Source organism: Zea mays, chromosome 3, assembly GCF_902167145.1.
Source record: "Zea mays cultivar B73 chromosome 3, Zm-B73-REFERENCE-NAM-5.0, whole genome shotgun sequence".
In the NCBI taxonomy this organism is placed as follows: domain Eukaryota; kingdom Viridiplantae; phylum Streptophyta; class Magnoliopsida; order Poales; family Poaceae; genus Zea; species Zea mays.
In genome coordinates, this window is record NC_050098.1 from 128,658,976 (window position 1) to 128,731,064 (window position 72,089).

The 72,089-nt window shown below is 47.7% G+C and overlaps 1 protein-coding gene across 1 annotated transcript; it reads left to right on the top strand.

Moving 5' to 3' along the window:
* Positions 1-26,818: 26,818 nt before the first annotated feature.
* On the top strand, positions 26,819-55,764 carry LOC103652174 (LRR receptor-like serine/threonine-protein kinase IOS1). The gene is made up of 12 exons (XM_008677813.3): positions 26,819-27,257; positions 51,420-51,610; positions 51,830-52,353; positions 52,696-52,834; positions 52,944-53,015; positions 53,469-53,540; positions 53,619-53,699; positions 53,908-54,071; positions 54,178-54,413; positions 54,491-54,617; positions 54,678-54,746; positions 54,937-55,764. The coding sequence occupies exons 1-12, from the start codon at positions 27,252-27,254 to the stop codon at positions 55,632-55,634; spliced, it is 2,379 nt and encodes a 792-aa protein (XP_008676035.2). The 5' UTR covers positions 26,819-27,251; the 3' UTR covers positions 55,635-55,764.
* Positions 55,765-72,089: the final 16,325 nt, after the last annotated feature.

Consider the following 72,089-nt stretch of genomic DNA (forward strand, 5'->3'; position numbering starts at 1 on the left):
TTGCAAACATGAGAATCAACCTTAGCTAACAAATTAGCATTTTCATTTCTAAGGTTGTCTATTGTTTCATGGCAAGTGCTTAGCTCACTAGATAATTTTTGACACTTTTCAATTTCTAGAGCATAAGCATTTTTAACCTTAACATGCTTCTTATTTTCTTTAATAAGGAAGTCCTCTTGGGTGTCCAAGAGATCATCCTTTTCATGGATGGCACTAATCAATTCATTAAGTTTTTCTTTTTGTTGCATGTTGAGGTTGGCAAAAAGGGTACGCAAATTGTCCTCCTCATCACTAGCATTATCATCACTAGAAGACTCATATTTAGTGGAGGAGTTGGATTTAACCTTCTTCCGTTTGCCGTCCTTTGCCATGAGGCACTTGTGGCCGACGTTGGGGAAGAGAAGTCCCTTGGTGACGGCGATGTTGGCGGCGTCCTCGTCGTCGGAGGAGTCGCTAGAGCTTTCGTTGGAATCCCACTCCCGACAAACATGGGCATCGCCGCCCTTCTTCTTGTAGTACCTCTTCTTCTCCTTTCTTCTCCCCTTCTTGTCGTCGCCTCGGTCACTGTCACTTGATATAGGACATTTAGCAATAAAATGACCGGGCTTACCACATTTGTAGCAAACCTTCTTGGAGCGGGACTTGTAGTCTTTCCCTCTCCTTTGCTTGAGGATTTGGCGGAAGCTCTTGATGACGAGCGCCATTTCCTCATTGTCAAGCTTGGAGGCGTCTATTGGTTGTCAACTTGGGGTAGACTCCTCCTTCTTTTCTTCCGTCGCCTTGAATGCGACGGGTTGAGCCTCGGATGTAGATGGATCATCAAGCTCGTTGATCTTCCTCGAGCCTTCGATCATGCACTCAAAACTTACAAAATGCCCGATTACTTCCTCGGGGGTCATTTTAGTATATCTAGGATTACCATGAATTAATTGTACTTGAGTAGGGTTAAGGAAAATAAGAGATCTTAGAATAACCTTAACCATTTCATGGTCATCCCACTTTACGCTCCCGAGGTTGCGCACTTGGTTCACCAAGGTCTTGAGCCGGTTGTACATGTGTTGTGGCTCCTCCCCTTTGCGAAGCCGGAACCGACCGAGCTCCCCCTCGATCGTTTCCCGCTTGGTGATCTTGGTGAGCTCGTCTCCCTCGTGCGCGGTTTTGAGCACATCCCAAACCTCCTTGGCACTCTTCAACCCTTGTACTTTGTTATACTCCTCTCTACTTAGTGAGGCGAGGAGTATTGTTGTTGCTTGAGAGTTGAAGTGCTCGATTTGGGCCACCTCATCCTCGTCATAGTCTTTATCCCCTACCGACGGTACCTGTGCACCAAACTCAACAACATCCCATATACTTTTGTGGAGTGAGGTTAGATGAAATCGCATTAAATCACTCCACCTAGCATAATCTTCACCATCAAAAGTTGGTGGTTTGCCTAATGGGACGGAAAGTAGAGGTGCATGTTTAGAAATGCGAGAATAGTGTAGGGGGATCTTACTAAACTTCTTACGCTCTTGGCGTTTAGAAGTTACGGAGGGCGCATCGGAGCCGGAGGTCGATGTTGATGAAGTGTCGGTCTCGTAGTAGACCACTTTCCTCATCCTCTTTTGCTTGTCCCCGCTCCGATGCGGCTTGTGGGAAGAAGATTTTTCCTTCTTCTCTTTGTGGTGAGAAGAAGATTTCTTCTCCTTCCCTTTGTTGGAGGAGCTCTTCTTCTTCTCCCTCCTCTTGGTGCGTGACTCTTCCGATGAAGTGCTCCCGTGGCTTGTAGTGGGCTTTTCGCCGGTCTCCATCTCCTTCTTGGCGTGATCTCCCGACATCACTTCGAGCGGTTAGGCTCTAATGAAGCACCGGGCTCTGATACCAATTGATAGTCGCCTAGAGGGGGGTGAATAGGGCGAAACTGAAATTTACAAATATAAACACAACTACAAGCCGGGTTAGTGTTAGTAATAAAGAAACGAGTCCGCGAGAGAGGGTGAAAAACAAATCCCAAGCGAATAAGCAAGTGAGACACAGAGAATTGTTTTCCCGAGGTTCGGTTCTCGCAAACCTACTCCCCGTTGAGGAGGCCACAAAGGCCGGGTCTCTTTCAACCCTTCCCTCTCTCAAACGATCCCACGGATCGAGTGAGCTTTCTCTTCTCAATCACTTGGAACACAAAGTTCCCACAAGGACCACCACAAGTTTGGTGTCTCTTGCCTCGATTACAAGTGAGTTTGATCGCAATGGAAGAATCAAGAGAGAAGAAAGCAATCCAAGCGCAAGAGCTCAAAAGAACACAAGCAAATCACTCTCTCTAGTCACTATGGCGTTGTGTGGAATTTGGAGAGGATTTGATCTCTTTGGTGTGTCTAGAATTGAATGCTAGAGCTCTTGTAGTAGTTGGGAAGTGGAAAACTTGGATGCAATGAATGGTGGGGTGGTTGGGGTATTTATAGCCCCAACCACCAAAAGTGGTCGTTGGGAGGCTGTCTGTTCGATGGCACACCGGACAGTCCGGTGCACACCGGACAGTCCGGTGCCCCCTGCCACGTCATCACTGCCGTTGGATTCTGACCGTTGGAGCTTCTGACTTGTGGGCCCGCCAGGGTGTCCGGTGCACACCGGACATGTACTGTTTCTTGTCCGGTGTGCCAGTATGGGCGCGCCTGACTTCTGCGCGCGCTGCGCGCGCATTTAATGCGCCGCAGGTAGCCGTTGGCGCCGACTAGCCGTTGCTCCGGAGTTGCACCGGACAGTCCGGTGCACACCGGACAGTCCGGTGCACACCGGACAGTCCGGTGAATTATAGCGGACTACCGTTGGCGTTTCCCGAAGCTGGTGAGTTCCTGAGCCCGCTCTTCCTTGGCGCACCGGACACTGTCCGGTGTACACCGGACAGTCCGGTGAATTATAGCGCGAGTGCCTCTGGAAATTCCCGAAGGTGGCGAGTTCGAGTTGGAGTCCTCTGGTGCACCGGACACTGTCCGGTGTACACCGGACAGTCCGGTGCTCCCAGATCAGAGGGCCTTCGGTTGCCACTTTGCTCCTTTGTTGAATCCAAAACTTGGTCTTTTTATTGGCTGAGTGTGAACCTTTTATACCTGTATAATCTATACACTTGGGCAAACTAGTTAGTCCAATTGTTTGTGTTGGGCAATTCAACCACCAAAATTAATTAGGGACTAGGTGTAAGCCTAATTCCCTTTCAGAGAGAAAAGATGTGGAAAATCTATGCGAAGCTCTTCCTCTCTCTCTCTCCCAAGTAGCTTCATCTTCTCCATGATAGCTCCATTGTACTTTCACATCTTTATCACCTTATTTCTTGTAACTCGAGTCAAAGTGTCAAGAATCTTGATGGGATACTCTGTGTAAGTCAAATCACCCTGAACACTGAGCTCTTCCTTTGGTAACTGTTCCTTAGGGACACAGAGACACTTCTTAAGTTGAGACACATAGAACACATTATGCACATCAGATAGATTAGCAGGTAGCTCGAGTTGGTATGCCATCTCCCCAACTCGCCTAAAGATCATGAATGGTCCAATAAAGCGAGGGGACAATTTGCCCATAACTTTGAATCTCCTCATTCCATGAAGTGGTGACACCTTGAGGTACACATAATCTCCTTCCTCAAATTCCAGTGGTCTCCTTCTATTATCAGCATAGCTCTTTTGCTTGGTTTGAGCTACCCTCAAATTCTCCCAAATTATATAGACTTGTTCTTCTGCCTCTTGAATAAGTTCAGGTCCAAAGAACTGTCTTCCTCTAGTCTGATCCAATATAGAGGAATCTTGCATTTCCTGTCATGCAGAGTCTCGAACGGTGACATCCTCAGACTGGCCTGGTAACTATTATTATATGAGAACTCAGCATAAGGTAGACACTTGTCCCAACACTACCATGCTGAAGGGCACAAGCACTCTACATGTCCTTCATTACTTGAGTAGTCCTTTCAGTCTGTCCATCAGCCTAAGGATGGTAGGTCGAACTAAAATTCAACTTCATATCCATATTCTCATGAAAACTTTTCCAAAATCTGGAGGTAGGCTGTGATCCTCTATCCGAAACGATCTTCTTCGGTACACCGTGTAGAGACATAATCCGAGCCATATATAACTCTACAAATTGAGATCCCTTATAAGTAGTCTTGACCAGAAGGAAATGAGCCACTTTGGTCAATCTATCCACAATCACCCATATAGCATCATATCCTTTCGGGGTGCGAGGCAATCCAGTGATGAAATACATACCAATCTCTTCCCACTTCCACTCAGGTATCTTCAGTGGGTGCAGTAGTGCAGCTGGCCTCTGGTGTTCAGCCTTAACTCTTTGACACACATCGCACATAGCCACATGTGCAGCCACATCTCTCTTCAATCCATACCACCAATATTTTTGCTTCAAATCCTGATACATCTTGGTACTACCAGGATGAATAGAATAATCTGAATCATGGGTTTCCTTTAGCATAGTCTCACAAAGGCTTTCAATCTCATGAACACATATCTGATCCTTGAACCATATGGTGCCTTGCTCATCCTCTGTGAATTCCAGACCTCGACCTTCAGTAATCAGATCCCTAATCTCTTGTATTTTAGCATCACCAATTTGTCCTTTGAGGATTTCTTGCTCCAAAATAAGTTCCACATCAATAGTAACTCCTTCAGTGTGAGCAACTATCCCCAGGTTAAGTCTCCTGAAATCCTCAACAATCTCATCGGGTAGCTAGGCAACAACAACTGAATGAACATGCTCCTTTCGACTCAAGGCAACTACAACCAAATTTGCCTTGCCCAGGTGATAGTGAATCTCCAAATCATAATCCTTAATAAGCTCCAACCAACAATGTTACCTCAGGTTGAGATCCTTCTAAGTGAATATATACTTCAAACTCTTATGGTCCGTGTACACTTGGCACTTGGTTCCCATGATATAATGTCTCCAAATCTTAAGCGCATGCACAACGGCTACCAGTTCTAAGTCATGTGTGGGGTAGTTCAATTCATGTTTCCGTAATTGACAAGACGTGTAGGCAATCACATGTCCTTCTTGCATAAGCACACATCCAAAGCCTTAACCACATGCATCACAATAAATGTCAAATCCCTTCTGTAGATCTGGCATAACCAACACTGGGGCGACATCAATCTCTTCTTTAATTGATCAAAGCTTTCTTGGCACTTCTCGTCCCACTTAAACTCTCTTTCCTTCTCTAGAAGTGAGGTGGTAGACTTAGCAATCTTAGAAAATCCTTCAATAAATCTCCGATAATATCCTGCAAGTCCCAAAAACTCCGAATCTGTGTAACTATAGTGGGTATGCTCCACACCACTATCTCCTTGACTTTAGCAGGATCCACTGATATCCCTCCATTAGAAATGATATGTCCAAGGAATGACACCTCGTCAATCCAGAACTCGCATTTACTGTTCTTGGCGTATAGTTGATTATCTCATAGCTTCTGTAGCACCAATCTCAGATGTTCCTCATGATCACTATCACTCTTGGAATAAATAAAAATATCGTCGATGAAAACTACGACGAATCTGTCCAGGTCACGAACACCTTATTCTTCCGATCCATAAAATACGTTGGTGCATTAGTTTGTCCAAATGACATAACAGTGAACTCATATAAACTATATCGGGTCGAGAAATCCGTCTTGGAATTATCCGATGGCCTAATCTTCATTTGATGGTAACCCGATCGGAGATCAATCTTCGAGAATACCCTAGCATCTCTCATCCGATCAAATAAATCCTCAATGCGGGGTAACAGGTACTTGTTCTTCACGATAACATCATTAAGGGACCTATAATCCACACACATCCGCTGTGATCCATCCTTCTTTTGTACAAATAGTACCGGTGCTCCCCAAGGTGAGGAACTCGGACGAATGTACCCAGCCTCTTGCAACTCCGTTAAGTGCTTCTTGAGTTCTTTTAACTCTTCTACAGACATCCTGTATGACCGTTTGGGAGTAGGAGTAGTCCCAGGTAAGAGATCAATGACAAACTCAACTTCCCTATCTCGTGGCATCCCTGGTAACTCCACTGGAAAGACATCCAGAAAATCCCTAACTGCACGGATGTTGCCACCCACAAACTTCTCATCTACTAAGAATGCTGCTAGCCTGGTGGCGGTAGTTACTGTAATTTCAACTTCGAATCTTTCTCCTTTGGAATTGTTGAGTTCTAAGGTTCCCTTAGCCCAGTGTATAAACTGTCTTTGCCTTTCTTAACCATGACATACCAAGGATCACGTCTATAGTGCTCTCTTCTAACACTATAGGGATAGCCCATCTGGGTTAGAAACACAGGGGACGAAAGAAAGGATTGTAGACAAGGCAGTGATTACGAAACATGTTACTTTGGGGGATTTATTAGCTAAGTGTGTCACCTACTAAAGCTAATTCATTACCTTATGGTGGTACATGCTAAGATGCCCATCTATACTATTTCAATCAATCAAAGAAGCAAATCAGGCATTGATCATCAGCACAATCAACCAACATTTTTAATAGAGAAAATAATTTTTAATTTTTTTTCTCAGGTCTTCTATCTCTTAAAAAGGTTATAAATGTAGGATTCCAAGGCGTGAATTCCATCTTGTCTCAGAGTAGAAAAGGTAAGAATGATCAGAGTAGAACAGCAAAAGGTGAGACACGGTCAAGATAAGGTAAGTATGGAATGAATCAGAGTAAGGTAAGTAGATAAGGGTTTTGTCCATTTCTATCTAGGTTTCGTCCTACAGTCAACATTTCCTCTGATACCACTTCTGTCACACCCGGCTTTAAAGGACAAAGTCGGGTGCATCTCATACATGCGCCAAAGAAGACAACATATATAATAACAGAGTGCATAGAGATAAATGTCACAATATAATCAGAGTATTTATTACATAGCGGAAGTCTTACAAAATAAAAGATATTTATAACAGGATCTAAAATCCATCCTTGGTGCTAGAAAGTCAACTAGGAGACGACGACCTAAACCTCTCACGAACACCGCGCAACATCCACCATGCGCCTCATCCAGTGGTACCTGATCTTGACCTGTGGGGGGTGTGAGACAGCAAGGGTGAGCTCACACATGATCATAGCTCAACAAGTTGTGGGGAACCAGTGGCATGAACTCACCAAAGGTGGGAGTTCATGTGATGTGTAAGGCTAATCAACAACAGGGGTTAAAGCTGAGCATTGCTTTTAAGTAGTTGGTCAAAATTTTATTAGCGGTTACTAAATATAAGTGAATACCAAACCTTAAATAAAGTAATAGAACAAAATTAATAAATAATCCCATGCAATGCAAATGACCAAATTGAGTTTAAGTTACATAAATTAATCATCGGAGAGTCCTGAGCTGCTCGTGACCGTGAGCTCGGCTAGTATACCAGTTTTACACTCTGCAGAGGTTGTACCCTGTACCCACAAGTCGTGTATCCCATGTCGCCAGGGTTAGCTAGACCCTTAGACACTACCGAGGTGAATGGCTAGTGATCCACTACGAGGCCTTTACAAAGTTCCACTAGCTTCCAAAAACCTGCTACAGTTTATGGGAAGAGCACTTGCAAGAATCCCCGTATGACCGCCATCGCAGCAAAATCAACTCGAGAACCTCCTTGCATGCAATCCCCTACTACCCTTGCCCCTTTCGGGTAAGCTAGTCTTCCACTAGCTTTCCTAGTTAGTTGGCCAAGGGCGTCCCATTAAACCCTTGTGGTGGCACGTGTTTCTCAAGTTAAGCTCCATGTTCCAATTAACATTAATGATCTTGACATGAACATAAATAGAATAACAAAATAACTGGAACATGGATATAACAAAATATTATCCCAAAACCATGTAAAGTAATAGCATAACTACCCATATGATTCAGAGGTAAACAAGGTAAAATGGATAAACAAACTAGGGTGACCTATTGGGTCCCATCAAAATTAAACTATGCATTGAATAGTGATAATAAAGAATATTATTGGGTAACAAAAGTGGATCAAGGGCACAATTTGCGTGGCACTTGAGAATCCAGGTACCAACTTACTTTTCAGATGACACATGTCCTCGCACTAGTCGTAGCAATACAAACAAACATGGTATAGATAAAATTAACATCACACCAAACATATAAAAAAACTGTATAATAATATTCTACACGCTGATACGAGATCCTGGGGTCGAAAACCGCTAAAATCGGAGTTAGGGTTATTAAGTTATGATTTTCTGAAGTTATTTAATGCCTAGAATAGAGTTATTCATGTGGATAATTTTAAACCAAGTTTCATGGTTAGACGAAGATACCAGGTGATAAACAATATTTAAAAAAAATAAATGCCACTGGAATGAATCAATTTGGAGTTATATATTTTAAGTTATGAATTTCTGAAGGTTTTATGTGTTTTGTACAAGATTAAATAGGATATAAATTTTATTGCAACATTCATGTCAAAACGGTGGTACTATGTGATAAAAAATAATATTATAGAATTATAGAAACTGGAATGAACTAATTTGGACATCATATGAATTTTATATGAATTAAACAAGTTGTAGAATTATTTTTATACTAGGTATTCATTTTCTATTTCATTTATTTATTTCCTTCAAGTCCTGTATAGCGCATAATTTGCAGGGAGTACAGGGTTAAAACGTAAAGATTCCACAGACTCAGGGTTATGCAGTGATGGACTGCGGGTTGATTAGTCGAAACAACAAGGGTTCTTATGCAAAACGGATGGCCGAAGGGGTATGGATAACTACTAGCCATTGGATCTGAGTTATGCGGTCGCGATTAGATCCTTCATTAAAGCGAACCGGTATGCTATAGGGTTCCATTGGATTGACCATCAACGGTCCAGATTTAAAGTGATCCCGATCCGTTCTTGTACGCACGATCCAAGATACACGGCCCAGATCTATTGCACGAAGAGTTACTCTCCTGCCTAATCACCACCGTTGATTAGAATCCAACAGCAGCACGCAGTCTTCCCCAATCCGGTGGTCACCCATGCGGCGCAGAGCGCACCGCGAAGGCATCACCGGCGCGTTCCCAATCCAGTGCACAGGTGCCATGAAACCCAAATCAAACCCGGCTTAACAAGGTGGTGGCTACGACGAACCTGCTGAAGGCGGTATTTCCAGCGATTGTAGAGCAGAAGTTGCTGGCCACGATATACGGCGGGCGCAAGGCGACGAGTTGGCTCTGGTGAGCGATTCCGGCCTCACCAGCAGACCACCGCGCAAGATTCCGCCGCGCCCAGGTTCCCGGCGGTCTACGACGCGTGGTTTTCCCGCTTCCGTGGGCAGCACAGGGTGGCCGATGAGGCTGTTCCACACAGTCGACTTGCCAGCATCGATATTGCCGAGCACGACGGCGTTGAGAATGATGGAGGGGCGGCGCGAGGCGGTCTCATCGGATGGGTCATCATCCGCAGGTAGCGAGGCGTCTAGCCGCATGGACTCAGAGAGCTAGACGAATTCATCAATTGCCCATGGCTGGCGACGACGACATGGCCACAAGGATCACGAGGTCGATCGGGGGAAGATCTCGGGATGGTGAGCTGGGGGATTAGGGAGGTAAGGGGAACGGTGGCTTATATACTCCAAGAACCAGAATCCGGTTGAGAGTTGCACAGCCGCAGCATCCCTGGTGGGTCAGTTCTTGACCATGCCCAGTTCGCGGGTCCGTTGCCTGAGATCTCGCGGAGGAAGACGCTGCGCCTCACGATTCGGTCCCGCTAGAGGAGGCTAGTGGGCTGGGGTTATTTGCTGCGCTGCACCAGGACTCCGCGCCACCGACACGGTGAAGTTCGCAGGCGATCCATCGAGCTCGAGCGGCGGTGTGGATGCAGCGGAAAGAAAACAGAGGGATGGATCTGTCAACTGGGACCCGCACGCAAGCAACTGATTCAACTCGCGCGGAGTGTTCGCTGTGTCTGTTCCCAGGGTCCCACCAGTCGGCTGCGCAGTGACGACGCGCGCTCACGGAGACCGACCGCCTGGCCCACCCATCAGCGAGTCAGTCAAATAAGCGCGGCGCGCAGGGGCGAAGGCTTGGGCCGCGCAGAAGGGAAAACAGGAGTGGGCCATATTTGGTTTATTTGGCCCAACTGCGCACAGTTCCGTTTTTCCTTTTATATTTTCATTCTCCTAATTTGTCTCCTTTTTATTTTGAATCCCAAGTTTGTATGTGATACCTTTTATGGGTTTCATCCTTGAGTCAGATGTACACATTCCAATCCCTTTATAGAAATAATATATTTTGTTATATATATATATATATATATTATACTCATTTTCACTCACCTAATATTTTTCTTCTTTTTTAAATCTTGAATTTCCCTTTAGATCTTAAATTCTACATTGAACTTTGATGTATTTATTTTCATATGATTTTTATAATGTCACGAAATGCACACAAAAGGAAATCTAAGCATGATGCATGATTTAGTAGCATATTTTTTATTAATTATTTGTTTTTAAATATGATGTTCACATGTGATGGTATGTAGCTTCAACACACACATACAAATAAAAGAAATATCTTTTCTCCTTTAGTAATCTTACAATTTGGGTATTACACTTGGGCGCGTTATTGGCGGGCTCCGGTCTGGCGTCGCCTCGGTGCAGGGCGCCGCTGTCCTGACGCCGCCGGTGTGGGTAGGGAGCGCCACGGGCGTCGATCTGCTCGTGTACTGTCACGATTAGATGCTAGGGTACCGGTTCGATGGGCTCAATCCGGTCCGTCCGTCTCCAATCGAGTGCATGGGACTCATAGAGGGCAACATAAAATCCGGTCCGCGGATCTTAAATCGTGCGGTCAGCATAGGATACTGGTTTATTTACACCTATGATCTAATCTGGGCGTTAGATCTCGGATCCAAAGGCCGAGAGCGTTGCGTACCCCTTCGTGGGTGCATGTTGTTAAAGAGCCCCGGGGAAAAATGGAAACCAACCCGCCGTCCACTCAGGTTATTCACTGAGTCTTAGAAAACTTTGGTTCAGGCCCCTACACTTTCTGAAATTTGACGCCCAGTCCAGAGAAGAATAAAAATAGAGAAATAAATATATAAATTGTTTTTAATGTAAAATAAATTCTCGAAACTTGGAAAATTCATATTTAATTCATTTTAATTCCAAATTGATCCATTCCAATTTCTATAATTTTATAATATTATTGTTTATCACCTAGAGTCTCTGTTTTGGCATGAAAACAGTAATAAAATTTATTTCGTAGTTAATCTTGTATCAAATACATAATACCTTTGAAAATTCATAACTTAAAATCCATAACTCCAAAATTAATGATTCCTGTTCCTAGAATCTTATTTTAATGTGTAGATTATTATTATGTATTTTTTTTACATGTTTGGTGTGATGTTACTTTTTCTATACTATGTATGTTTGTAATGATGTGACTAGACGAGCAAGCTATTGTGGATCCTGAGGTTCAGCAGATAGAAGTTGCTGAGTAGGAGCTCATTGAAGGCAAGTTGTGCCCTTGATCACTTCTTTTTACCCAGTCATGTTCTTATTAATCATAATGACGTGCATAGGTTAATTTTGATGGGATCCAATAGGTTTCCCTAGTTTTGGCTATCTTTATACCATGTTTTGCCACTGAATATTTTTGGGTAGTACTTGTTATTGCTTTATGTGGTTTTGGGTATGGAGATACATTATTCATGATTACACTTTTATTATCAGTTTATTCTTATAGTTCACGTTAAGATCATTATGTTAATGGGAACATGGAGCGACCACCCGGGAAAACAGTGCTACCACAAGGGTAGTATGGGATGCCCTTGTGTCACACCCGGTTTTGGAAGGCAAACCGAATGTGAACCATGTACGTGCCAGGATCAGAAACTCACGTACACAGCGATTACATAATTGGACATCATCACACAATGCTCAAAATAAATAGCGGAAAGGTACTTGATTACATCAAGATGTCCAAGATATCCACAGAGTCTATTACATAACCATTGTCTTTAACATAACTATTAAAGTGCAGAAATACGAAACGTAGAAGCTAAGCCTACACAGGCAGCTAACTAGGGGTTTGCCACTAAGAAAGAACTAGAACTCGTCGTAGTCCTGAAACTCCTCGAAGTCATCTATGTTGCCAGCATCACCTCCTGAGCATTGAGTACAGTGGGGACAACCTGGGGTGGGGTGGTTTGTAAAGCAAGGGTGAGTACACATCAACATACTCAGCAAATGTCCCGTTTGGCTAAAGTGGACTAGCTATATGTGGAATTGAGGTTAAGCAGTTGCTTTTAGTTGGTCAAGTATTTATTATTATTAGTAGAGCCAAGTTTTAGTAATAAACCCAGTTATTACCCAGAAGTACCTCCTCAAAAGAGGAAATACCAGAGATCAGATTTTATAACATCATTATTGACCATCATCATAAAAGTATCCAAAGTTCTTCTAATCAAAGAGGATCCCAAGGCTGCTCTTAACCGTGAGCTCGGCTGATATACCAGTTTCTAGCACTCTGCAGAGGTTGCGCACTTTACCCACAAGTCATGATCCCTTTATGCCATGGGTCGATCAAACCCTCAAACACTACCAAGGTGAGTCGGCAAGGTTTCACTACGTAGCCTTTACGAAGAATCCCCTGGTGCATAGCTGCTCGTTAGGTTTCGCCAGTCATACAAACGCAGTACACCTCCCCAAGGTAGGTGACTAACAAAACCAAATCAAATGAACCTCTGCACCCCAACCTTGGCAGAGCGAGCACTATGCCCCGACCCCCATTGACGGCCCTCCGGCAGAGCCAACTACATGCCCAGGTTCATCTAATTAATCAGCTAAGGGCATCCCATTCCACCCTCATGGTTGCACTGTTATCCCGGGTGGTCACTCCACGAACAGGTCCTTACGGAGAGGTACTCAGGAAAAAGGCCTGATCCCCTAGAGTATCACCAGATCATCAACATAATCAGGATAATAGTATCGTATCATAAATGTTCACATCATGTTCATTGATTAAAGTTGAGGCGATAGTAAAATGCTAACCATAAAGTAATGCGGGACAGTGAATCATAAAGTATGTAGGAAATAATAGGTCAGAGGACACTTGCCTTCACCAGGTTGTTGCTCAGGGAGGTCTCCAGCAACACACTTAGGAACCTCGGACTGCTCGTTGTCTAAATAAAGCGAGCATGCATTCAATACATTTGGAAAGTACAAATGAACAGCACACCAAACATGTACAAACATAGGAATACATCTCAAAAGGCACAATACTACATAAGGGATAATGGGTTCAAAGTATAACATAAACTATAACATAAACCAACTTCATTTGGAAATAGATTATTACTTCTCTAAGTGTTACTCACAAATACATAACATAGTTCAATTTATTTTCTTGTGACCTAAAAATTAGAACAAAGATGAATTCATGTAATACACATTATTAATCTTACAAGATTAAACATGCTTTAATCTCTAGGGTTTTTCCTTTTATTTTATTAAATAAACAAATCTAATCATCTACTAGTTCATAGTTAACCATAAAATTAGAAAAAGACAGAATGTAAATGGAACTAATTTATTTAAACAGAGAATAATTCTATGAACATTTTGCAATTTGAATAACTAAATTTGGAGTTCATATGTAAAAGATATGAAATAAACAAGTTTAGGAGTTGAAAATACAAAATTAAGCCCTATTCTGTAATTATTTAAAAGGATAGGGTCTGTTTGTAATAACTCAGGGACATGCGCATAAAGTCTAAGGACGGCGGGTTCTATTCGCAGAAAGTCGAGGGGGTCTTAAGCAAATCGACCACCGCGAAAGGGTATCCTGGCTTCTCGGCTATCCGATCGGGAACGGACGCCCGAGATTAGAAGCGACCGCGCAGGATCGGACGAGAGGGCTGACCGACGGGTCCCACGCGTCAGCGGCCCGGGTATTCCCGGTGCGAGATGCGAGTGCGGGCGCTCCATGGAGGGCGGGGCCCACGGGTCGGCGACTCGGACCAACAGGGGGGAAATGGCGGGAGCCTAACAAACGGGGCCGCGGGGAGGTCGGGCCCGCTAGTCAGCGGTGGAGGGCACGCGCAAGCGCGATATCACGGGCGCACGCTGACAGATGGGGCCCTCCAAGCAGTGACCAAGAGTGGGGAAAGAAAAGGGGAGGCTGACGGGTGGGTCCTCCTTGTCAGGACCATCGTCTACCTCGGTAATGCGCACGGCGCGAGCGCCATGGCCGGAACCGGCGACTCCGCGCGGGCGAACAGGGCACGGGGCGGCTGCGGTTGGCCGCGCGGACTCGTTTCGACGACGCGGGACCGGAACCAACGATCACCGACGACTAATTGACGGAACAGAGGAAATGGGGTAGAGAGAAGAGAAAGTCCGGTGGGGAAATTCACCTCGGGTGGAGCAGGGATGAGGACAAGGCTGGGCGTAATGGTGGCGGAGCACGATCGCGGACGGCGGCCGAGCTCTACCGGCGACGAATTCGGGCGCAGGGGGCCTGGCGATGGGGAAGAACCGGCGCGCGCAGCTCGGGTGAGTGGGTGTGCGGGGACTTGTAGAGGGGGTCAGGGTGCCGGTTTGGAGCTGGGTGGCGACGTGGGCGCGGCGATCTCGGCGTGCGTGCATGCGGTCCGCGCAGGCGAGCGGTTGAAGGAGGAGGGGGAGGGACTGGCGAGCGGGGCCCATGGGACAGCGGCACAGACGCGCGAGCGCATAATGGGCCGAAGCGCCGACTGGGCGACCCCACCGAACAGCGAGAGGGAGAAAGAGAAGAGGCGAGCGGGTCGGTGCCGACAGGCGGGGCCCACCTGTCAGAGACCGAAGGTGTGCGGGTGAAGGTGGGCTTAGTGGGCTGCTTTCTCTTTTCCTTTTTCTCTGGATTTTCTAATTTCTTTTCTATTTCTTTTCTCTAGGGTTTTCAAATCCAAATTCAAACTAGGTTTCAAATTCAAATAATTTCAAACTTGTGCAACACTTCAAAGAATATTTTAAGCTCAGCATGATGCAACATGTCATGACTCATAATATTTTGGCAAAAATAAATAATTAAATCCTCCTAACCTTAAGCTATTTATACTCAAAAAGGGAAAAAGGGAGAGAGAATATAGATAGATAAAACCTAGAGTGAGGAGAGAGAAGAGTAACACATGAATTTGGGTGATAATTAGAAAGAAATTTTATACCCCCAAATTCAGGGTGTTACACCTTGGCTGATTAACTAGGAAAGCTAGTGGATGACTATCTTACCCGATAGGGGCAAGGGCAGTAGGGGAGTGGTCAGTGTAGGGAGGTCCTTGGGTTGATTTTGCTGTGATGGCGGTCAGGCGAGGGATCCCTGCACTAGAGCTTCCTATAAACTGTAGCGGGTTTTCTGAAGCTAGTGGAACTTTGTAAAGGCCTCGTAGTGTTACCCTGCCTCGCCTCCTCGGTAGAGGTGTATGGGATTGGCTGTCTCTTGGCAGATGGGTAACATGACTTGTGGGTAAAGATGTGCAACCTCTGCAGAGTGTAAAACTGGTATACTAGTCGTGCTCACGGTCATGAGCAGCTCGGACCCTCACATGATTAATCTTTGGAATTAAAACTCAATTTGTCATTTGCATCGCATTGGGATTATTTTATTATTACTTTATTTATTATTACTATGGTTTGGTATTTACTTACACTTAGTAACTGCTAATAAAATTTGGACCAACTTATAAAAGCAATGCTCAGCTTCAACCTTTATTTTGTTGATCAAGCCTTACACTTCACATGAACTCCCACCTTTTGTGAGTTCATGCACATTATTCCCCACAACTTGTTGAGCTATGAACGTATGGGAGCTCACCCTTGCTGTCTCACACCCCCCCACAGGAGAAGAACAGGTGGTTCAAGAGGAGCCACCCAGCGAGGAGTTCGACTTAATCTAGGTGGCGTCTCCCAGTCAGCTTTGTGGCGCCAGGGAAATAAGATTTAGTTCGTTTTATATTTATCATTTATTTTGTAAGACTTCCGCTATGTATTAAGTACATTCATGATATTTATGACATTTATCTCTATGCACTCTGTTATTATGTGTGTTGTTCTTCCTTGGCACACATATGAGATGCACCCGGCTTTATCCCTTAAATCCGGGTGTGACAAAGGCAGAGGATCTAGTTGTGATGAATAAACTAGGTTATTTTGGAGAGAATGATGATGAATTGGTTCGCTTTGCTAGAGAAGAAATAATTCCAGAGCCAAAGGAAGATGAAGTTGTGGTATTTAAGAGCTTCTTCAGGGCGGGGCTTTGGTTCCCCCTTTACGAGATGATAGGTGAAGTTTTAAAGAAGTTTGAGATCTATCTCCATCAGCTGACCCCGAACTCTATTGTCAGGCTGAGCGTTTACATCTGGGCTCTCCGAAGCCAAGGAAAGAGCGCTAACACCGAAGGGTTCTGTCGGGTTCATGAGCTTCATTACCAGACAAAGGCAAGGCCTGACGGTCTGCACAAAAATTTCGAATGCTACAACTTTGCATACCGATACGAAGGCCCCCGTGATAGGCTACCAAACCAAGTGCCCACTGGTTGGACGAGTGAATGGTTTTATGTTAAGGCACACAAGAAGAAAAGGGAAAAGCTTATGAGTATGGTGATGAGTCCACTGCGATTAAACTTCGGCATGACTCGGCCTCTGTGCAACATGCAGCTGGGGTCTCCTTGCCATCTAGCTGAAGTGGAATTTAGGGTCGTGCATGAGCATATCAGCACGAGAGATTTGGTACAAGAATATCTGGCAAACTGGACATTCCCAACTTCTGGTGGCTGGGGAATGCCGAAGAAGAGAGAAGAGGGGAAGAAATATGAGCTTGTCTGTCTGCCGTATCGTTTTAAGTTTCAGAAAAGATTTAAAGAACCATGCACTGAATGGTTAGAATTGATAGAAACCATGTGCAATGAAATTCTTGGAAACTATACAAAGAAAGAATATCAGTTAATGATTGTTGTCTTCGGCACCCACCCAAAGCGAAGGATGAACCGTGTGATGCATGCTCTAAACTTTGAGTATCCTGATTACAAAAGGCTTGATGAAGGGGATGGAGGAGTCAAGAGGAAGAGGATTGCCAGTATTCTAAGTAGGCAGACTATCCAGTCGGTTAAAGAAGACCAAGAAGCTTTGAAGAAGTGAAAAATGTACCGGAGTCGAAAGTATCGGCTCCCAAAAACGAAAGCTTGCCGAGATGTCCTCTTAGAAGACGAAGATGCAAGATGTGTCGAAGCAGACTACGAGCCCTTCTTCATCTTTTGCTGTTGATGTCTCGAAGATTTTGAAGGTAATGACTGAGTCTTTCCTATTTGCACTGCTAAGTCCTTCGAGGTTGGAACTAACTAGCCTCTTATAGACAAGGGAAATCTCTTCGGCTATCGAGGGGAAAACAGAGGCCAGAAGAAACGATGTATGATGTACATAATATAAATCAAAGTACACAGAATCGAAACGTAGCCAACGTAAATAAACCCACCATAGCCAGCTGACTCGGGGAGGTCGCTACCCTAATCCTCGAACTCGTCGAAGTCCTAGAACTCCTGAAGATCCACCTCGACGCCTTCTTCTCATGTACCTAAGCATAGGTTGCGCCAAAGCAACCTGGTGTTTTGTGAAAGCAAGGGTGAGTGCACATCAACGTACTTAGCAAAATGTCTTGTTTGGCTGAGGTGGACTAGCTTTATGTGGATTTAGGATCAAGCAATTTCTTTTAGTTCGTCAGGTATTTATTATTAGTAGAAGCCAAGTTTTAGCAATAACCAACCTATGAACCATTTCCTCATTGAGAAATACCATTATCATCATCGAACCATAAACCATTAATAGAATAATTGCATCTCGAACCAGCTGTATCTCTAATCAAAGAGGATCCCAAGGCCGCTCTTAACTTTGAGAACGACTAATATATCAGTTTCATTCCTCTACAGAGGTTGCACACTTTACCCATGAGTTGTGATTCCCTTTCTGCCCGGAGAGCGCTAGTCCCCATTGACCAATACCTATGTGGCCTGGCAGGGTATCAATACGTAGCTTTTACAAAGATTCCCCAAAGGTCATAGCCGTCTGTTAGGTTTATCCAGTTTGATAAACACAGTACCTCTTCCCACAGGAAGGGTGACTAACAAAACTGTCGGGGACCATAATTTGGGGTACCCTCAGGACTCCTAAATCTCAGCTGGTAACCCCCATCAGCACAAAGCTGCAAAGGCCTGATGGGTGCGATTAAGTCAAAGGTCGGTCCATTCGAGGGACGCGATCACGCCTCACCCGAGCCCAGCCTCGGGCAAGGGCAGCCGACCCCGGAGGATCTACGTCTCGCCCGAAGACCCCCTCCAGCAACGGGCATACCTTCGGCTCGCCCGAGGCCCGGTCTTCGCCAAGAAGCAACCTTGGACAAATCGCCACGCCAACCGACCAAATCGCAGGGGCATTTAATGCAAAGGTGGCCTGACACCTTTATCCTGACGCATGCCCCCCAGTCAAAAGAGCCGAAGTGACCGTAGTCACTTCGCCGCTCCACTGACCGGTCTGACAAGAGGACAGCGCCGCCTGCGCCGCTCCGACTGCTGTGCCACTCGACAGAGTGAGGCTGACAGCAGCCAAGTCCGGCCTCAGGCGCCATAGGAAACTCCGCATCGCCCGACCCCAGGGCTCGGACTTGGGCTCAGCCCCGGAAGACGGCGAACTCCGCTCCGCCCGACCCTAGGGCTCGGACTTGGGCTCAGCCCCGGAAGACGACGAACTCCGCTCCGCCTGACCCCAGGGCTCGGACTCGGGCTCAGCCCCGGAAGACGACGAACTCCGCTCCGCCCGACCCCAGGGCTCGGACTTGGGCTCAGCCCCGGAAGACGACGAACTCCGCTTCGCCCGACCCCAGGGCTCGGACTCGGGCTCAGCCTCGGAAGACGATGAACTCCGCTTCGCCCGACCCCAGGGCTCGGACTCGGGCTCAGCCCCGGAAGACGACGGACTCCGCTTCGTCCGACCCCAGGGCTCGGACTTGGGCTCAGCCCCGAAGGACGACGAACTCCGCTTCGCCCGACCCCAGGGCTTGGACTCAGCCCTGGCATCAGCCGACGGTCTCCGCCTCGTCCGACCCGGGGGCTTGGACTCGACCTCGACCTTGGAAGACAGACTCGACCTCGACCTCGGAGGAGCCTCCACCTCGCCCAACCTAGGGCACGGACCAACCACGTCAACAGGAGGCGCCATCATTACCCTGCCCCAAGCTGACTCAGGCTACGGGGGACAAGACCGACGTCCCATCTGGCTCGCTCCGCTATACGAGTAATAATGGCGCCCCGCACGCTCTATGACGACGGCGGTCTCCACCCCCTTACGGAAGCAAGAGGACGCCAGCAAGGACTCGACAGCCCCGACAGCTGTCCTTCCGCCAGGCTCCGGCACTCCTTCGACGGCCACGACATCACACGAACCGGGTGCCAAAACCTCTCCGGCTGCCACGATGGCATGTACTCAGGGCGCTAGCTCTCCTCCGCTAGACGCGTTAGCACACTGCTACACCCCCCATTGTACACCTGGATCCTCTCCTTACGCCTATAAAAGGAAGGACCAGGGCCCTCTTACAGAAGGTTGGCCGCGCGGGGAAGGACGGGACGACGCTCGCGTGAGGCCGCTCGCTCCCTCCCGCGTGGACGCTTGTAACCCCCTACTGCAAGCGCACCCGACCTGCGCGCGGGACAAACACGAAGGCCGCGGGATTCCACCTGTCATGCCCGTCTCCCTCCGGCTTCCTCCCCCCTTCGCGCTCCGTCTCGCGCCGACCCATCTGGGCTGGGGCACGCAACGACAATTTACTCGTCGGCCTAGGGACCCCCGGTTTTCGAAACGCCGATAGTTGGCACGCCAGGTAGGGGAAGCAAGCGACGCTTCGCCTTCGCCATAATGACCGCGTCAAAAAAGGTACGCCACGTCATTCGATTTCGTATCCTTTTCCTTTTTCTCTTTCTCTCTCTTACAACAGGGACCGGGAAAGGGGGATACCCCGAAAAGGATCCTTCTCCATGAAGGAAACAGGCCCCAAGCCTCCCTACTGATCAGAGGTTCAAAGGCTGGCCCCTCGGAGGGGTTCAACAGCCGCCTCAGAGCGCTTGGGTTCCGCGCCCACTACTGGTCAGAGGTTCGAAGGCCGGCCCCTTGGAAGGGTTCAATGGCCGCCTCAGGCCACTCGGGCTCCGCGCCCACTACTGATCAGGGGTTCGTAGGCTGGCCCTCGAAGGGTTCACAGCCGCCTCAGACACAGAGCGAGGGATGACCCTGGGTACGTTCGATACATAACCAAGGCTCGGGCTACGCTCCCGAGGTACCCTAGGACATTTCCGAGACCAGCGGGAATGATCTTGTAACGGAATCCCATCAGAGGGAGGCATCGAGCCCTCGGACCCCGTCGAAAGGGGACCGGGTCCGGCAGATCACCCGCAGGTACTTTTGGAGCGCGCCTCCGGGCCTCTAGCCGACCCCTAACAAATGGGGCACGGACGTCCACTTGGATTACCCGCCAGCAGCTCACCAGAGACACCATGTTCGGCGCCCTCCGAGGGCAACATGGCGCTTTCTTCCCCTCCTCCTTACGGAAAGACGACACAGGGGCGTATGTAAAAAAGTCGGGTCTGTCCTTGACCGTCCTCTCGCCCTGTGCAGAGGCTCGAGGGCTGCTCTCGCAAACCCGGCTTCGGCCAAACCGTTGATAGCGTCAACATACCAGCCCGAGAACTTGGGACCCGACCGTGCACCCGGGCTACGGCCAGCTCGCATGAGGGAACAACCAGACCAGCCGAAGTGTTGCGAAATGCATTAAGACCTCGAAGGAGTCAAACCACTCCTCCGAGGCCTCGGGGGCTACACCCGGCGGGTGCGCTCGCGCGCACCCACCGGAACAAAACGCAACCGAGAAAGGCTGGTCCCCTTGCAAAAAAGTGCGACAAGAGCCTCCAAGCGAGTATTAACACTCCCTTCGAGGCTCGGGGGCTACTGTCGGGGACCATAATTAGGGGTACCCTCAAGACTCCTAAATCTCAGCTGGTAACCCCCATCAGCACAAAGCTGCAAAGGCCTGATGGGTGCGATTAAGTCAAAGGTCGGTCCATTCGAGGGACGCGATCACGCCTTGCCCGAGCCCAGCCTCGGGCAAGGGCAGCCGACCCTGGAGGATCTACGTCTCGCCCGAAGACCCCCTCCAGCAACGGGCATACCTTCGGCTCGCCCGAGGCCCAGTCTTCGCCAAGAAGCAACCTTGGCCAAATTGCCATGCCAACCGACTAAATCGCAGGGGCATTTAATGCAAAGGTGGCCTGACACCTTTATCCTGACGCATGCCCCCCAGTCGACAGAGCCGAAGTGACCGTAGTCACTTCGCCGCTCCACTGACCGGTCTGACAAGAGGACAGCGCCGCCTGCGCCGCTCCGACTGCTGTGCCACTCGACAGAGTGAGGCTAACAGCAGCCAAGTCCGGCCTCAGGCGCCATAGGAAACTCTGCTTCGCCCGACCCCAGGGCTCGGACTCGGGCTCAGCCCTGGAAGACGGCGAACTCCGCTCCGCCCGACCCCAGGGCTCGGACTTGGGCTCAGCCCCGGAAGACGACGAACTCCGCTCCGCCCGACCCCAGGGCTCGGACTCGGGCTCAGCCCCGGAAGACGGCGAACTCCGCTCCGCCCGACCCTAGGGCTCGGACTCGGGCTCGGCCCCGGAAGACGACGAACTCCGCTCCGCCCGACCCCAGGGCTCGGACTTGGGCTCAGCCCCGAAAGACGACGAACTCTGCTTCGCCCGACCCTAGAGCTCGGACTCGGGCTCAGCCCCGGAAGACGACGAACTCCGCTTCGCCCGACCCCAGGGCTCGGACTCGGGCTCAGCCCCGGAAGACGACGGACTCCGCTTCGCCCGACCCTAGGGCTCGGACTCGGGCTCAGCCCCGGAAGACGACGGACTCCGCTTCGCCCGACCCCAGGGCTCGGACTCGGGCTCAGCCCCGAAGGATGACGAACTCCGCTTCGCTCGACCCCAGGGCTCGGACTCAGCCCTGGCATCAGCCGACGGTCTCCGCCTCATCCGACCCGAGGGCTTGGACTCGACCTCGACCTTGGAAGACAGACTCGACCTCGACCTCGGAGGAGCCTCCACCTCGCCCAACCTAGGGCACGGACCGACCACGTCAACAGGAGGTGCCATCATTACCCTGCCCCAAGCTGACTCAGGCTGCGGGGGACAAGAATGGCGTCCCATCTGGCTCGCTCCGCTATACGAGTAATGATGGCGCCCCGCACGCTCTATGACGACGGCGGCTCTCCACCCCCTTACGGAAGCAAGAGGACGTTAGCAAGGACTCGACAGCCCCGACAGGTGTCCTTCCGCCAGGCTCTAGCACTCCTCCGACGGCCACGACATCACACGAACCGGGTGCCAAAACCTCTCCGGCTGCCACGATGGCATGTACTCAGGGCGCTAGCTCTCCTCCGCTAGACGCGTTAGCACACTGCTACACCCCCATTGTACACCTAGATACTCTCCTTACGCCTATAAAAGGAAGGACCAGGGCCCTCTTACAGAAGGTTGGCCGCGCGGGGAAGGACGGGACGGCGCTCGCGTGAGGCCGCTCGCTCCCTCCCGCGTGGACGCTTGTAACCCCCTACTGCAAGCGCACCCGACCTGGGCGCGGGACAAACACGAAGGCCGCGGGATTCCACCTCTCACGCCCGTCTCCCTCCGGCTTCCTCCCCCCTTTGCACTCCGTCTCGCGCCGACCCATCTGGGCTGGGGCACGTGGCGACAATTTACTCGTCGGCCTAGGGACCCCCCGGGTTTCGAAACGCCGACAAAAACCAAATCGAAAGAACCTCAACAATCAACCTCGATAGAGCAAGTACTGTGCCCGAACCCCATTGACGGCACGACAGCGAAGCCGACTATACCTCAAGTTCCTCTAATTAATCAGCGAAGGGCGTCCCGTACCACCCTCATGGTTGCACTGTTTTCCCGAGTGGTCTCTCAATGAACAGGTCCTTATGGAGAGGTACTCAGGAAACAGCCCGACCCCCCATAAGTATCACAAGTTCATCATCATAATCAAGATAACATCATCGTATCATAAATGTTCTCATCATGTTCATTGATTAGAGTAGAGCAATAGCATGAAGTTAACCATGATAACCCAAAAGGTAATCAAGGACCAGGTAAATACAAAGCTAGTCAATCCTTAGGTTTCAATTATGTAATGCGGGACATTGAATTATAAGTAAGTATGACATAATGGGTCATAGGACACTTGCCTTCACCAAACAGATGCTCAGGGTCTTCAACCTTGTAGAACTCAAAGAACTTGATCACATGGTCGTCGAAGCTTGACCGTCGATTCCTCGAAGCTCGGAAATGAATCACGATCTAATCGCAACGCGAAGCGAAGACAAACAAGCACAAGCAAACAAACAAACATATATATATATATATATATGCATAAGAACATTACACCATTCAAAGAAAAACATAATAAAACATACAAAAATATAGCTCGCTACTATGGTTACGTGGCGAAAAGAAACGCGACAGTCGGAGCTATGGTCGAGAAGTTATCGTGTTTACGCTAAACCAGTATTAATAAAAATATTTAATTCGACATAATTATATTAATTGACATTTATGACATATAAATATTATCTACTACTTAGTTTTGACTAACTTGCTATTTTACTACTAAACAATTAAAATGGCAATGGTGATTGTATGCGAACGATTAAATATCGCGCACAGACAACGCGTGGTACGCGCGGCAACGCGCTCTACACGTGAAAATGACACGCGTAATGCGCGGGAACGACATGTGTGAAAGATGCACGAACGTCGCGCGGACACACACGACACGCGAAACAGCACGACACGACCGCTGACTGTGGCCACGCCGCAAGCCACGCCGAGCCATGCGCTGCTGGACACGAGAGAAGGGGCGAGGAGAAGAGGAGGGAAGGGAGAAGGAGAAGGAGGGGAGAGCTCATCTCAACGGCAGCGGCACGGGGCGGCCACCCTGGAGCACAGGGAACGGATGGCAGGGGAGCCGCAGGGGTGGGGGTGCCAAAACCGGCTGCTCTGCTGTAAGGGCGCCATGGATCTAGCGCTGGCCTCCATGGCTGTGCGCCAAGGATGAGGGAGGAGCAGAGTTCCTGGGCACATGGCTGTCGGGTCCTCACGATGTGGGTAGGAGACAACTTGAAATTTGGAAGATGAACAGGGGCTGCAATCCTGACGCGCGGACCTAGGGAAGAAACCCGGCCCAGTTGCTCTGCTGCGCGAGATAAGTTTTGGAGAAGAGGAGAACGCGAAATGACTGATGGGCTGCTGCGTCCGCGCTACGCGCACGCGCGTGAGACGTGGTGCGGCCTAGCACCTGGGCCCGGTGGCTAGGCGTCCGGCGGCTAGAACCGTCCTCGCGCTTGGGACAGCGTCGAGCGCGCACGGCTCGCGTGAGCGCAGGTCTAGCCATCGAGCAGGCCAGCTGCAACCTCCTTTTCTTCTTTTGTTTGTTTTTTATCTATTTCTTGCTATCAAATTTATTTACAACAATGAGCCATATATTAAATGGATACACACCAAACCAAAACATCAGACAAAAATAAATATATTCTAGCATGATGCATCAATCATATTTCCCTTAGGGTTTTATTAACAGCTATAATTGGAGTAAATTTCCCTATTACTTAGAAAGAAATGAATAAAGTAGCGAAAAGAAAGAGGAACAAGAAAGTAACACCTGAATTTGAGGGATATTAGAAAAGAAATTTTATACCCCAAATTCAGGGTGTTACATTCTTCTCCCGAAGTCTGAGCACGCCTGCAATCTCCGTCAGGTGGGTCTCTCCCCGGGCCAGTTTCTTCTCCGCGTGCCGTTGCAACAAACTCGCGCGAGCTGGAGATTGATTGGGAGACCGGGACATGCTTTCCTTGTCCCTGGGTATAAAACACGAGGCCTTGTCCCCTGAAACCAAGCCATAGCCCTGAGTCGCGTGCGGCGCCGAACCCAGCAGGGGGGCGATGGAGAACCGCCATGAGCTCGATGCCAATTGCATCAGCGCCCAGTCATTGGGATCGCCTGGGTGGTTTCGGTAGGGCCTGCCGAGAGTGGGGGCGGCATCATCAAGCTCGGTGCATGAAGCGGGGGGAATTTCTCGTCAAGTAGAGAGCTCGCCGCAGGATCCTGTGGCATCGTGGGCAGACTCCTACGGAGCATAGTCACCGATGAGTTAGCCATTCACTTATTCGCATTGTTGCCCGCATTGTGTAGGCCTATTCAGTTAAGGAGAGTGTGCACCGAAGCCTCGGATGCCTGGCTTCGGCGAACCTCCGCCGTGAAGCCTTGTTCACGATGGCGTTTGACAACCGGGGACGAGGAGGCGCAATGTGGTCGTAGATCACCCAACCAACGACAGTGATCAAGTTGGAAGGTAATAGTTCCACGTTTTAATCCTGGCCGTCAATCGTGGATGAACGGCTCATGGGCATCTCAGATACGACCGAGTTGAGATCTAATACGAACCTCCTATGTAAGATTGGACAGCTCAAGATTTAGGATACCCCTTCGCCGAGACAAAGTCTTAAAGAAGTCCCTCTGGAGTTTTAGAAACTAAACCCGACGTCCTCTCTCTGTTAAAAGTAATTTCAAGTAGGTCCTTTTATTTGCAAATAAGGCCCCGAGAAACTAGAAAATCCAACATGTTGTCCGTATATAAGATAAAATGAATAAAACAAATCAGGAAAATGATTTTTAGTGGAAAAAATAATTCTCAAAACTTAGAAAATACATAAATAATTCATTTTAACTCTGTTTTAATCTGTTCATGTTGCGTTACTTCATAGAAATATTTCTCACGCAGTAACAACCTCAGTGAAAATAGCCCGTTTTCACTGGCAGTTGTGCTACGAGAATCGCCAATGGAATTGGTTTCCACCGGTGGTTCCCAAGCTAGGCCCACCTGTGTTTTTTTTTCACTCACGCACGGTAACTGAAACCGCCAGTGATAATTTGTGGGTGCAGCAGGCTTTGAGCTTTTTTCTACCGGTGCACCGAAATTTACAAGAGCGCCGGAAATAAATTTAACTACTGTTGTGCTAGTAATTATCTAAATATGCCCTAAAGAAAATATGTCTAGATGATAGATTCGTCCCTGTTAGTAAATCATATCCGTCGTTTGATGACTGTTTTTTTTATAACGTCGCTTCGATGACTTTGGTTTTTTTGTTTTCTTGCGCAGGAAGTCGCCTCCATGGCCTGCATGGATAAGGACGTTCGATTGCGGACACGACACTTGGCGTGTTCACCAACTTCGATTCCGATTATCCAAAGAGTTCCCTGTATTTTAGCCAGCTTTAGCTTAGCGAGTTGACTTGTATGCTTCGTACGAGTTCTGCTGCCTACTCTAGTACTACTTTGTACTTTCCAGGCCTTTTCCCGATAGACAGTTCAAATGCTTAGATGTATGCTGAGCGGCCGGCCGTCGTACGTGTATACGTGTGCGTGTGCCGCCCGCGTCAATTCGCTTGCTTCGCCCATCGATCGAGACGACAATGAGTCGTACTGTACCAACCTGCAGTATATAGACTACTACTGTTGTACTAGTAAGCAGCTTCATTGCCAAATGAAATCAACAACCAGATCAATGGCGCCATCGACTGTTCTTGTGCTCGTGGTGATCCTCGTGGCCGTACGCGTCCATGGCCAGTTCGATCCTCAAGGCACCAAGCTGCTTCTCACACGCTAGCTACCATTTTCACGCATGCCTGTCTTCCTCTCTCTGATCAGATTACTATGCTCTGACTTTTGCCGCAGGTTTCATCAGCATCGACTGCGGCGTAGCGGAGGCCTACCAGGACCCGGACCCGGACAGGGGCCTCACCTACGTCTCCGACGCCGGCTTCGTCGACGCTGGCGAGGGGCTCAACGCCCCCGTGCGGCCACCGTACGTCGACAAGGGTCTGGCCCAGCGGTACCTCAACGTCCGCTACTTCCCCGTCGTCACGGGTGCCGGTGCCGGCGGCGGCGGCGCGGCGCGCACGCGCACGCGCAGCTGCTACACGCTCCGGCCGGTCGCGCAGGGAAGCAGGAACCTCGTCCGGGCCACCTTCTACTACGGCAACTACGACGGGTTGAACTCGCGCCCCGCCTTCGACCTCCACCTCGGCGTCAGTCGCTGGGCCACCGTCAACGTCACCTCCAACACCGGCGTCTACATCTTTGAGGCGGTGACCGTGTCGCCGGCCGACTTCATGCAGGTAGGTAGGTCTTTTTCCAGTTTTCATATCGGATTAGCCTTCTAATAGTTTGAATTGATCCAACATGCATGCACCTCAATTTGGTACTAGTTTTATCGAAGTTCTCAAATTTAAATTCCAGCAAACTTTTTTTAAAGAAAGCGGCAAAGTGCTTGCCTCTTCAATATATTAGAAGACAAATGGGTAAGTCTCCACAAGACCGAGCAAAAAGAGAACCAAAAAAGGAAAAAACAAAAGAAACCACTAACTCATCTATCTAACATACACTAAAACTCTCAATTTAATCTCTCACCAATTGCGTAACCTGGACAACAAATCTTTAAAGTCCCTGAAAGATTATGTTATTTCTTTCCAACCATATATTCCACCAACAGATGAGGAGTCCATCGAAAATCTTCTTTGACTCCTTGCAGCAACGTTTCCTTAATCTCTTCCACCAATCATACAACGATCCAAGGTTAGAAACGCCATTTAGGAAGGACAGATTGGCCCAAGATAGGATCATGTCCCAAATCTCTATAGAAAACGAGCAGTCTTTGCTTAAATGTGGCATAATTTCCTGTGATAAGTTGCAAAGGCAACAAATTGGATTGCAAGACCATCCCCGCTTTTGTAGGTTGTCCACAGTTAGAATTCTGTTATGCAACATGGTCCATGCGAAAAATTTTGGCTCAATTCTTACCTTCTAGATAGGAGAAAATTTGATTTTACAAAAATTCGTTGTGAACAGAATTTCGTATGCACTACTTGAACTGTAACTCCCATCCGTCGTCCACCTCCATAAAATAGTATCGCCGAGATCATTGAGTACATGAGTGCTATTGATACCTTGGAGATGAATTCTTTTATTTCTTCCTCATGTGTGTAAGGAGAACACAAGTGCATCGATGGAGCGATTGTTTGTAAGGGCTTGGCACACCGAGATATTTGTTGGAACTTGCTCTCCGGCGCAAGTTGATCCAATGGGGGTGTGTAGTAACGTAAATAGGGTTTTCGCACGAGATGGCAATAGCTCTGTTAATCTAGCCTCTCAAGGGCACTGTGCGGGGGTATTTATAGGTATCTGAGTGCCCAGCGTCCCGTGTTAAGGACGCATGTGCCCTCAGACACCTAGGTTATCCCCGGAATATTCCCATAAAGCGGGGTTACAGACCGTAATTACAGGGAGGCCTTTACAAATTAGGCCCGTAACGCGCAACGGCCACGCAGGGCCTGTTACAATGGGCCGGATCACACGCGGGCCTCCATTCTGGACGAGGTCGCAAGATGAGACGACCTCGTCACAGGTCTTCGTCCGGTGGCGTATGAGACGAAGGGTAAGTCTGCCCGTTGTCTTGTCACCGTTGGTGCAGCGAGTACAGCGAAGGCCTCGAGCGAAGGGTGGCATCTTCGCCTTTTCGCCCCAACATTTGCCCTCCGAGGGACCAGTTCGACTAAGTCATCTGGTGCCGAAGATGTTGCTAGATGGCGGAGACGCTGCCCTCGCTCGAAGTGGTTCCGCGGGGGTTTTTGACATGACCGTTGATTGACGCCGTACTATTGGATTGCGGGTTTCCCGAAGCGCCGCGCCCTGTGTATAAAAGGGGACGGGGGGCGGCGCGTTTTGAACTTTATCTTTCCGCGCTCCGCGAAAACCCTAACCGCCTTCTCAAACCTCTCGCTGCTCGTATGCCCTCCTTGCTCTTGTTCGTCGGAGATCTGGCCCGTGTGAAGCAGACCACCCCCCGCCGCCGACGGTACGTAGCGATGTCGACCTCTTCTTCTTCTGTTGCCGCTACGCCGCCGGCCGATGCGTCGTCTGAGGAGACGCTGAGCACTGTGGCGGCGGAGGAGTTGCGCGCCGGCGACACGGTGGATTTCGGTGTGTCGCGGATGTCCTCGGTCCGCGTGCAAGATATGCAGTAGCTTGGTTACTTTGGCGGTGGAGTCGCTTGTGTCCCGGGGGCAGAGGAGGTCCCCGAGCCAGAAGGCGAGTTGGTTGTCTTCGAGGCGTTCTTTGCCGCTGGTCTTCGCCTGCCTGCGCATCGATTCGTGGGAGAAGTCCTGCGCAGATTCAACGTCCAGATCCACCAGCTGACGCCGAATGTCGTGGTGGCCCTATCAAAATATGTCTGGGCGACGACTTCGTACGGCGGACAGCCATCGGTCGAAGTCTTCGCGAAGTACTATTGTCTGCACTGGCAGAAAAGGATGATCGGGAATAAGATTGCTCAGTTTGGGTCCTATACATTTACGCCAAAGACCGGCAAGACTTCGATGGAGGTCGTTGAGTTGGTTCCTTGCGCCCACAATAAATGGGGCAACTGGTATGAGTTTTGGTTCTACGTTGCGGAGGGCACAGTCGAGGACCATTCGGGGCTCCCCGTGGCCGAGATGTGCTCGCATTATTACTCAGCATACCCGCAGTTTGAAGTGGCGGAGGAGGATGCAGACGAAGGGGCCCTGCGGTGCGCGGCCGGCCTGAGTAGCGGGCGCGATTTGGTTGAGGAGTTTGTGGCGTATGGGGTGTGGCCTTTGGCGCATGGCTGGGCGCTGGGCGAAGTATGCCCTCGCCAGATGCCTTCCCGTGGTGGGATACTGGTGCGAAGTCCCGCCTTCGCACTGGATCTGCATAGCCGCGATCCTGCCGCATTTGTGCGTGAGGCGGAGGATGGGGCGGTGCGGATTGTTGGTCGGTACGTGCCGAAGACGGAGGGCCAGCGTAGCTGGGATATATGCGGGTCCAATGACCGCTTGAACAGGGTCTTCGAGTTGAACCGTCTGTCGTATGGCGGTTATCCTGGGCAAGACGATGTGGATCGTCGAGGGAAGAAACCGGCGGCAGAGACTGGAGACGACCCCGCGCCGGCGGCCGCCCCATCCTCTAAGAAGAGGAAGCTAGGTACTGCTGCGGGAGGACTGGGGGTTTCCGATGGTTTTGCTAGGGAATTGATGAGGACATGCGCGGCCCCGGGGGGGAGGATGTCTTCGCCCGAGCTCCGGGAGTCTTCGGCGCAGATGCTGAAGGTTACCGGGGGTTGGTGGCGTAAGAATGTTCCTATCCCCCGCGCGGCCAGCGAACATGGTTCGTGACTTGAGAGTGTTTCCTTATGGACGGAATATTGCTGCTGTTGTGTCGGCAGTGATGGACAAGGATCGTCAGGGAGCTGCGCAGAAGCGCCAGGCGGTCGTCAGGCTGCCTGAGGCTAGGCCGAAGAGGTCGCGGGGGACTGTGAAGGCTGCTGCCCCCGGTGGCAGCCAGACGACGCTGGCGGCGAAGTCTGCCGCCCCTGGGTCCAGCAGGGTGCCGGAGGCCGTGAAGGCGGCCAGCGCCGGCGGGACGAAGCCTGCCCCGGCCGGAGCTGCGAAGGCCCGAGAATTGCCTCCGCCGGGCAAGCGCGTTGCCGACTTCGCCACCGAGATTAGCGTGGACGATTATCTCGTTGGTAAGTCGTTAGCCCGAGGTTTTTCTTCTTCTTTTTTTTTAACTGTTGATGCGTTGCAGGGTCGGGCGAAGGGCAACTTGTTGTTGTTCCGCCTGCGGTGGCGACCGCGGCGGCTACCGTGGTGCCTAGGGCGAGGGGTAGCGCTCTCAGCGCCGGTGGTGAGATTCCGGCGCTCACTGCCGTCAAGGACGAGGCGGGCGCTATGTCCCGCCGGCTGAAGGAGGCATTGAGTCAGGTAAGTTGAGCTAGACTTCGGTTTTTACCAGTTTCGTTGGGATTGTGGTCTTATGTGTGTCTTGTAGGCGGCTGACTTCGCTGACCGCGTGGCGTCAGGGGCCCTTACTGTAACACCCGGATTTTAGGGGTCCAAAACCCGGGGTTAACATAAACACCAGGTATGCTGGGACCAAGTCTCATACATATGATGCATAGTGGCACAGGATCGAATGTCACAACTTTATATATAACAGGAGTTCTATACAAAATAAATAATTACATTATAAGGAGACAACGGTCCAGCAACCCAAAGTTGACTGGGAGACGACGACCTAGACCTCTCACGAACTCATCGCAGCATCCTCCATGAGCATCATCCTGCAGTACCTGGTCTTGACCTGCGGTGTATGTGAGACAGCAAGAGTGAGCTCACATACGTTCATCGCTCAACAAGTTGTGGGGAATAATGTGCATGAACCCGCCAAAGGTGGGAGCTCACGTGAAGTGTAAGGCTTACCAAAGAAGATGGTTAGAGCTGAGCATTGCTTTTAAAGTTGGTCAAAATTTTATTAGCAGTTACTAAGTATAAGTAAATACCAACCCAATTAAATAGTAGAACAAAAGTAACCACATCACCTGCAATGCAATGCATATGACAAATTGAGTTTAGTTCCATAAATTAATCATGTGAGTGTCCGAGCCGCTCATGACCGTGAGCACGGCTAGTATACCAGTTTTACACTCTGCAGAGGTTGCGCATCTTTACCCACAAGTCGTGTATCCCATGTCGCCAGGGTTTGCAAGGCCCTAAGACACTTCCGAGGTGAATGGCTAGGGATCCACTACGAGGCCTTTACAAAGTTCCACTAGCTTCCGAAAACCCGCTACAGTTTATAGGAAGATCCAGTACAGGAATCCCTTGCAGGACCGCCATCGCAGCAAAATCCTCCCGAGGGCACTTCCCGCACTGACCTCTCCCCTACTGCCCTTGCCCCTTTCGGGTAAGGTAGTCTTCCACTAGCTTTCCTAATTAATCAGCCAAGGGCGTCCCATTAAACCCTTGTGGTAGCACTGTTTTCCCGGGTGGTTCTCCATGTTCCAATTAACATAATGATCTTAACATGAACCATAAATAACAACTGATAACAAAAGTGTAACCATGAATAGTGTATCTCTATACCCAAAACCACATATAGCACTAGCAAGTACTACCCAGAAAGTTCAGTGGTGAACAAGGTATAAAGATAATCAAACTAGGTAACCTATTGGGTCCCATCAAAATTAACCTATGCAGATCATTATGATTAATTAGAACATGAGTAGGTAAAAAGAAGTGATCAAGGGCACAACTTGCCTGGGCCTTGAGAATCCAGGTACCAGGATGATCTTCAGGTGACACGTGACCTCACTGCTAGTCGTAGCAATTCAAACAAACATGGTATAGGCAAAATTAACATTACACCAAACATAAGAACAAAATACACATTAATAATATACATATTAAAATAAGATCACAGGAAAAAGAATTATTAATTTTTGAGTTATAGAATTCAAGTTATGAATTTCCTAAGATTTAAGGTGATTATAATAGGATTACATGATAAATTTATTTTCTAACAGAGTTCATGTCAAAACAGTGATTCTAAATGGTAGAGAATATTATTACAAAATTTTAGGAATTGGAATGACTCAATTTGGAGCTAAAATAAATTTTCTATGAATTATCTAAGTTCTAGCAATTATTTTCATATTAAAAATCTATTTTCTATTTTATTTATTCAATTTAAATGCTCACTGGACTGGGCCTCAATTCCAGAGAAACCCAGGGGGCTCGGGGTAAGAATCCCCAAGGCACAAACTACACCCGCACAGGACGGCGGGTTGATTCCACAAAACCCCGAGGGCTCTTTAACAAAAGCACCAGCGCGAAAGGGTATCGGATAGGCTGAGCCGTTCAGATTACAACCGACGGCCGAGATTTTATAACCAGCTACGCATTCCGCCTACGCTCGGATCACGATCCTGTGATCCACAGAGCGCCACGTCCCCCCCTTAGCTCAGATCCGTCCGATGCCAAATCTACGCGCCCGTTTTAATTACCGCGAAGGGGTAAGGAGCGATCTAATCCTAGCCGTCCAGAACAGATCGGACGGCCGATACCCATCTCCCCTAACCTGGCCCAACTCCGGTAGCCACGCGGGGGTCACCGCGGCGGCGCGCCATGGCCGGAGTTTCCCAACTTCTTGCCCAGATGCTAAGTTCTCGATTCCTTGGGGTTACACGTAGAGGGGGTTAAGGGAAATCCGATGGTGGGCTTTTTACCTTGGTTTTATGCGGCGTCGACTCTGCCCACGGAAGAAGGCGGACGCGCGACGGTGCCCCAGCTCCGACGAGCGATTCACGGAGCCCCAGCTCACCAACAGGCACGGGACGGCCACCAACACGCGCGGTGAATGCAGGCGATCCCCCACGACCACAAGATGGATCCCCGGGCGTCGTCAAGGAGGGGAATCACCGGTGGCGGCGGATCTCACAACTCTCTCTTTCGATCTCTCTCTCTCGGCGAGAAACGGTGATGGTGGCTGGGAAATTCCGCGGTGATACGAGCATGGAGAGCGAGGTCGAGGGATCCCCCTTTTATCCACTAGCGCGAGGGAATCACGGCCGGTGGTTGGGACGGCCCCAGCGACCACGCCGCGCGCGGCGACGAACACGCGCGGGTTTGTTAAGACGAAGAAGAACGGACTGACATGCGGGCCCCGCGGAGCAGTGAGTCCGAGCGCAGGCGAGCGCGTGAGAGGCTGCACGGGGGACCCACATGTCGGCGCCATGTTTTGGAGTGGGCTGCGCGCGTGTAAGGAATCCTTAGGTGGGCCGAATTCTAGGTAGCCGGCCCAGTTAGGGTTTTTATTCTTTTTCTTTTTATTTTGTATTTTCTTTTCTCTAATTTCAAATCCAATTTGAATTCAAGTTTGAGTTTAAACTTTGTGAATATCTTGTCCTCAGTTTGAAAGGTATAATTTATTTATATAAGTGTGAAGGGTGTTTATTCTGATTTTTATTCTATTTTATGTAGTATTTTTCTTAGTTCTTCCCTTCTTTTATTTCTTATTTTCTATTTTCCTTTCCATTTAAATTTCAAATCAACACAAGTTTAAAGTTCAAACACTTAATTTGGATACACATATAGAACTTCAGCATAATGCGCAAAAACATATTTTATATATTTCTTTATTTATTTTAGTTCTTTTAGACAAGCTTTTAATCATATAGTAGAATAATCCCTACCTTATTACTTCTAGGGAAATCAAATTCATATTGTAGACTAAGAAATAGTTTAATCTTAATTCTTTTATATATCCCAATCCAAAGGCAATTTAGATCATCTAAGTATCTTTAATTATGTATTTTTAACATATTCATGAGTGGAAACTTCTAAATTATGATTATCTTTAAGGAAAGGTGTTTTGATTTAAAATCTTTGAGAATTTTTCTTGTCTTCACAAGATTGAACTTTAGGGTGTTACAAATCCTACCCCCCTTAAAAATAATCTCGTCCTCGAGATTTGTAAGAAAAGGGATATAGGAAGAGTGGTTTGCAATTTAGCTTTCAGTTTCTTAATTAGTTCAAAATCAAGAGTCTCTCTTTTTTTTTCATTAGTAAGTGATTAGGAGAGCATGGGTATTATATGTATGTCCACTTTATTATGTAAGATAGAAGATGTCTTTAGGGTATATATAGGTTTGGGTAAGAAAGAGTAGGATAAGAAAAGACTTCCTCCAAGATTTTGTGGATCTTGATTCATCTTGGTGGCCTCACTTGATCCTTGAAGACTTGAGTTGGTGCTCATTCTTTCTTGATGAGGTTGATCATCTTCTTCGGTCTTGTCTCACTGATTAGGAGTTAGTGTATATTATTGGGCTAGAGAATATGGTTGAGATAGATATGGATGAGATAGATTACATGATATAGGTCAAAAGTTTGTTTGTTGTTAGGTGGGGATAGGCAGATTATGCAATCCATTAAGACTCTATTGGTTGGGTTGGTCTATCAGTCTTTATTTAGTGTAGGGTGGACTAAATTACAACATGTGAATAGGGTCTAATCCATTTCACAAGTATTAACTGGTCCATTAAGTAACTCATTTTTTTTTAAATTAGATCATAGTAGGTTAGATGTGATCTAGATTAGATTGGTATGACTAGTTTGACTAGATATGATCTAATTAATCTTGCATTAGATCATGGTTGTTAAACTAGGGTGGATAAGTATGCCTATTAGGATAAGATGGATCCATAAAGATAAGATAAAATCTTTTGAGACCAGTTAGATCTATTAGGATGAGATAAGTAAAGTGGTTAGGATAAGATGAATCCCTCAAGATAAGATGAATCTATTAAGATAAGAGAAAACCTCTTACGATAAGATGGATCTATATACATTAGGTTAAGACTTTTTGAGAGAAGATAGATCTATGAGATAGAATTTCTTAAGATGAGATGAATCTATTAAGATATGGGAGAGTCTTTTAAGATTAGAGGGATCTCTATGAGATAGATACATTTTAATGGAGGATAATCTAAATTGCTTAGTTTTCTTATGAATTCTAATTATGTCTATACGTATATGCAGATGTAATTGTGGGCATTACTCCACAACCCATCACACTCATTCAAAGATCCAAATCAAACATGTATCATAAGAACAAGCATTCACACACATAGACACTTATAAAAATAGTTTTGTTTTTGTTCCTAGGATTAGGTCTCCTATTTCTAAAGTCACTTTAGGCACAGGATTTCAAAGTGTGAAATCCACATTTGTCTTTAGAAGGAAAAGGGTAAGAATAATCAGAGTCAAGCGGAAATAGATGAGAAAAGATTAAGATAAGTTTAGAAAGAATCAGAGTAGCAAAGGTAAGTAGATAATGGTTGTCCAGTTCTATCTAGGTTTCGTCCTACAGTCAACATTGCTCTGATACCACTTCTGTAACACCCGGATTTTAGGGGTCCAAAACCCGGGGTTAACATAAACACCAGGTATGCTGGGACCAAGTCTCATACATATGATGCATAGTGGCACAGGATCGAATGTCACAACTTTATATATAACAGGAGTTCTATACAAAATAAATAATTACATTATAAGGAGACAACGGTCCAGCAACCCAAAGTTGACTGGGAGACGACGACCTAGACCTCTCACGAACTCATCGCAGCATCCTCCATGAGCATCATCCTGCAGTACCTGGTCTTGACCTGCGGTGTATGTGAGACAGCAAGAGTGAGCTCACATACGTTCATCGCTCAACAAGTTGTGGGGAATAATGTGCATGAACCCGCCAAAGGTGGGAGCTCACGTGAAGTGTAAGGCTTACCAAAGAAGATGGTTAGAGCTGAGCATTGCTTTTAAAGTTGGTCAAAATTTTATTAGCAGTTACTAAGTATAAGTAAATACCAACCCAATTAAATAGTAGAACAAAAGTAACCACATCACCTGCAATGCAATGCATATGACAAATTGAGTTTAGTTCCATAAATTAATCATGTGAGTGTCCGAGCCGCTCATGACCGTGAGCACGGCTAGTATACCAGTTTTACACTCTGCAGAGGTTGCGCATCTTTACCCACAAGTCGTGTATCCCATGTCGCCAGGGTTTGCAAGGCCCTAAGACACTTCCGAGGTGAATGGCTAGGGATCCACTACGAGGCCTTTACAAAGTTCCACTAGCTTCCGAAAACCCGCTACAGTTTATAGGAAGATCCAGTACAGGAATCCCTTGCAGGACCGCCATCGCAGCAAAATCCTCCCGAGGGCACTTCCCGCACTGACCTCTCCCCTACTGCCCTTGCCCCTTTCGGGTAAGGTAGTCTTCCACTAGCTTTCCTAATTAATCAGCCAAGGGCGTCCCATTAAACCCTTGTGGTAGCACTGTTTTCCCGGGTGGTTCTCCATGTTCCAATTAACATAATGATCTTAACATGAACCATAAATAACAACTGATAACAAAAGTGTAACCATGAATAGTGTATCTCTATACCCAAAACCACATATAGCACTAGCAAGTACTACCCAGAAAGTTCAGTGGTGAACAAGGTATAAAGATAATCAAACTAGGTAACCTATTGGGTCCCATCAAAATTAACCTATGCAGATCATTATGATTAATTAGAACATGAGTAGGTAAAAAGAAGTGATCAAGGGCACAACTTGCCTGGGCCTTGAGAATCCAGGTACCAGGATGATCTTCAGGTGACACGTGACCTCACTGCTAGTCGTAGCAATTCAAACAAACATGGTATAGGCAAAATTAACATTACACCAAACATAAGAACAAAATACACATTAATAATATACATATTAAAATAAGATCACAGGAAAAAGAATTATTAATTTTTGAGTTATAGAATTCAAGTTATGAATTTCCTAAGATTTAAGGTGATTATAATAGGATTACATGATAAATTTATTTTCTAACAGAGTTCATGTCAAAACAGTGATTCTAAATGGTATAGAATATTATTACAAAATTTTAGGAATTGGAATGACTCAATTTGGAGCTAAAATAAATTTTCTATGAATTATCTAAGTTCTAGCAATTATTTTCATATTAAAAATCTATTTTCTATTTTATTTATTCAATTTAAATGCTCACTGGACTGGGCCTCAATTCCAGAGAAACCCAGGGGGCTCGGGGTAAGAATCCCCAAGGCACAAACTACACCCGCACAGGACGGCGGGTTGATTCCACAAAACCCCGAGGGCTCTTTAACAAAAGCACCAGCGCGAAAGGGTATCGGATAGGCTGAGCCGTTCAGATTACAACCGACGGCCGAGATTTTATAACCAGCTACGCATTCCGCCTACGCTCGGATCACGATCCTGTGATCCACAGAGCGCCACGTCCCCCCCTTAGCTCAGATCCGTCCGATGCCAAATCTACGCGCCCGTTTTAATTACCGCGAAGGGGTAAGGAGCGATCTAATCCTAGCCGTCCAGAACAGATCGGACGGCCGATACCCATCTCCCCTAACCTGGCCCAACTCCGGTAGCCACGCGGGGGTCACCGCGGCGGCGCGCCATGGCCGGAGTTTCCCAACTTCTTGCCCAGATGCTAAGTTCTCGATTCCTTGGGGTTACACGTAGAGGGGGTTAAGGGAAATCCGATGGTGGGCTTTTTACCTTGGTTTTATGCGGCGTCGACTCTGCCCACGGAAGAAGGCGGACGCGCGACGGTGCCCCAGCTCCGACGAGCGATTCACGGAGCCCCAGCTCACCAACAGGCACGGGACGGCCACCAACACGCGCGGTGAATGCAGGCGATCCCCCACGACCACAAGATGGATCCCCGGGCGTCGTCAAGGAGGGGAATCACCGGTGGCGGCGGATCTCACAACTCTCTCTTTCGATCTCTCTCTCTCGGCGAGAAACGGTGATGGTGGCTGGGAAATTCCGCGGTGATACGAGCATGGAGAGCGAGGTCGAGGGATCCCCCTTTTATCCACTAGCGCGAGGGAATCACGGCCGGTGGTTGGGACGGCCCCAGCGACCACGCCGCGCGCGGCGACGAACACGCGCGGGTTTGTTAAGACGAAGAAGAACGGACTGACATGCGGGCCCCGCGGAGCAGTGAGTCCGAGCGCAGGCGAGCGCGTGAGAGGCTGCACGGGGGACCCACATGTCGGCGCCATGTTTTGGAGTGGGCTGCGCGCGTGTAAGGAATCCTTAGGTGGGCCGAATTCTAGGTAGCCGGCCCAGTTAGGGTTTTTATTCTTTTTCTTTTTATTTTGTATTTTCTTTTCTCTAATTTCAAATCCAATTTGAATTCAAGTTTGAGTTTAAACTTTGTGAATATCTTGTCCTCAGTTTGAAAGGTATAATTTATTTATATAAGTGTGAAGGGTGTTTATTCTGATTTTTATTCTATTTTATGTAGTATTTTTCTTAGTTCTTCCCTTCTTTTATTTCTTATTTTCTATTTTCCTTTCCATTTAAATTTCAAATCAACACAAGTTTAAAGTTCAAACACTTAATTTGGATACACATATAGAACTTCAGCATAATGCGCAAAAACATATTTTATATATTTCTTTATTTATTTTAGTTCTTTTAGACAAGCTTTTAATCATATAGTAGAATAATCCCTACCTTATTACTTCTAGGGAAATCAAATTCATATTGTAGACTAAGAAATAGTTTAATCTTAATTCTTTTATATATCCCAATCCAAAGGCAATTTAGATCATCTAAGTATCTTTAATTATGTATTTTTAACATATTCATGAGTGGAAACTTCTAAATTATGATTATCTTTAAGGAAAGGTGTTTTGATTTAAAATCTTTGAGAATTTTTCTTGTCTTCACAAGATTGAACTTTAGGGTGTTACACTTACGGCGGTTGTGTCTGCCGAAGTCGAGAGACTTCGGGCGCAACATGCTGACGCCGTCCGGGAAAAGTCGGCCGCCGATAGCAAGTGCCGCAAGCTGGCGGAGAAGGTGGCCGCGCTGGAGGGCGAGAGGACTGACCTCCGGCGCCAACTGGCGGAGGAGAGAAGGGAGGCTAATGAGGCCCTCGCCAAGGCGAAATCTGTGCAGGCGGAGGCCAATTTGGCGTGGGTGGAGGGTAGCCTTGCTAGACAGCGCGCCGAGGAATGGGAGGAGCGGTTCAACGCTCTGCAGACCCGTGTGGAGAGGGCCGAGGCTTCGACGCGCTCGGAGGCTGAGCGGACGCGCAAACAGCTTATGGACTCATACCACGAGCTGGGCGCGCGGACCGCTGACTTCGAAGTGCCAGACCAAGAGCCCGGACTTCGCTGCCTCGAGTGGCTGCAGGAGGAGTTGCTGGCGCTCCCCACCATTGTGGAGGGGTTTATGTCCTATGCCTCCCTGGTCACCTGCGAAGGGGCGATGAACGCGCTGTCCCGCGAAGGGTGCCAGCACTATGAGGTCTTCGACCAATCTGATGAGGATTTCGAGCGCGAGATTTACAAGGTTGAGGACCCTGTGGTGAAGGAATCCGTGGGGGCCCTCTTCGACCGGATGTGGGGTCCCCACGGTCGGGAGGTGGTCAGGGAGCGGTCTGACACGGCGAGGGGTCAGGTAATGTTTGACTCTTGTTTAGTGTTGCTGAATGTGGGTTATATGTGGGCTTGCTGAATCTGTGTGCTGTGTCTCAGGCGACGCGTAACGAGAAAGTGGAGGACTTCAGGGCTTTGAACAGCGCGCAGCCTGATTCGGAGTCGAACCCGGTGGCGGCTGTGTCCGAGGTCGCCCCTGCGCCGCCCCCAGAAACCATCGAAGGCGCCCCTGATGCCCCCGCAGCCACTGCGGCCGGCGGTGGCTCGTCGCCAACTGCTGCGCCGAGGGCTGAGGATCCTGTGAAGATGGCGGCGGAGCCGGCAGCGGAGGATCCCGCGATGGCTAGGTCTTCGCAGGTGGCTTAGTGGGTGTGGGTAGTTAGGGAATTTTGCATATGTTGCTGAACCTTGGTTGCTGCGCAGGTTCAAGATTTTGGGCCTGCGCACGCAACCTCTACTGCTAATTTTTTGGCGGCTTCGACCGTGGATGATGGGAATGAATCGGATGAATCTGCGTCTAAGTTTTCTGATTTTGGTGACTCTGGGAGTTTGGTTGAGTGGACTGAAGAGTCGTCGGATGAGGACTTGGATTACTTTGCGGCCTTGGATGTGGCAGCGACGGAGGCTTCGCCGCGTGCTGTGGATGCTGAAGTTGTGCCTGGTCTAAGTGCGGGGCGTAGGCGGCGAAGGGCGGTTGCAAAGCGTAGAGTGAGTGAGGCGGACGGCGGTCGGCTTCGTGTGGGCAGGGCTGGCAGGCAGGAACTGTTGTCCTTGCCAGCCGTTGCGAGTGTAGGGGAAGGGGAGCTGCGAGGTCTTTTTGCGGGTGAGGAGCTGAGGATAATGCTATTTAACTATAGGGAGATGAGAATTATTCCGAAGGTTGAGCCGATGTAAAGTGTGATGCCCTCGCTGTACATATGTAATGGCTTGTATGATGAGGTTGTGTGCCTTCGCACATTCGGCTATGCTCACGAAGGCGTTGCGCACTTGGTCTGGTGTATTTGTTATGTCGGTCTGGCGCGCATGTAGTCGTTCTTTGCGCGGACAGTTTGGTGTAGTCTTTTTCGCACTTGTTGTGCTTGGTCCGACTGCACCCTTAGGCGACTTTTGCACGGATACTCTTCGCGGAAGACTTCGATTTTTCGCACTTGTTGTGCTAGTCCGGCTGCACCCTTAGGCGACTTTTGCACGGATAGTCTTTTTTGAGGAAGACTTCGATTTTTCGCACTTGTTGTGCTAGTCTGGCTGCACCCTTAGGCGACTTTTGCACGGATAGTCTTTTTTGAGGAAGACTTCGATTTTTCGCACTTGTTGTGCTAGTCCGGCTGCACCCTTAGGCGACTTTTGCACGGATAGTCTTTTTTGAGGAAGACTTCGATTTTCGCACTTGTTGTGCTAGTCCGGCTGCACCCTTAGGCGACTTTTGCACGGATAGTCTTTTTTGAGGAATACTTCGATTTTTCGCACTTGTTGTGCTAGTCCGGCTGCACCCTTAGGCGACTTTTGCACGGATAGTCTTTTTTGAGGAAGACTTCGATTTTTCACACTTGTGCTAGTCCGGCTGCACCCTTAGGCGACTTTTGCACGGATAGTCTTTTTTGAGGAAGACTTCGATTTTTCGCACTTGTTGTGCTAGTCCGGCTGCACCCTTAGGCGACTTTTGCGCGGAGTGTCGCACGCGAGGGTAGCTAGCGCTGGGCCTCGCGGTGACTTTGTATTGGTCGAATGTCGAAGACCGTCGGCGCGGTCTTTTTTCGACGTAGATTTTTGCGGGGGATTTTTCACTTGTATATTACATGACTCCGCCTCGTTAAAAACCTCACCCCCCGGGAGGAAAAGAGTGCGGGCCAGAATAAAATTGTTTTTGCGAATTACAAGGGCGAGCTGGCCCTGATGAGTCAAACAAAAAATTTGCGGAGATTGTCGATGTTCCAGGAATGCTCCAAGTCTTCGCCGTTTGGCGTCGCGAGCCTGTATGCGCTGGGGGATGCCTTCGTCTTGACAATGAAAGGGCCCTCCCACTTGGGCTCCAGCTTGCCCCTGGATTCTGTCCGAGCTGTTCGGACGAGTACGAGGTCCCCTTCGCTGAATTCCCTCGGGATGACTACGTGGTCGCGCCATGCTTTTGTCTGGGCTTGGTATTTATTTAGAGCCTGTAGAGCGAAGACGCGGTCTCCAACGATAAGATCCTTCGAAGTGGGTTCGTCCACGTCGGGGACAGCTGACGAAACTGTTCGCGGGGACCCATGTTTTATTTCTTGTGGGGTCATGACCTCCGATCCATATAGAAGGCGGAAAGGGGTGAACCCAGTCGCCCTGCACTCAGTCGTGTTTAGTGCCCAGACCGCTTCAGGTAACAAATCGGCCCACCTGCCCTTTTTTCGTCGAGGAGCATCTTCTTGACAGCTGTGAAAATTTTTCCATTGGCGTGTTCCACAACTCCGTTGGACTGCGGGTGATATACCGAGGCGAAGGCAAGCTTGGTGCCAATGGAGAAGCAGAAATCCTTGAAGTCTTGGCTGTCAAACTGCTTGTCGTTGTCAACTGTGAGTTCGGACGGTACTCCGAAGCGGCAAACAATGTTTTGCCAGAAGAATTTCTGTGCAGTCTTTGATGTTATTGTGGAAATAGCCCTCGCCTCGATCCATTTGGTAAAATACTCGACTGCGACGAAGGTGAACTTGAGGTTCCCCTGAGCCGTGGGCAGGGGCCCGACGATGTCCAGGCCCCAACGCTGGAGAGGCCATGTGTGGGCGATCAGTTTTGTGAATTGCGAAGGGCTGCCTGATCGAGGAGAAAACTTCTGGCAGGCTTCGCAGGACCTTGTGACCCGATTTGCGGCGCAGATCATTGCGGGCCAGTAGAAACCTTGGCGGATCACCTTTGCGGCTAGGGCCCTTGGCCCTGCGTGAGAGCCGCAAGTACCACTGTGGACTTCGCGCAGGATTTGGACGCCTTCGGTCTCGGTGACACATTTAAGCATTGGCTGACTGACCCCCTTCTTGTAGAGCTGGCCCTCAATCAGTGCGAAGTCCCGGCTTCGATGTTTGAGGCGCTTGGCCTCGTTGATGTCGGTTGGGTGGTAGTACCCCTGTAGGAACAGGGTTATTGGTGCCCGCCAGTCTTCAGTCTTAATAAGGTTGATTATGCGGTGGCCCTCGCTGTCATTGGTTATTTGGAGCCCTTCAGGGCTCCGGACGGCTGGCGTGCAGATAACATGGTAGAACACGTCGGAGGGCAGGGACTCGCCTCTGGCGGCAGCCTTGGCCAATGCGTCGGCTTCTTCATTCTTGGCCCGGTCCACATGCTGCAAGGTGAATCCCTTGAATTGTCTCTCGAGACTTCGGATGGCCGCGAGGTATTGCATAAGTGCGGGGTCCTTTGCTGTATAGTCTTTCTCGACTTGGCCGACGACTACCTTGGAGTCTGTTCTGACAATGTAGGTGGTGACACCAAGGGCCCTTAGCTTGCGGAGGCTGAGGATGACGGCTTCGTATTCTGCTATGTTGTTTGTGCATCTGTCAGATTCCAGAGCGAAGCTTAAGCGTGCCGCGTATCTGTGCTTGACCCCGGCGGGTGAGGTGATGACTGCAGCAGCGCCTGCCCCCGCATGGCACCACGCGCCGTCGCAGTGGATTGTCCAAACTTTCTCTGCGGACGGGTCCGGCTGTGTTATTGGCCTAGTCCAGTCGACGACGAAGTCTGCTAGAACTTGTGACTTGATGGCTGTCCTGGGCTCGAAAGTGATGTGGTAACCGGAGAGTTCGGCCGCCCATTTGGCGATCCGTACCGATGCCTCCGGGTTTCTGAACAGTTCGCCGAGTCCCCTATCTGAGGTGACTCGGACCTTGAATGCTTCAAAATAGTGGCGCAATTTGCATGAGGACATAACAACTGCATAGGCAATCTTTTCCAGTTCCGTCATGTTACATTTTGACGGTGTGAGCACTTCAGAGACGTAATAAACTAGACACTGCCTGATCACGCCCTCTACTATCTGCTCCTGAACAAGTGCCGCGCTGACCGCGTGCGGCGAGGCCGCAACATAAAGCAACAGGGGTAGCGAAGAGTCGGGGCTTGTAAGAACCGCCAATTCCGACAGGTACTTTTTAATGAGGCGAAGGCCGCCGCCTGCTCTGGTCCCCAAGCGAAGTCTTTTGCGCCGCGGAGAGTTTTGAGGAAGGGTAGACTTCGCTCTGCGGATTTGGAGATGAATCTGTTGAGGGCGGCTAATCTGCCCGTCAGGCGCTGGACGTCTCTGACTGACTACAGGGCGTCATGTTGATGATGGCCTGAATTTTGGTTGGGTTGGCCTCGATGCCGCGGTGTGATACCAGGTAACCCAATATTTTCCCCTGGCGAACGTCGAAGATGCACTTTTCGGGGTTTAGGCGAAGTCGTGCGTCCCGCATGTTCGCAAATGTCTCGGCGAGGTCAGCAAGATGGTCCTCTTTGCTCCTGCTGGCGACGACGATGTCGTCCACATATGTGAATATATTTCTGCCGACTTGCCCCTCGAGCACCGTTTTGGTGAGCCGGGAGAAAGTGGACCCGGCGTTCTTGAGTCCCTCCGACATTCTGATGAAGCAATATGTGCCGAAGGGTGTGATGAAGCTGGTGCTGGCCTTGTCCTCCTCCTTCATATATATTTGATGGTAACCGGAGAAGCAGTCAAGGAGTGACATGACTTCGCACCCGGCCGCGCTATCGACTATTTTGTCGATCCGAGGAAGCGGGAAGTTGTCCTTTGGGCAGGCCTTGTTGAGACTGGTGAAGTCGATGCACATCCGCCACTTGCCGCTCTTTTTCTGCACCATCACAACGTTGGCGAGCCACGTGGGGTAAGCCACTAGCTCGATAAATTTGGCCTCCAGGAGGCGATGTACCTCGGCCTTGGCGGCTTCTGTCTTCTCGTCAGACATTTTGCGAAGCCGCTATTTTTTCGGTCTCACCGAAGGGTCGATTTCCAAGTTGTGCTCAATGATGGATCGACTGACCCCGACCAGGTCGAGGGCGGACCAGGCGAAGACGTCTTTGTTCTTGGACAAGCAGCAGAGGAGTTTCTCCTCGTCATGCGAAGTGAGGTCTTCGCTGATGGTGACTGTCTGCTTGGGCGTGGTCTGGTCAAGGGGAACAGTCTTGGTCCCGTCGTTGCTCTGTAGCTGTGCTTTGTCGTGTTCTCTGTCTGTTGGGCTGGCGGACGCAGGGACCTCGCGCTGGGCCGTGAGGCAGTGCACGTTTCTTTGCCCAGGGACGAAGTCCCGTTCTATGTTGCGCGCGGTCTGTTGGTTGCCGTAGACTGTGATGGCGCCTAACGGACCTGGTATCTTCATGCACAGGTAAAGTCCGTGAATGGCTGCCTCAAACTTGTTGATGGAGCCCCGGCCCATAATGGCGTTGTACGGATACACCATATCGACGATATCGAAGGTCACTTGCTCACTTCGGGCATTGGGTGCTACACCGAAGGAGAGAGGCAACTCTATTTTGCCGACGGGAAATGTGCCCTTGCCGCCGAAACCATACAACGGGTTGTCCGAAGGCTTGAGCAGGTTGTGGCTTATGCCCATGCGGTTGAAGGCATGGAGGAAAATGATGTCTGCTTGACTGCCATTGTCGACTAGGACTTTGTGCAGGTCCCAGCCTGCCACGCTGCAGTTGGTAACCATGGCGTCGATGTGGGGGGCGCTGTGCAGATCGACGTCTCAAGCGTCGAAGGTTAGTGGCACATGGGACCACTTCGTCTGCACGATCGGACCGGTGATGGCGACGTGGTTGATGCTGCGGTAGTGGTCCCGCTTCTGCCGCTTCGTGTCGAAGTCGGTGCTTGACCCCCCAGTGATCATATGAATGACTCCGCGATACGGCTGATCGGCGAAGTCCTCTTGTTTTGGGGAATGGGGGTGGTGGATGTTTTGTTGTTGCTGATGTGGAGGTGGGGGTGGGGGAGGTACGATTTGTACTTCCTGGTGGTGTTGGTATGCGTGGTGCGGTGGATGCGGAGCGGGGGCGTGGATGTATGGTGGAGGAGGCTGCTGATATGTGTGCGCGACAACTCTAGGGTTGTCGGCTGGTTGCGCCCGTGCCATCCTGTCTCTGGTGGCCTTCGTCTCTGGGCAGTCTCTGGTTTGATGGGCGCAGTCTTCGCCGTGAAACAGGCAGTAAAATCGGCGCGACGGTTGCGCACGTCCCCGGCCCCGTCCGCGAGTTCCGTTTCCGCGGCCCTGGGGGGATATTCCTGGCGGCGAGGGGCCTCACCAGCGGGGTGCTGGTTGGCGATGTTGTGCACCTGCTGCTGATTGCGGCCGTCCCGACTGGAGTCTGGCTGCGGAGTCCTCGTCCACGTGCGGCTGGACTGTGGAGCGTCTTTGGGTTTCCTCTGAGACTCAACTTTGCGCTGGTGGAGCTCTTCGGATTTGGCGTATTTTTCAAATAGCTGATATTACTCCTGGAGGTTCTTGGGCGGATCTCTGATGTAGTGGCTGTAAAGGATGCCGGCTCGAAGGCCACTGATGGCGTAGTGGATGGCGATCTGGTCATCGACCGAGGGCAGTTGTGACTTGAGTGTCAGAAACTTGCGGTAGTACTCCCGCAGAGTCTCTTTTTCCAGCTGCTTGCAGAGTGAGAGTTCGGCCAAGGCGTCGGTGTCTGGGCGGTACCCTTGGAAGTTGAGCAGGAATTTGTCCCGGAGGCTTCTCCAGGAGTCAATGGACAGCGGGGGCAACCTGGTGAACCAGGTGAGAGCTGGGCCCTCGAGGGCGATGATGAAAGACTTGGCCATCGTGGCGTCGTCCCCTTCGGAAGATGCAACGACGACCTGATAACTCATGATGTACTATGCTGGGTCAGTGCTGCCGTTGTACTTGGGATAGGTCCCTGCCCGGAAGTTGGCACGCCAGGGTTTCACTTGCAGGTGTGGCGCCAGGGGACTTCGCTCATCGAGGTAGTTGACACCTTGGAATGCCGCGGCGTGTGGGATGGCGTGGTCGCGGTGGGGAAAGTGTAGGTCTTTGACTTGTGCGCGCTGTTGCAGGGGTGGCCCGTGTTGCAGGCCGAAGTGGCCTTCGCGCTGCATTAGCGCGATCTCTTGCTCGAGCTCCTGGGCCTTCTGCTCTTCGTCTCGTATCATTTGCCGCACCTTGGCTTGTGCAGACACACGTTGGCGCTTGGCCTCAAGTATCTCTTTTTGCTTCTGGAGATTGTGGTTCTTGATGCACAGGGCGCGCAGCTGTAGCTATTCTTCTGCGGAGACACCGATGACTTCGCCGTCCTCGGTGAAGTCCGTGCCCTCTGGTGGAGCGAAGCCTGGAGGAGGTTGCGGCTGTCCTTCAGGGCCGCAGGTGCGGATAGCGTCGTCTTCGCAGGTGCGGAGAACGTCGTCTTCAGTAGCCTCTTGGTGGGTGGAGTGGGTGAGGGCGAGGGCCTTGCCCTTTTTTGCGGCCAGCAGTGCTGCCTTCGCAGCCTCGTCAGCCTTCGAGCTAGCTTTCTTGGGTGCCATCGCGGGTGGTTTTTTTTGTAGCACGAACGGTGGGCGCCAAATGTTGGAACTTGCTCTCCGGCGTAAGTTGATCCAACGGGGGTGTGTAGTAACGTAAACAGGGTTTTCGCATGAGATGGCAATAGCTCTGTTAATCTAGCCTCTCAAGGGCACTGTGCGGGGGTATTTATAGGTATCTGAGTGCCCAGCGTCCCGTGTTAAGGACGCATGTGCCCTCAGACACCTAGGTTATCCCCGGAATATTCCCATAAAGCGGGGTTACATACCGTAATTACAGGGAGGCCTTTACAAATTAGGCCCGTAACGCGCAACGGCCACGCAGGGCCTGTTACAATGGGCCGGATCACACGCGGGCCTCCATTCTGGACGAGGTCGCAAGATGAGACGACCTCGTCACAGGTCTTCGTCCGGTGGCGTATGAGACGAAGGGTAAGTCTGCCCGTTGTCTTGTCACCGTTGGTGCAGCGAGTACAGCGAAGGCCTCGAGCGAAGGGTGGCGTCTTCGCCTTCGCCCCAACAATATTTTTCCTCTTTACTTTCATGAATAAGGTTGGCACAATGTTCTTTGGCGCCTGACCCTAAATCCAGCTCGATCTTCAGAAACCAGTCGTTTTGCCATCACCAATTGTTACAATTATAGATGCATTAAATAGATCGACATCTGCTTTATCACAAGGTAGTTGCAACCGAGTCCATGCTTTGTCTCTATCTGTCCATCGTAGCCACAGCCATCTAAGCCTTAACGCTCTTACAAAGCGCTCTAGATCAAGGATGCCAAGACCTCCCTTATTCTTTGGCAAACAAGTTGTAGCCTAATTGATCAGGCAATGACCCCCATTACATGAATCCGAATTTTCTCCTTTTCAAAGGAAGTTCCTTCTGATCTTGTCAATCCTTTTAAGTAACCATTTCTAAGCTGGGAAAACAGTTAGAAGATAAATCAATTGCACAATCAACACAAATTTAACCAAGGTTTCCCTACCTTCCTTTGAAAGAAGTCTACCTTTCCACCCAGCAAGCCTTTTATTGATTTTCTCAATTAGAGGTTGAAACTCTATTCTTTTTGAAAGTCGCCTAGAGGGGGGTGAATAGGTAAAACCTGAAATTTATAAACTTAAACACGCACTAAGGTCAGGGGTTAGAGTTAGAGTTAAATTCAAGTCGGAAAGAGAGGGAAAACAAATCAACCAAGAAATAAGGCGAGTGAACACGGTGATTTGTTTTACCGAGGTTCGGTTCCAAAGAACCTAGTCCCCGTTGAGAAGGTCACAAAGACCGGGTCTATTTCAACCCTTTCCCTCTCTCAAACGGTCACTTAGACCGAGTGAGCCTTCTTCCTTAATCTCACGGGTCACTAAGACCCTGCAAGGACCACCACACACTTGGTGTCTCTTGTCGTGCTTACAAAGCACTTGAGAATAAGAATGGGAAAAGAAGAAAGGCAATCCAAGAAGCAAGAGCTCAAAAGAACACAAAATCTCTCTCTCACAAGCCACTAAGTGTATGCGATGAATTTAGGACTAGGAGAGGCTTTGATCTTTTCAATTGTGTCTAGGAGTGAATGCTAGAGCTCTTGTATTGAATGTGATGTTCATAAATCTTGGATGCTTAAAGTTGTGGTGGTTGGGGTGTATTTATAGCCCCCAACCACCAAGGTAGCCGTTGGGGAGGCTGCTCTCGATAAGCGCACCGGACAGTCTAGTGTGCCACCGGACAGGCACTGTAGACCGTTGGCGCCCTTGTCTTCTTGCGGCACCGGACAGTCTGGTGGTGCACCGGACAGTCCGGTGCCCATCTGCCTCGCTGCTCTGACTTCTGCCGCGTACTGTGTTGCACTGTTCACGCTGTCAGAGTCGACCATTGCGTGCTGGATAGCCGTTGCCCGCTGGCACACCGGACAGTCGGTGAATTATAGTGGAGCGCGCCTGCATTTTCCCGAGAGTGGCTGCTTCAGATTTGTACGGGCATGGTGCACCGGACACTACCGGTGGCATGTCCGATGGCACACCGGACAGTCCGGTGCGCTAGACCACAGCACACTCAAGTCCTTTTTGCTCCTTTTGAATTGGGTCCCTAACTTGAATATTTATTGGTTTGTGTTGAACCTTGTGCACCTGTAATACATGAAGTCTAGAGCAAACTAGTTAGTCCATACGTTTGCGTTGGACATTCAACCACCAAAATTAATTGTAGGAAAAGGTTAACCCTATTTCCCTTTCACTTTTTATATTCCTGAAGTGAAGAGAGGTAGCCCGAGATACTTGCCAGGGAAGTTAGAGTACTTGCCCGGAAAAGCTTCCATTAAATTTAACCATAAAGATTCAGGATAACGTATCGAAAAAATCTTTATTTTCTCAAAATTGATCTTTAGACCTGAACACCCTTCAAAAGCTTCCAGAATTCTTTTTAGAACTTTGATGTCTACTTTGTCTTCTCTAACAAACACCCCCGCATCATCTGCATATAGAGAACAGCAAAACTTTGCCCCATTGGGTAAACCTGGCCCAAGAGCCCCTCATGAGCTGCCATTTCAATCATACGTTGTATGGGTTCCATTGCGAGGATGAAGAGAAAAGGCGATAGTGGGTCTCCCTGACGCACCCCTTGCATGTGCTTGATTGCTTCGGTTTACTGACCATTAATGATGATTTTGGACGAAGATGAACCAAGGATGGTGGCAATCCAATCACTCCATTTTTGGGTGAAGCCGAGGGCTCTTAAGACGTCTAAAAGATATGCCCAATTAAGAGAATCAAAAGCTTTTTGATATGTCTAGCTTGACGAATAGAGCTGCTTGTTTGCTCTTGTGAAGTTTTTTAATCACCTTCTGGACGTAGAGGAAGTTATCATGAATTGATCGCTTTTGAATGAAAGCATTTTGGGTAGTGGAGACAATTTCATTCATACGCGGCGCCAGCCTTGTTGCCATTATTTTGGTTATAATCTTCATACAACTACTGATAAGGCTGACTGGTCTAGACAGATCTATTTTGTCAGGATTCTCAGAAGAACGATGTTTGCCTCATTGACCAGATGCAGACTTTTGCATTTATGATGATAAAAATCATTGGTCGCCTTGGAAAGGTCTTCTCTAATCACCTCAAAACAACCCTTGTAGAAAATCCTTATAAAACCATTAGGTCCAGGCGCTTTCTCTGAATGCATGCCCATAACCGCATTCTTGATCTCATCATCATTGATCATGGTGTCCAAATCGGATAACACAAAAGGCGAGTAGCCCAGATTTTCCCAACGAACAACACTGATCCTCCCACCTCTACTGCCAAGAATCTCAAGGAAATGCCGATGAGCCTCTTGTAGCTTGTCTTCCTGACTAGTTAACATGCAATCTCCACGATTCTAAGGACAAATATATTTTTTCCTAAAACTGCTTAAAGTACTGATGTACTAGCTGCTAGACCCTGCTACAGTACTCATGTGTCACGAAAACTCTATGTCTAATGTGTGTTACACTAGCCACTGGACTCAGTCTTACTGCTACATATCCTTGCCGAGTAGGGATGGCAACGGGTCGGGTGGAGAAAAACCCGCCCGTGGTCGCGCCCGCGAAGTCCACCTAAACTTGCCCGCAATCGCCCCCGCGGGTGCCATTTTAAACCCACACCCAAAATCGTATGGTTTTCGGGTGATTTTTGGGCCACTCGCGGGTTTTTACTTATTGTACACTTGTAACAATAATTGAGCTATATGCAATTAAATACCGGCAATAATGAAGTTATATCTACCGATTTTAAGTTTTTTCACGTTAAGCAGCAACGAAACATTTCATGAATCATGAGTTTAGTTACTTATTCAAAATAATTGCTATTGTATTTTAAAATCTTTTTTTATAAAGAATGAACTGAATTTCAGAAAAAGATGCATTCTTATTTTTTTTTAAAAACGAATGAATCGACCATAAGTAACGTGAGCATGCATTTACAGGTGTGCTTGGTGAATACGGGGCTGGGTACACCGTTCATCTCTGGGCTTGAGCTCAGGCCGCTGAGTGCGACCATGTACCAGGAGGCTACGGCCACTCAGTCTCTGTTTCTGCTCAGCATGTCCCGCCCATCAGCCAGATTCTATTTCAATCGGTACCAGTTCAAGCCAGACAATTCCTTCCCACCATTCAGGTGAGTGTGTGCATTAATTGTATGTGTGGTCGTCAAGCTGAGACTCCCTCACTAGTACACAAAAGGATTAATTGTCAGTGAAAATAGATTTCCAATCAGACCATCAGTTTATTATTACTGGGGTTTGAATTTGATAACCGAAACCAACAAAAAAAACTTATCGTATGGTTAGAACTCTTTCCTAGTGTTTGAGATTTGATTCGGTTTCTTGAAAGACAGGTACCCCGATGATTCGTACGACCGGCTGTGGCAAAGGTACGGCCGCAACGCCGCATGGACCACCATGAACACGACGAAGGAAGTCGACGTCTCCAACGTCACCGGCAGCTTCGACAAGCCGTCGGAGATACTGCAGAACGCCGCCACTCCGGTGGCGAACGGAGCTAACCGGATGGACTTCTCATGGAGCTCAGATCCCTCACTGGAGCAGGACGCGAACGCCGACGGCAACGCAACAACCTACCTTTTGATCCTCTACTTCGCGGAGCTTCAGAGGGTGCCGAGCGACGGGCTGAGACAGTTCGACATCCTCATCAACAATGCGACAGGGAATGACGGCAGCAGCCAGGGCTTTACCCCCAGGTACCTCTCCGCGGCGGCTGTAAAGCGGACGGTGCAGGGGCCTGGGCAGCACAACGTCTCGCTTGTCGCCACACCGGCGGCCACGCTTCCCCCCATTCTGAACGCGTTTGAGATATATGCAGTGAAGCCGATGACTGAGATGCCGACGGATGATGTCGATGGTATCCATTTAATCATCATATCTTATAAAAAAAACCTTAAGCTCAATCAAAGTTTACTACTACTACAATTCTGAAATGGTCTGGATGTCATGTATAAAAAAACATGAATTTAAAGGGGTGTTTGGTTTCTAGGGACTAATGTTTAGTCCCTAGATTTTATTCCATTTTAGTTCCAAAATTGCCAAATATAGAAACTAAAACTTTATTTTAGTTTCTATATTTAGCAATTTATACACTAAAAAGGAATAAAATGAAGGGACTAAACATTAGTCCCTAGAAACCAAACACCCCCTAAGTTTCTTTTCTTTCCTTTTCTCCATCCATGACCATATATATGGACAGCAAAAGCTATGATGGCAATTCGAGAATGCTATGCACTGGAGGAAAACTGGAAGGGTGATCCTTGTGCACCAAGAGCATTTGCATGGGATGGCTTGAACTGCACCTATCCACCATCTATTCCTGCACAGATAACAGCTCTGTAAGTAGCGCACTTCAATTCATTTTGCCCGTAAAGATTTACGCGGACAGTAAATTACTGAAAAAGAATGCGTTGTACTTTCCATGACCTGGAATATGATCTGTTCCAGGAACTTATCATCGAGTAGGTTGACTGGTGCAATCAATTCTTCTTTTGGAGATCTAAAATCCCTCCAACGGCTGTAAGTGACCCACCATGTGAAAGATGTGTTGTGCTCTTCTTTTACTGTTACAACTCTTTCATGTTCCCCACCTCCATGTATGCAGCATTTTTTAATCTCAATCCACGTGGATTGAATAGGATTGAATGGTTTTAAATCTCAATCAAGTTAAAATTCTAACTAATTTTTTTTCAATCAACATAGAATGAGAATAACTGAACAAGGTCTAAACTAATTCTAGTTCTTGTTTTTCCTGTGAAATTAAACTGATCCATGTGAAATTACCGTGTGATTCCTGTCGAATCACGCATCCAATCCAAACAGGTCCTGATTTTAAAGGAAACCTGAAGTAGCATAGCATTCAACATTTTTTTTGAATAAGCAGTTAGTTTACGTCAAAAAATAATAATAACCAGCAGTTATGAATTATGATGACTATTCCAGTATTTTTCACAAGAACTTTCTGTAATCCAGAGATCTGTCAAAGAATAGCCTATCTGGTCCAGTGCCAGGTTTCCTGGCGCAAATGCCATCACTGTTATTCCTGTAAGTATCTCTGTTAACCTAAAATCAGTTTTGCAATACCTGCATCACCATATGGAACGTGAGCTTAGTTTTCTGCAGTGATTTGTCAAGCAACAAACTCAGTGGACCAGTACCTGCAGCTCTGCTAGAAAAGGTTCAGAATGGATCTCTGGTATTGAGGTCGGCGCCATGCAGCCAATTTATATTTTTTTCATCCTTGAGGTTCTCTGTACATGGACCATGAGTTTTTTTATAAAGGATCACTGATCAATGATAAGTTAGAAACACAAAATAACTGAACTCCTGCTACTTGAATCAAACAAGTACATCACGACATTTTTTCTCTATATATATTTGATTGATTCAGATAATGTTGACCAAATGTTAGGATGGATAACAACGCAAATTTGTGCGACAATGGTCCTTCCACATGTGATCAGGAGAAGAAAAGAAACAGAACACTTATCATTGCAACAGTTGTTCCAATAGTTGTAGCAGCTCTACTGTTCGTTGCAGGATTACTTATCCTACGTAGAATGAGAAATAGACAAGGTAGCATTTCCTCAACGAATTCGCTTCAAAAAAAAATATTTTAATCAAGTAAACAGTTAAATGTGTATTAATTAAACCTTTTCATATACTATATGGTTCAATCCAGATACATGGATGCCAAACAACTCAAGGTTTACTAGCCCTCAAGCCAGTTCACACATATTTGAGAACAGAAAGTTCACCTACAAGGAGCTGAAGCTCATGACAGCTAACTTCAGAGAAGAAATAGGGAGGGGAGGGTTTGGTGCCGTCTTCCTAGGATACTTGGAGAATGGAAATCCAGTTGCCGTCAAGATGCGTTCAAAGACATCCTCTCAAGGGGATAAAGAGTTTCTAGCTGAGGTAGGCTGTTCTCTTGTGCCTAATCTTCCATATGTGCACTTGAAAACTGAAAGAAGATGTTGTTGTTACGTATTCAGGTTCAGCATTTGACTAGAGTTCATCACAAAAATCTGGTCTCCTTGATTGGATATTGCAAGGACAAGAAACATCTGGCCCTTGTCTATGAATACATGCAGGGAGGAAGCCTAGAGGACTGTCTAAGAGGTAGCTTACCATTTTACACAAATGTAACTGTGTTAAGTTTGTTCTGACTATCAATCGCAGGAGAAGCCTCTGCTGCTACACCCCTCACTTGGCATCAACGTCTCAAGATCGCTCTCAACTCTGCTCAAGGTTTGCAAGGCTGAACATATAACTTGAATAAAAAATACAGTAGTAACAGAAGCCTGTATCATATAGATCTTGCAGCATGTACAAACCTGTATCTTACTCTGTTTCATATACTTACTAGATCTGAAAAAACAAGGAACTTTGGACTGGTTACAAATTGCAAAGCAATTACTGGTTCCTCACTTGGGTGCAGGGTTGGAGTACCTACACAAATCATGCCAGCCACCACTGATCCACAGGGACGTGAAGACGAAGAACATTCTTCTATCCGCTGATCTCGAGGCCAAGATAGCGGACTTCGGGCTCATGAAGGCGTTCGCTGACGAGTTCAGGACCCATGTCACGACGCAACCAGCAGGCACCCTGGGGTACCTCGACCCCGAGTACTACAACACGTCCCAGCTCAGCGAGAAGAGCGACGTGTACAGCTTCGGCGTGGTGCTCCTGGAGCTCGTCACCGGCCAGCCACCAGCGGTCCCCGTAAGCGACGCCGAGAGCGTCCACGTCGCGCTGTGGGTGCGCCGGAGGCTCTCGGAGGGCGACATCGCGAGCGTCGCTGACCCGAGGATGGGAGGGGCGTACGACGTCAACTCCGTCTGGAAAGTCGCGGAGCTGGGACTCAGGTGCAAGGAACAGCCGTCGAGGGAGCGGCCGGCGATGACCGACATCGTGGCGGAGCTCAGGGAGAGCTTGCAGCTGGAGGTGTCCTATGCGATGGGCTACTACAGCAGCTCGGTCTCTACCAGCGCAATCGATCTCAGCACAGCAAGTGCTGGTTTGCAAAGCGATGAGAAACCCAGCGACCGTCTGGGGCAAAAAGCTGCACTTGAGTTGCAACAGCAACATGTAGACAGTGAATCATCGGCAACTGTAGGTCCTGCACCAAGATGAGAAACCAACAGTTCAACTTTGCGTGTTTTAATCTAGGACTTCCTCATAAATTAAGGTTGCATTATGATCAGGTGTTCTGTAATTTTACCGGAGGACAAGGAACAACGCTATGAAACTTGGCCTCCGTCCATCCCGCGCGACCGCTAGATTTAGGAGATGTTTGAATGCACTAAAACTAATAGTTAGTGGCTAAAATTAGTTGAAACATCCAAACGTCCTAGCTAATAGTTCAACTATTAGCTATTTTTGGTAAATTAGTTAATAGTTAAGTAGCTATTTGTTAGTTAGCTAATTTTACCACCAATTTTTAGCCAACTAACTATTAATTATAATGCATTCAAACACCCCCTTACTAAGAGGGTCTTCCCTCTCCTTGGTCTATAGAAGAAGGGGAGTACCACGGGCAACAAACTAGCACAAGTAGCCAACACATCTATAACACACATAGCACTTTACTCCGCTCTGCCACTCGTTCACGAGAGACTTGGCAACACGTCCCTCTCTCACTTGGTTTGTAATTCACTATGTTGTTTGTAACTCACTATTACAGACATAGTTCATGGTAACACAAGTTATTCAAGTGGACACAAGGACTTTCGACCTAATTCAATATAAAATCTTTGTGTCTTCTTTACACACCATCTGCATCGAACCCACAAAACACATGGATTACTAGCCAGTGGTTTCAGAACACCGACAATCTCTTTCAACGATACAACCTGATACAACCATTTCAGCCTCTGGGTTCCCTCATGCCCTAAGCCATCTAGCAGTTAGCCCTCATGCCCCTTAGGGCTCAAGGAACCTTACGATTTCCATCCACAAGCCCCCTCCCCTTCGCATGCCAGTCCCTAGGAGACATCGCCTCTTAAGGCACATCACACGTTAGCTCTCGGGGCACCTTAGGCATCGGCTTGGGACCCCTCCTATCGTGGCCTAGGGGCACCTCATGCCCAGACCATGGGGCACTTTGTGCACAAATCCTAGGGCACCTCCTGCTTTGATCCTGAGGCACCATGTGCATCGGTCTGTAAAACACCTCCTACCCCGACCCTCGTGGCATTTTGCACATTCACCCCTAGGGCAGTTTGCGGATTGGGCCCCTAGGGCATCTCTTGTCTCGGACCTTCGGGGGCACCCTGCACATTGGCCCCTAGGACACCACTTGCCCCAACCCTTGGAGCACCTCTTTCCCTAGCCTAGGGCACCTACCGGCTTTGGGGCATATGTTGTTTTGCCCCCAACCCTTGGAGCAACTCTTTCCCTAGCCTAGGGCACCTACCAGATCAGCTTTGGGGCATATGTTGTTTTGCCCTCAATCCTTAAGCACTTCTTTCCCTAGCCTAGGGCACCTACCGGATCAGCTCTGGGGCATATGTTATTTTGCGCCCTAGGGCACCTCATGCATCATCCCTCGCACCCAAACCAAAACCAAAACCCATTGGTCCTATCGTATGACTCATGCTCGTGCATATCAACTCGACCATCAAGATAGTACTAACTTGTGATGACTGATATGACTTTGAATGGACTCTGATTGGTGTGTTCAAGTACTTTAGGGAAAGGTTATCAAGTCTACTTTTAAATTGATCTATCATCATGTCTATATCTATTTCTAGTGGGACGCAATCAGTTTTTTTACCTATAGAGACCACTTTGCCATGGTGACATGCATAACAGCCTATTTTGGTTCAATGGACTGGGTTGGATCTACCAAGGACATATCCTAGGACTAGAGCACGACCCCAACAGCCTTTGGTTGTTTTCTCACACGTTTTAATACCCTTGGTCGCCGCCAAGAAGACTCGGTTTTGTTTTACTGAAGTTTATCTACTGCTACTTCCCCGTAACCGTGCGACTTTGCTAGTGAACCTATATCACTCGATTTAGAACCCCAACTTGATAATTAAGAGATTCATCCCTTGGTAGGGTTTGTGCACCGTTTGCTTGTCTGCTAGCTCTTGCTTGTTCTTCGGTTTGCTTGTAGCTTTAGGATTATTTTTATCACGACAAGAACAACGACCTGTTCAAATTGGATTATCCTCCATTCACATCGAAAGTTCAGGAACCTGTTTGTCCCATCACCACACATGTTGAAATGTATGCATGCCGTATAAAAAAATCGGCGTGATATACTTATAGATTTACAATGATTTTTTTTTGTATGCAAACGTGGTGATGCATGCATGATATACTTATCCCCTAGCTTGTAACCGTATCAAATCTTTTATTCCTTACATTCATCCATCAACGACCGTCATGCATGCATTCATCCATATCCATAGTCAGGCTGGTGAAGGTTGAAACAGGTAGAGAGAACGAATTCAGAGAAGCAGCCAAAGACGATTATACGTATTAGTTTGCACTTGGTGGGGGTCTCGAGCAGCAATTGGGGTCGAACGTACACCATATCTTGTCGGCGCAGCAAAAGCAGACGGCGTCCTCACGGGCGCCGAGTACTGCCGGAGCTGCAAATTCAAAGCCAGCAGCGAACGTGAAAAAGAAGGGGAAAACAGTTTTCCATATAATATAGATAGAAGTATATTATTGAATGAAAGGTCCAAACTATATATACGCGTATACCTATCTAGAGTATCTATCAGCAGTATTAATTAATTATATAAACAAACAACAAAAAAAGACCCATTTTCAAATTGTTTGATAACAATTCTCAGTTGAACACAGGTTCCATTAATATATTAATACAGCAGCTAATTCTATTCCTCTAGATATTCTGTATAATCTATTTTCATTTTCATAACAGCCCATTTGCGCGCGTAGCAAAGTGAAGAAAATACTAGGTTCGGACGCGAGCAAATTAAGGGTCCATTCTGTTCCCTATCAAATCCATATGGATTGAAGCAAATTGAGGCCTTGTTCGTTTGTCTCAGATTGCACCGGGATCATTCCAGCTAATCAAAGTTTATATAAATTAGAGAAGCAATTCGGTTAGAAATCGTTTTGACCCACCAATTCAGTACAAACGAACAAGGCCTGAATAAGTTTAAATCAGTACCAAGTCAAAATCTTTCATAATTTTTTTTAATCTGTATCATCAGTCCATGAGGTTAATAACTAAACAAGATCTAAATTAAGTGGATTCGTGTGCACTCAGCAAATAGCTTTTTTGACAATTGCCCGAAAGAAAACAATCAGCAAATTATTTGACACTCGATAAAAAGCTTATTTGTCGAGTGTCTAAAAAAATACTCGACAGATTATTTAGCACTCGACAACACTCGATAAAGAGCTGAATTCCGATAGTGGCGTACCGTGGGTAGCCATGAAAAGAAGCATTGCCATAGCCCAGATGAGGAAGAGCGCGAGCATCGCCCTCCTGCCGGCCGCCATGTCGTCGTCGTACTCTCGGAACGCCGTCCGGCAGGTCTGAGCGTGCGCGCCTGACTGAGCTATGGATATGATCTGCATGCGCCTGATATATACTATATATACACAGGCAGCCAATTAATACCGTACCATGGACAAGGTACGCTTGCTTGGTAGAACCAATGCGAGCCAGGGGGGCAGAGCTTCCTCGAAAGATCCCCGGACGCGCCGTACCAAGACAGCCGTGGTCGATCGCTTCATTGCATTATTTGGCTTTTGCTGTCGTCCCGCCCGGGCACACACCCATGCATGGGAGGTAGATACAAGAGTCAAATATATATCCACTAGATCAAGGGACGCCCTTCTGGCGCCCTATCCAGCTTAAAAGGAACCTGTAGAGCAGAAGAATTTTGTTTCATTTCCAAAATACTGGAACTGCATTTCTTTCTTCGAATTTGACCTCTGTCCGAGATGTAAAATGTGGTAATATACCATGCCAACAAGCTGTTTTGGAATACGAATAGAGGCTGGTTGCTTATGGGATTCTTGCCTGTAGTAAGGTTACATGGGCACAAGGGATGAGGAGACTCGGAGATTTTTTAGCGCTCTTCGGTCCTAATACGGCTTTGCCCACGATCTGCTAGGAAAAAGGCACGGTTCAGTGAATCAATAGGTCCCACTGTTGACAGCACCTTGAAGGGCCCAAAGAAACGGAAGGCCAGCTTCTGGTTACCACGATGGGCGAGCGAAGACTGAACATAAGGTTGAAGCCGGACATAGACCATATCACCAATTTGAAAGGAACGCTCAGACCTCTTCTTATCAGCCTGCACCTTCATGCGAAGTTGGGCACGAGCCAAATGCTGTTTGACTAAATCCATCATGACTTTCTTCTCCTCGATCCATTCCTGCAGTGAGGAAATCGGACAGACAGCAGAAGACTCTACTCCAAAGTGACGAGGAGCGTAACCATACAAGACCTCAAAGGGAGAAAAACCCAATGCTGAGTGCCAACTGAAATTATACCAAAACTCAGCTAAATAGAGCCAATCCACCCATTTGCTGGGGCAAGCATTCACAAAGCACCTCAAATATGTTTCCATGCACTGATTCACACGTTCAGTTTGCCCGTCTGATTGTGGATGATACGCAGAACTCATGTTGAGAGAAACCCCTGCCAATGAAAAGAGTGTCTTCCACAACTGACTCGTGAAAATACGATCCCTGTCAGATATAATCGCCGTAGGCAAACCATGCAACTTGTAAATGTTCTGCATGAAGACATGAGCAACTGATGCTGCTGTGAATGGATGTCGCAAGGGAATAAAGTGGCTAAACTTGGAAAATTTATCCACCACCACTAAGACACAATTCTTGCCATGAGACAGAGGAAGGCCTTCCACAAAATCAAGGCTCACTGTCCGCCAGGCGCCGTCGGGTATAGCCAAAGGCTGGAGCAGTCCTGGGTACCTGCTCCTGTCGGGCTTGGCCTGTAAACAAATAGAGCATGCCGAAACAAAGTCTTGTACACTCTTCTTGAGACCTGACCAGGCAAAGAGCTGCTTGATGCGCCTGTAAGTGACTGGAATACCAGAATGACCACCGAGAAGAGAACTATGCATAGCAGCCAAAATGGAACGCTGAAGAGAATCATTCCGGCCAACCCAGAGCCGACCTTTAAAGCGAAGCAGGCCATCAGAAAGGGAAAAATTGGGAACAACAGTGTTGTCAACAGCCAGCTTGGTGAGAATGTCTTTGGATTCTGGATCACTCAAATATCCATCCTGTAACGCCTGACACCATTGTGGAGTGGATACGGAAACAGCATACAAGGAAACCAGTGGGTGAGCTCTTCTGGACAGCGCATCGGCTACACCATTTTCAGGACCCTGCTTGTACACAATTCGGTATTGCAAACCCATCAGTTTTGTGAATACTTTTTGTTGCCAGGGAGTGTTCAAACGTTGTTCATTGAGATGCACCAGACTTTTTTGATCAGTGAGGATAGTAAATTCTCCTTGCAACAGATAGGATCTCCACTGTTCCACGGCTACCAAAATAGCCAAATATTCTTTTTCATATGTTGAGAGACCCTGTGTCTTGATTCCCAAAGGTTTACTAATAAACGCCAATGGGTGACCGTCCTGAAGTAACACAACCCCTACTCCTGTCTGGCAAGCGTCTGTTTCAATACAGAAGGGCTTAGAAAAATCAGGCAAGCTTAACACTGGAGCTGAACTAAGCAGCTGTTTGAGTGTTGAAAATGCCAGCTCATGATCAGATGTCCATACATATAATGTCCCTTTTTTGAGTAAGTCAGTCAAGGGCTTGGCAATGACTGCAAAATGGCGCACAAATCTCCTATAGTAACCAGCAAGACCGAGGAAACTCCTTAATTCCTTCACATTAGTTGGACTTGGCCAGTGCAGAATGGCGTCAACCTTGGAAGGGTCAGTGGCCACCCCTTCTTCACTAATGACATGCCCCAAGTATGAAATAGATCGAGCAGCAAAGGTGCATTTGGAACGTTTGACAAACCAGGAGTCTTTTTTTAATAGAGCAAATACTTGGTCCAAATGAGTCAGGTGCTCCTCGAATGTGGCACTGAACACCAAAATGTCATCAAAGAAGACAATAACACATTTGCGTAAGAGAGGACGCAATGTGGTGTTCATAGCACCCTGAAATGTAGCAGGAGCTTCAGATAATCCAAAAGCCATTACTAGGAATTCAAACTGTCCATGATGAGTCTGGAATGCTGTTTTATATTCCTCACCAGCTTTCAATCGCACCTGATGATAGCCTGACAACAAGTCCAACGTGGAAAACCAACTGGCACCAGCTAATTCATCAATGAGCTGCTCAAAAATAGGTATAGGAAACCTGGTTTTGACTGTCAAGGCATTTAAGTACCGATAATCCACGCAAAAACGAAATGACCCATCCTTTTTGCGAATCAACAGCACTGGGGAGGAAAATGAAGATGAACTGGGCTGTATTATACCCCTCTTAAGCATGTCGCCCACTTGAGCCTCAATCTCATCTTTTAGAGCAGGAGGATATCGATAGGGACGAACACACACAGGTCGGGCTCCAGCGACCAAGGGAATAGAGTGATCACACTGCCGGACAGGAGGTAATGAATCTGGCACCGTGAACAATTGTGAGTAGGTGTCGAGCAGGGTGGCTACTGCCGGATGCACCACCGTATCCTAGGACTGTTTAACCACTGCAACATGAAGGAACAAATCATCAGGCATACCCTGTCCGCATCCTTGCAAAAGCACCGGAGTCCCATGAAACTGAATGAGCAGCCATTTAGCTTTCCAATCCACTCTCATCGGGCTAAATTGCTCCAGCCAGTCCATTCCAAGAATTAAATCATAAGAAGGCAGAGACAACACCTTGAGATCTTGAATGAAAGTGCAATGTTGAATTGTCCATTCAGCTCGAGGTAAGACAGCCATACACTGTAACACATTACCATCAGCAACCTTAACCTGAACACTGGTAGGCACCAACTGAAGAGAACCTATTTTGTCCACCATGTGCTGGCTCAGGAATGAGTGGGTACTGCCAGAATCTACCAAAATATGGAGAGGATACTGATGCATTGTTCCCATAAATTGTAAGGCTCTCTTAGCTGACTGTCCCGACAAAGGTGCAGGTGAAAGAGCCAAAAATATTTGTTCATCACCCAACACGTCCACTGCGATTTCTTGGTCATCTGAATCTGCCACCTGAAATAATTCAAGGACTTCTTGCATGGCATGAAGTTGAACTGATGTAGCGCAGGTATGACCCTTAGACCACTTCTCAGCACAGCGGTCACACAGCCCTTTTGCACGCCTATACGCTCTGAGAGCCTTGAACTTGTCATCAGTGGAGGGAACATGTGTGTTGGATGGTTTGCTCAGTCCTTGCGGCTCTTGGCTTGTCGTGCCCGAATGAGACGAAACAGCCATAGAAGGGCCTCGGTATCCCGGTTTGGACCAGAAACCAGGATCACGCTTCTGGAACTCGCGACGATGCCCCGGCTCCGTCACTTCCTCCTGCAAAAGGGCCAAACAACAAGCAGTATCCAGGTCGCCAGGTCTTTGCAGAAGAACAACAGCACGTAGATCAGGCCTTAGCCCTTCGACAAAACGTGTAGTGAAGTACAGTGGGTCAGCTGTGTTTTGATATGCTGATAATTGGTCCACCAGAGTAGAAAAATTCTCAATATACTCTGAAACTAAACCAGTTTGCCTAATACGAAACAACTGACGCAATAGTGACTGGTGTTGATCACGGCTGTAACGACCATGAAGAAGGGTGCAAAAGAGCGGCCAACTGATATGATGATACTGACGTTCTAAGGACTGAAACCAACAAGCAACAGACGGTGTCAAATGCATAGTAGCGATTTTCACCCATGCCTCAGGTTCAACAGAATACATGTCGAAATAAGTTTCACAGCGTTTAATCCAGAGGCGCGGATTATCGCCATCAAACATGTGAAAAGGCAACTGAGGCATTCTGCTTGCCGCACGCGGACCAGCTTCCAGAAAACGCTGACGAGCTAAGCACTCATCGTATAAGGAACCATGGAAACGCGGTGGAGAGGAAGGGGAAGGTCCCGTACCCTTGACCGGGCCAGGGAGGAGGATCGGTTCTGACCCAAAACCCTGATCCCGGTGGAAGAGATCGTCGCGGTGGCCGATCGGGCCGATTGGTTTGTTGAAGCCCGAATTGCTGCTCGCGAAATCCGGCTTAGACAGGATCCCGGGTTGCAGCGGCGCCTGCTCGAGGACGGATCGGTCGACTTGTTTGCCGAGCTTGCGCAATTCCAGCTTCAAATCGTCCATGGCGGCGTCGACCTTGGGCCGCCACTGGTCGAAATCGGCTGTCGCCGACTCCAGAGCGCCCAAGCGTCCTTCCTTGCGACGATCGGCCTCCGTGAACTGACTTTCGAGCGCAGCAAACTTCTTTGTCATCTCGTCAAGGATCAGCTTCGTGTTGGCATCCATGGTTTGGCGACGTTGCTGCGATCGAGTGTTGTAATAGGGAAAAACAGACTACGCCAGAATTACGACTCCAGGAATCGACGAATCTGATACCAGAATGTTAGCAGAGGCAGGGGAGGAAGATATTTCGTGGAGCAGAAGAAGAAGAAGAATAGCGGGGAAGCAGGTAGTGGTATTGTGATATCTGATAATTGCCGTCTATAGTGTTCCGCTTATTACATATATATATTTCTCACTACTGCCTCAGCCATTCCGGCCCACATACACGCACATTGGGCTTGCGCACTCGACTTGCCACTCGTGGCCCATTCACAGAAGGTGTCTTTCCAGCAGCGCCTTCCTCAGCCACCGGCGTCGTGTCTTCTTCAGCTACCTCTTCCACTGGAGAGTCCGTGGGTGGAGTCCTGACAGTCTTATACTACATCTTAACTATTGTGACGTTTGACAACCACATGAACATTTATGCGCGCACACACACATCTCCATACCATGTTTACCTGCAGCCCAAAGGTGGTCCTGTTCTTGCTGCTCAATTGGAGCAAGGATACCGCCAAGCTCGAGAGGTTGTACGAGCCAATAATGACATTCATATTTCTTGGATATATTATGAGAAAATTTAGTGGTCAAAAGCATACTTTTGAAGACTTAAAAATTCATAATTCGCCTACGTTTGTTCTTCATCATGGCTTTGTGATAACATGGAAGGCATACTGCTATCTTATGCCCTTGTGCCTTTTACATGTACCTCAACGAGATTACTTTTATCAAATAATTCTCAAATGTGTATCTTGAAGATATTTGTCCAACCCTGTTTTCTCTGTCTTAATGCAGGTGTTGTTAGTAGCAGTTTATAACGTTATGTTTTTAGATATTTGTCCAACCGCTATGTTTTTAGATCCAAAGAAACAGAACAACACTGTCTACAAATGTTACATTGTGTTTTCAATATTGTACTATTGTAATATGAGCATGTATTTTTACATAATAATATCAATGTTGCAAGACGTCCTCTGTTTTTAATTGTCAATCTTCTCTAGCTTTGAACTGACAACTTTTTTGAGCATTTGATCTTGAACACTTTGCTTTATTGACTTGGTTTTGCAGCTATCTGGTTCCAAAATACGAGCATGTATCACTTCAGCATGTTTCATGCCTCCCATCACTTGGAGCCCATTATAGCAACTGAGGACGAGGTAAGCGCACCCTCTGATAAGATCAAGTATCTTTAAAAACTTATAGACAACCTGCTGGATAAATTGCAATGCTAATCTCACCTGTTGTTCCATTCAATATTTTTCATTTTTGTAAGAGAGGCATAAGCTTTGAAGTAGACAGAACTGATTATGTGTGTGGAGTCGTAGGATTGAAGTAGTATGAACAAACAATAATCAAGATATTATTAACTAGTGACATTCCTTTTCATAATTATCCATGACATATATTCAAATGCAATGATTAAACCAAACACATAGAAAGAGACTGAACATAACGATGCTTATCAGATTGGAATTGCAGGAAAACCTTCATCTGATGTAGCAAGCACACCACAAACAGAAGTGCAATAAAAGCATAACTCAGACACATAACCACAAACAGAAGTGCAATAAAAGCATAACCCAGGCACATATATATGTGCACTAAAATAGCAGCGTCTCCTTCTTCACGATAAACATGTAACTCTAGGTGCTTGATTAAGAGGCATCACTGTTATTTCCACGTTATTAATCTACCCTAAAAATGTTATAAATGATTACATATGAGGATGGGCAGGACTCAGGAGAGTATCCTAAAAAAATTATAAAATTTTGGCGGCTGAATGCGGTGAAAGGGAATACAAAATACAGTGGGGCAATGTGGGCCGTGTAATAGAAATATGAGTTGTTATTGCTGGCCTTAGTCGTGTATCAAGAAACACTATAAGTGAAGTTAGGCTCGAGGACAGAGGCACGCAAGACAACAATCAGCAGATATTGCGTAGCGATTCTTCTCTTCTTCCCAATTCCTGGCTGCATTCTAGTGGCTACTCTCTATTACTCAAGTAGCCTAACAGCAGTATCCACCGTGCCCGAGATCGCCGCCTTCCCCGCGCTGTACCAACGGCTAGGCGAAAATCCCGCAAGGCGGGGTGAAATGGCCGGCATGGGCTTGAGATGACCCCGGACAGTTCCTTCCCTGCGAACGATGATCATAGGATGGTGGCGATGATGTGCCCCTTCATTCCAAGCACCGTTGCGGAATCGTGGCGGCCGCGAATGCAGCCGCGAATGGGAATGACATGGTCATTAGGTCCTGAATATGTCAAACGATATTCAATTCACAGATGTTAATTTATGCTACAACATTTGAAAAAATATGGAACTTGCTTCAATCAATGGGATCGGGTGATTCCATCGACCAAAAACATTCCAGTTCCCCCTAACCAGACCCAGATAGCAGGTGTCCACCAAATCAAAATCTCCAGATCGAACCAACCAATTCGATTGCACCAGAATCTTTAGTATGAGAAGAATTATGGCGCTTCTACCTAAGAAATATGTAACCCTAAACCTATATACAGACCTAGAGTGCATCTGGCAAACCCTAATAACAACATCTGAACATGTGTGCACCAAGCCGGAAGCATATCGGAGACGTATACCTGCGTGGATGGAGGTGCTCCTGCCAGATCGAGCTGTCGGATGAACAAGATTGAGGCTATTGCCGCTCAAGCTTCAGATCTGAGGCTCAAAGTTGTAACAAGCCTAGGGTGATGCTAGCAGCTCGCGCCTGGCTTGGAGCATCGTGGAGAGGGCCCAACGGCGATGTAGAGCATGAGCCGATCGACTCCAACGGGAAGACGCTTGTGTCAAGTGCTGCCGGTGGATCCGCTGCCTCCCGCCCTTCATGGTGGACCGCAGCTTCCCTCGGTGTCCCCCAGCACCAACGCCATTCCACCACTGCCCACCATGACCTGGGATCGAAGAGGGACAGAAGGTGGATGCTGGAGGAGGAGGGGCTGGAGTTTGGGTTGTAGATGGCGACGACGAGGAGGAAGGGAGCCAGCGGATGGCGCGACGTTTCCCGCCAGGGAGGGGGATGATGTTGCAGTTCCTGCTGCCAGGGAGGGCGACGACGCGATGGGGAGAGAGAAACAGAGAACACGAGGAGCTAGCAGGTGGAGCCAGAGCAATGGCAACACGGACGTGAACGTCTGGTCCGTCGAATCCAACAAAAAAATTTGGGTCCAAGAGCTGCTTTCCATGCATCGCGCAGCGGCAGCCTCGAGTATGCGTGGAATGCGGAGAGGGTGTCAAAACCTCGTAGCTTTTAAGACTTTAGATTTTGAACAGAGGAGGAGCCGGTGTCTAATGGTCAGCAATCCTGCTACTATGTGGTATCCATATTAGAATTTGGAAGGTTTTAACATAGACCAAGCTCTATGGTGAACATAAAGTTAGACGTAATACACTACATCCAGTTAGGCGTGTTGCCTTGTGTTGGATTATAATGTGTTACTAGTTATGTTTGTATAGAGGTTATTTGGTTCCGGGGGCTAAACTTTAGCTCCTACCACGTCGGATATTTATATGCTACTTACAAATATTAAATATACTTGGCATTACATTAATTACATCAATATAAGAAGATCTTCTCACGTAGGTCGAGAAAACTCATGCCTCAAGGGGATTTTTTTAATTGCAGCCTAAAAATTCACTCCCACGAGGAGTCAAACCCAGGAATTGAGGAGTGTTGCTCACCACCTAACCAACTCGCCTAGAGGCATTTTGCCATATTAAATATAGTCTAATTACAAAACTAATTATATAGATGATATTAAACGATAAGACGAACATATTAATCCTAATTAGTCTATGATTCACTCATATGATGCTACAGTAAATATTTACTAACCATTGATTAATTAGACTTAATAAATTCGTATTGTCGTTTAGTCCATCTATGCAATTATTTTTGTAATTAGACTATATCTAGTACTTGTAATTAGCATTTAAACATTCGATGTGACATAGACTAAACTTTTGTCACTATAACCAAACACCTAAATATTCCAGAGGATAAGTGTACAAGTCGAGTTCTAGTCGGCTAGGCGTACAAATCGAATCCTGGTTAGCTAAGACATGAGTTTTAATCATGTTACAAAATATAGTCCTTTCTTCAAACTCATAAGGTTGACAGTCTTCTGTCTTCGAGAACATGTCACCTTGTTCCATGTATTTAGTACCTTTGACTGGCCCATCTTCTTATCAGATAGTCGGTCCTGAAAGCATCTAGGTCCTTGGTTCGTTTTAGTGATTAATGACAACGTAAGGTTACATGTGACTAACGTGTGTTTTGCAGAACAAATGATAAGTTAGGTCACATTGTAGGGAGTTGCGCTACAACCGTGAAAACAATCCCTCAAATGAGAACTTAAAGCGATGACTGAAAAAGACGAATCAAAAGATGAAGGACTTCATATCCTAAGTGTCGAAAGAGTTGTGGACACTTGGTATAGAGTTAGGACTTCTATTTTTGTTTTAGCCGTACTATAAAGAGGGGTTGTGGATGAGTAGTTTGACCAAGAGAAATCTAGCCTAGTGTCGGTGCATGTTCACACTCCCAACTAGTGATAGGTGTTACTCTATAACTCACCCACAAGTTAGAATCCAAAATGGTTTAGAAAAACCTAAGAAAAGGAAATGGGATTGCTGACCTAGGGGCATTGGACTGTCCGGTGCTCCCCCTGACAACGAGCCCAAGAGCGCCCAAGAGCAACCCTCAGCCAGCTGTAGAACCCAAGAGCGTGTTGTTCACAGAACCGAATTTTAGCCTTGTACCGGACAGTCCGGTGCATACCGGACAGTCCGGTGCATACCGGACAGGCACTCTGCACTGTCCGGTGCGACATTAGAGCCATTGGCGCACCGGTGACGCACCGGACTATCCAGTGCGCCCATGCGTACCAGCCTATAGTAACAGCTAGTTTTGGTTGGTGGGTGTATTTATACCCCTCTACCAGCCATTATGAGAGTCTTGCTGCCCCAACACACTTGTATTCATTGCTAGGGCTTCGCAAGTCCACAAAGCATAGTGAGGTGATTAGCAAAATCATAATCCCATGTTAGGACCTCATTAGTGCGCATGAGAGCCACCTAGAGCACACATCACATGCATTAGGCTTCTCTTGGTTAGGTGAAGGTCTATGGCTTATTACTCTTGGTGATCGGCATGACCTAGATGGCTTGTGTAACACCCCTGGTGTTACTGCCACTAAAACATGAGCATAACATCATGAGCATTAGCATATCATGTGACTGTTACACTTAGAACGCATTCACAAGGCAAAAATTTCAAATGAATTCTACTCATGTGACTAGTCATGGGTAAAACCCTAGAGTAGGGTACTTAACCCTAAACTGGGCTTAGAAGAGTAAACAAAGCCTAAATAAGAGAAGACTTCAAAACTCATTAGTAATGGTCATAAAATGTCACCATTAATGGACTTAAGTGGCATCCAAACCCTAGAAATGCCAAAAACCCTAAAAAGTACCACTGAAAACCCCAAATAGAAACCCTAGGGGGTTATATGCAAATGTCGCCCACTTTTGGAACTAAGTGCAAAAACCATGGAATTAGGGTACCTTAAGTCATATGGATCACATATTTGAAGATTTGCAAAAGAAACCATGAGATTTGGGCCTAATTGCAAAAAGGCCACTCTTGTGCTCTTATGACCAAGTCTGAAAACAGTTGAACAAAGCTGACTTTGGAGCCCTGTAGTTTTAAATATACAAAGATTTTGCCTAGGGTCAACACATCAAAAGTCTAGAGCTACTATAGGAGTACAACTTTGCTTAAGGGATTAAGCATTGTGTTATACAAAAAGATGGAGATAATTGGCCCTAAAGTTTAGCTGTCAGACAATACAGAAACTGAATATGGACTGTCAGTGAGTTTTGAAGAACTTTAGGCTTGATTCATGCTCCAAGGAGTAAGTAACTGAGTATGATCTCTGCAGCAGAATTGTAGTTTATATATAGGGCTACAAGTTTGCTACAAAACGATTAGCAAGTTGTCATGCAAAAATTCAAGAAAATGCCTCTAAAGATCCTCTGTCAGACCAACTGAATGACCTCGCGATGGTACAGTAACTGGATCAGAACGCCAGCGCAGAGAACCTCGCCGCCAGTGAGCTGTGCGCCTGGATTCACGCCGCCGTTGTGATTCGTGCTCATCGGTGACCGGATAACACTTCTGGGTAAAAGATCTTCGCCACAGGGTAACACCGGAGGCTGGCCGTCGTACCCCTGTTGCTTTGCGGCCGGCTCAGATAAGTTCACCGGAGTTGGCCGCCCGTCGATCGGATGCCACGTGCCCTGAAGCTTCACCATGTCGCCGTAAATCGCTCCATATCACTAGCTCGTCGCTGGTGAGTCCGCCACGGTGAAAGCCACTAATTGTTTGCGCCAGTGCCCTTCCTCCTCTCCAGCCGCCGCGCGTCTCCATCAAATTCACTAGACACCGCTCAAGCACGCTATAAATTGAGCACTCCCTCGGCTCCGTTAGGTAATCCAACATCCAATCCAACCGCTTGTGTCCTTAATTACTCACCAGAGCCCACGAATTGCTCTTTTCCCCCAAACCGGTTTCCGCCACCGTGAAAGAACCCTCGTCGTGGCTAGCTTGTTCCAGGTCTGTTCATACTCTCTGCTCTTCCGTTTTAGTGTCCTTAGGTTCTCCTAATGCTACTCGACCCATTTAATTGAACTAGACTGCCCTAGATCACCAGGAACACGTTTGTTCATCTGTTGTCTGCGCTGTCTCCATGGACTGGACGATTTAGAGCTCCGCTAGTGAAATTGATTGAGGGGAAACGCTTGATAGGTGTTGAATTACGTCTCAGCCAAATTAGAGCACCAGTCCTTAAGTATCGTGGCCGGTATGAGTTCGTCGGAGCTCGGTTCTCCGCCGTGCGACGTCGGGGACCTCGGGTCGTAAAGAATTAGAACTTGGAGGGCTTCAGTGTAAATGTCAGTGACTGAAGCAACAGTGTCGCGGGCTCTTTCGGATTGTTTTCAAAGCCAGGGTCCTCAGTACAAAACCGTCGCGTGGGCGCGCGCGCGAGCGCGTCTGCCTTAATTGGGCCTGCTCGGGCCAGATTTAGCCCATCAGTGTTGGCTCTTTTTCTTTTTCCTTTTCAACCAGAGATAGAGAATTTCTATAAAATTGTAGAAAAATGCTAAAAATACAAGACCAATTTTGCTAGGTTCCTAATTTTCAATAGTATTTAATAAAAATAGTTTCATGATTTTTAGTCCAAATAGGAAATTATGGAGTATTTGAAATAGCCAAAGCTTATACTTGTAGAATTTTAGAAACTAATTAATAATTCCAAAAATCACCAAACTTTTTAAACAAGCTTTAGATTGTATTTAGAAGCCTTGGGTAAAGTTTGGCATGAATTTGACTATGTTTGGTACCTAGAACCCAAAACCCTAGTCTTCTGCCCTATGAACTTCGCTATTGACTCCAAAAACCCTAGTGTCCTGGAGATTTGTGAAGGAAAATTGTATTCAAGACATTAGATAATATACTTTTATTGTCTTTGAACTTTCATGAGCATTACATGAGCATTCATGATTATATATGCTATATATAGAAAACGAGGAAGAGATAGAAGTTGAAGAAGCAAGGACTACACCACCTTAACCTGAAGAACCCCAGGCCGGAAACTGATTTTGTTTTGACATCTGTGGAACAGAGCCTGACTCACCTATAACACAAGGCAAGCCCCGGTGCATTTGCCACCTCCTTGCTATTTTAAAATCTTTCTCACTTGCTTGATGCATTAGGTTATAGGAGCTGTGTGCTAAACAAATTGTTGCATTTCCTTCCTTGAGAAGTTGATTACCTCTCCTTGACCCCTGTTTTATAAAAATGTTTTTCTTATTCTTAGCCTTGCTCTAGAAAAACAAAATGTTTTGTTTTGACAAATATGATGCTTCAAGTGGGTGGGATGTTTTCAAAATAAAACTTGATGGTGGATCCATCATGGCCGTGATGGGTTCAACATCGCAAAAGATGTACCTCTGCCAGGTACCAAACTGTGGGTTTGAAATGATAAGCTGAGACCGGGCGGGTG

Coding starts and splice junctions, on each gene's coding strand:
- LOC103652174 (XM_008677813.3), top strand. Junction 51,611..51,829: donor AATTCCTTCCCACCATTCAG/GTGAGTGTGTGC, acceptor CTTGAAAGACAG/GTACCCCGATGATTCGTACG. Junction 53,700..53,907: donor AATGGATCTCTGGTATTGAG/GTCGGCGCCATG, acceptor ACCAAATGTTAG/GATGGATAACAACGCAAATT.